Here is a 51,911-nt window from a genome sequence, read left to right as displayed (position 1 = left end):
AAAAAAAAATCGGTTTGCAGAGTTTCGTGAGCACAGTATTTACAATCTCTGGTGAGACTGACTGAAAGTCATCTGTGACTCCGCTTGGGAGATTTCCCCTCTCCGTCCATCTCAGTGACACCAGGACAAAAAGGGGAATGGGGGGTCACCCGGACAGGAGGGCACACAGCTATAAATGCCTAGGGTGAGTGGGGATGAGACACTGCACCATGACCTTTCTTTCTCTAGTCAATAGGAGCAATATTTGGGCCAGTTGGCTTGGTTCTGGCAGCTCCTCAGGAAACGGAGGGCCCTCCCAGATGGTGGGGATGCCCAGAATGAGAAATCCGTGTGATTTAAAAAATAAAACAAGTGCCAGGTTATCATCTCAAGAATCCAAAAAAACTTTATTGGCTTCACAAATGGCAACATGAAGATATGCACAGCAAACCTGTTACAGGGGGGTCAGGAATCCCTCTTCATCAGGGCTACAAAGAAACATATTTTTCTTGCTGTGCCCATTGGAGAGATTGTCCATCATTTCCTGTCCCTCTGTCACAACGTAGCTGGTACAGGAAGCAGGCGGAAATGTCTCCAGTGAGGGAGCAGACTGTAATAAAAACCTTAGAGTGGTACTTTTAACCCTTCCCCGCTAAAAGGTTGGAGTTGAATTATAAGAGCCCATTTACACCAGCCTGGTCTTCTGAGGTGCATTAAAGTGCAAGCCCATTAATGCACATTGGGGCACATTTATCAAAACTGGAGAAGACAGAATCTGGAGTAGTTGCCCATAGTAGCCAGTTTCTCTGTTCAGTTAAGTTTTTAAAATGAAAGATAGAAGCCGTTTGGTTACTATGGGCAACTGCTCCTGCGTTAACATGTTCTGCATTGGGCAGCCCATTCATTTGAATGGGCTGCCCAATGCAGGACAAGAGACCAAAATTATGCATGCAGCCTTTTCAGTATTGCAATGCAAGTTAATGCATTACATTGGCCTGCTACTCATGTCTGTTGGTTAGGTGCACTGGGGTGTCATTCAGAATGAATAGCATTGCATCAAATGCATATAACATCTATTGGTGAGTGTCACCACAATGCGATAGTGTCCCAAGTATTTTCCCCTGTGTGGTACACACAGAAGGTCCACTCCATAGACTCTCAGATAACCAATAACAACTAGGAAAATCTGTGTGGGCCCCAAGAAACACAAGAGGAAAAGTAAAGGGATGGGAAATACAAAATGTTAGTGTGTGGGTGTGTGTGTGTGTGTGCGTGTGTGCGTGTGTGCTAGGCTCCATTCATACCTATAGGTTTAAGTGCGATTAGGGATTTCTGTGTCAGGAATTTGCGTTTTCCTGCAGCAGGAATCCCTAGTCTGGTGTTTACAAACGGCGGTTGTCACCCGTTTAAGTTACACCGCATGTAATGGTATGCGATATGATTACATCTGGTTAGGAATCAATCACTATCCCTGGATGCACGATCAATGCGTCCAGGGAGAACGACCGTTTTCTAACTGTATGTAATCATATCACATACCATTACATGCGGTGCGCAGGTGTGTACATGCAGTGTTAAAGCAAGAAGTAGAGGGGTGGTACTGTTGGATAAAAGCCCTTCTCACCGACACTGAATAGATGAATGAGCACTCATCCTGCGCGGGGTAACAGGGGCTAAAGGGCCATAGACGGTCCAAGCAGAGAGCCTTCCGATACTGGGATGAAGATTACAATTAAAAGTCGCCAGTCTTGGTGTGGACTCATGCACACAGGTGTATTAAAATTAGGGCTGTGGGTAACGTGCTGGATTAGTGTGATCCTAGTTCATTTTATTACTTCATTGCTGTGCTGTATGTGTATAGGCCAATGTAGTTGGATCTGTATGTGCGTTATAAATAAATCAAAATTAATCGATTGTAAAAAAATTTGATTAATCGAACACGAAAATTTTAATCACTACCAGCCCTAATTAAAATACTTCCATCTATGCTGGAACTGTCTGGCAGAAAAAAAAGCACATTCTGGTGCATAATGACTCGCGTTTTACACATACTGATCTCTGTTCTCTGTGTCACACCACTGACCTGGCGGAGTTAAGGGCGGGGCACGGTAGGGGTCAGGTGGGGCGACTGGTGGCGAGTAACTCTTAAGGCCTGGCTAGTAGCTCAGGACTTGAAATTTTGAGCCCTGTTCTAGCCAATATAATGAACTTACATTCATAAAACACACACACATTTATGAACCTAAATTGTTCCAATAAGCTTATATTCAAATGCAGGTTTGGGGCATTTTTTACAATGCCCCTGAACACTTCTCTGAAATAATGCCCCAATGTGCATGGACATATAGACTAAAATGGAGCTGCACTCGGGGGCAATAAAAAATTTTTAAAAATGCCTCTAAAAGCAGCGTTTCGTCTTTCGTGTTCATCAGGTCTCATTCAATAATGAACAGGTTAGCTCTTTTTTGGAAACTGGATTTCTACTTTGTATGTGATTGTTCTACAACACTGCAATCTTGCCTCCCATGTGATCAGCTCCCATTGATTCAGCTGCCTCCAATGAAACAAAACATTCAGGAAAGCTTCAGCCGTTCATAATAAAGTTCAAAAGTAACTATTTGAAATCTTGAATGGATTCCATTACTAGAGTCATGTTTAAAGGTCCTGTTTGCACCACGTGCGGAGACCTGCGTATTTCTGTACCTGATCGACGCAGCTCTGTGCAAGGACACATAGAAAGCAGGTGGCGAAACATGCTGCATTTCTTAATTTTACCACAATGCATGTAAGGCCTAATTCACACTGCCGTCCAATACGCTGCGTATAGATGTGTGCAGCGTATTTTCCCATATGCAAATGGCTCTATGTACACAGCTGCGTATGGAGTCGTATATTTGGGCTGCGTAAAGATGCGCAAAAATAAAAATGGGCCCGAGATGCGCGTATTTCTACGTATTTTACACGCATATACGCACATATAGTACAAATTTCTATTAAGAATGATGCATTCTGGGATTGCATACAGTGCGCGTACATACATATGCATACATATACGCAATATACAATTTTGCTCTTGGGTTGTGTGTGCATGAGGCCTAAAATGCACATAAATGCAACTAGGAAAATCAACCCACAAAAAAATAGGGCAAAAGAAGCGATGAGAGTGCAAATAGAGAGGGGAAAGAAATCAATGGATGTCAACGCACTTAGACCTCAGTCACACCTGGGAGTTTGGAGCCCGTTTGTTGAATTGCTTTAAACACTGAACATGAAGAATCCCATCATTTTGAATGGTTCTCGTTCACAGCTGAGTGTCACATCGCTTGTAGATAGAAAAAGTCCAAGAGTCACTTTAGGGGCGGAATCGGGCAATTTCGGTCCCATAGACTTTTATTGGAGCGCATAAAAAACACTTGAAGTGTGTTCTTCACATGCTCCTATTTAAAAGTCTATAGAAACAAAACAAAAAGAAAGATTCCGCTCTTTAACTACAAGTCACATGTACAAACATGCAAAAAGCACCTAAAAATGCTCAGGTGTGAATGGGTCTGGAACCTTGCATCAAAATGCACGTGTATGAACGCACATGAACTCACCTGCATTGTTTCACGCTTGTTATAGTGTGGGCGAGCCCTAAAGATTCTCTTTGGTTTTCTTTTTAATGTAATAAAACAGTGACATGTATAACATTCAACACTGAACAACAAACATACCAACTATGACAGTTGTTATACAATTGGTCAGTTGTTTCTTTTAAAGTTTAAATTGTGAGTGTGACGATTCCATTCATCCATTTGCATGTTAGTGGAGCGCATTGATTAATAAAATAAAACTCCAACCACACTCACCTAGCAGGGACAGAGCCAACACATTTCAATGATATATCCATGGGGAGGCCAAAGCTGGGGGGAGAGGGGACCTGTGAGCTGGGATCACCCTCCAGGACATGGACATCAGTGTGAGCTCTGCACTCAGGGATGGGACAGTTGTAACTTCTCTCACATCTCAGCTCTAGGGGAAGGTTAGTAAATCAGGATGTGTGGGAGGTTTCATTAGGGTTGATGAGGGGGAGGTTCTCACACACTGGGTTCCTGTGAGCTTCTCAAATCTCTTAAAGGGCAAATGTCATTAAATTGCATAAGCCGCCATTAAAAAAAAGTTCATCTACATTTTACTCTTCAGCATCTATGAGTTTCTAAACCTGCAATCAAATCCAAGCATTGCAAACTGGGGGGTGCTCAGTGTATCGTTCCTTTACAGATATCCCCAGGAGATCTATTTTGCTGTTCAGGTTTTTGGCTCTTTTATTTTCTCAGAATTTAGCACAGAGCTTGAAGCCACATAAGAGGCATCCTTTGCAACTTAATGGGTAGAGATAAGCATGGGCTTGGTGCGAACCCAGTTCACCCAAGTTGGCTCAAAACTGTGACCATCATTCCCCCCTCTCCTGGCCCAATCAGTGGCGGTAGGCACATTGGCACACTGGCAGTTGTGGCGGTAGGCCACAACTGCCAGCCACCACTGATGGGCTGCCACCACTGATTGGCTGGAAGGGGCGAATTAGCGTTCACAGTTTTGAGCGGGTTTGGGTGAACTCACGAACACTGGGTTCACATCCAGGCTCATAACTTTTGAAGTTTTTTTTTTTATAAAGTAGTGAATCTAACATTCACCAAACCTTCTGTGCAGTTGAATCTTCCAGCTGCATGTAATAGGAAAGCAGGCGCATGTGTTTTTTAAAACCCATCTCTATAACCACCCTTGCAGTGGGGCCAGGGGTGTCCATAGCATGCCACCTGAGGTGGCTGGTGGTCACATTCCGGGGAAAGGGGGCGTGTGGTTGCTGGTGGCCACGGGTTGGGGCAGTGTTAATGGGGTCCTGGTGGAACACTGATGTCACTGGTTGCCAGGAGCTGGGCGGGATGCCAGCCAGAGTGTCCAAGGTTGCTAAGAGCTGGGACAGGAGATGTGTATGGTCCTTACCCATCTCCCCGCCTGGCTCTTAGCAACCTGGGACACTCTGGCTGGATCCAAAGAGATGCTGCCTGGGGCAACAGCTTCAGGCTGCCTCAGTATAGGAATGACACTGAGTGGGGCTACCTCCACAATGCAAGGGTCAACTGCTTCTATATGCCTAGGGTACCTGTGTAAAGGACTTACCTAATCCCTGCTCCCGTAGACTATAAGACCATGCACTATTTTTTGCAATTGCACCGGTACGTGGGCATTAATGTATTACACGTTCTGGAGTCGGGGATCACACTGGGGGCAGGGGGGATGTCTGCAGTGCCATTGACTTGAATGCACCGCCACACCTCCTCCCGCCCCGGAAGGCAGAGAGGCTTCCACTATGCCATCCAGTGCATTCCAGCCACTAGCCGTGCCAGAACGCACTGGAGGTGGTGTGAACCGGCTCTGAATGGAATACAGGTGCAGCGATGACACTGCACTTGTAGTCTATTCATTCTTCTTCCAGTCCATGTTACTGAATGTCTGGACACGGACGGGAGGAAGAGTCTGCACTAGCCAGAGCATTGCACTCTACTGATCGCGGTGGCAATGCTATACTGGCTCCAATGCGAATAAATAAATGTGTATTTTTTTCTTTTATGAAGATGTGTGTATTTATAATGCGTTCTCAAAAAGTAGACTTTGCCTTTAGGTCTTTACTTTACAGGCAGGCTGTATTTCTAAGTCTTTATCCTGATGACAGATTATAGTATTTAGAGTTGTAATAATATAACACTTCATGAGATCAGATTACAATTCATGATGAATAAAAGCTTGCAATGGTTTAAAAAAATGTAATGTAGACAAAAAACAATACCTGGAACTCTACACTGAGTGGCCAGATTATTATGACCACCCCATCAGTACTTCGTTGGGCCACGAGATGACTCCACGAGATTACTTAGTTGGGCCGCCTCGTGACTCCACGAGATGTTGAAAGGTGATGCGAGGAATCTGACACGGCACGGTTGCCCTTCTGTTGTCTTGTACCAGTCTTTCCACTCTCCGTTCTGCCCTAACATTGACTAGTCGCTGACGGCCACAATTCCCATGTTCAGACCCAGATTTTCGGCTGACAGTCCAGTCTTTAAACACTTTAACAACAGCTGCTCTTGAACATTTCACAAATTCTGCTGTTTTGCTGATACTCGCTCCATGGCTCCGAGCGCCAACTATCATCCCACGTTGATCGCGTTGTTTCCCCGTATCTTCAGAAAAAACTCACTTCTACTGTCGTGGTAAACAACCTGCTTCCCTATTTATAATGGTCTGGCCCTCTAGCAACTTCAGTGCCAAATTATAGCTAATTTGCCTACAAACGTCAGGTGGTCATAATAAACTGGCCACTCAGTGTATGTATATGAATTATATGTATGGGTGCGAAAAATATCTCAGCATTAACAGAAAGAACACATTTAAAACAATTCCTGGAGCATAATAAAATGAACAACATAACACGAGATGAGAAAAAAAGGTTTTTTTGGTATTTATTATTTTTATGAGTCAATTTTCAGTTCTCTAAAGTTGCTGGTGTTTGATGCTGGTCAGTGATATTTCATGTGATTGACGTGACTCATGAATTTCTGCTGTAACCATGATGATTGAAAACCTCAAAACACTCAAATCTCGAAATAATGGATTTTGCAGATACGTAAAAAAATAACAACCTAGCACTAGTAAACTGATGACTGGTTTGGGGTTGAGTTGCACATGTGACTTTTAGGGATCTGTTTATAAGTCTATAAGTTGATAATAGTAGGGAGGGGGTCTCACTTCTTACCGGGGGTGGGAGGGGGTGCTTGGCATGCAGCTGGTGCCAATTTGAAAGTGCAGAATGTTTCCTGCCGCACTCCATACTGGAAAGCCTCTAAAGAGTGGGTGCTGGAGTGACCATGCATGGTGCTGCACAGATCAGAATAAAAACAAGATGTCACCAGCACAGAGCAGAATATGTTCAAATGCCTTTTTATTGACGCATATTGTCAAAATGGAAGCAATGTTTCGAGGCCACGCAGAGTCCCGTTTATCAGGCTCATTTGAACATATTCTGCAGGGTGCTGGCGGCATCTTATTTTTCTTGTTTATAAACAAATCACAGAGCTATTCACCCCCACACATCCTTGTGAACGATCATCCTGTGTGAATAGAGGCAAAAACTGAACCTTTTTATGTTTCTTTTCAGGTCAAATATATTGGAATAACACATTACGGCCACTAGATGGCACAAAAGTGCATAGGAAATAAATACTTATTTCCTATACTGCTCGGCTCTATCTCATATGCGAAGCTAACTTTTACCAGTACTTGAATTCTGGAAAGTGCCACAATCCAGTTTCCTAGGGTCACATTGCAAGCTAGCTTGCAAAGTCCAGTCCAGTGGGGTCCAGGCACAGCACTCCAACGCCAGACTAAGAAAAGGCTGATCTAGATCGCTGCTATGTGGAGACCAGCCAAAGCAAGCCCAAAAATAATTGAAAGGAAAAAGCTAGCAACCATTATTTAGATTTTCCTCAGCAGAGGTATAAAAAAGAGAGCGGTTATCCTGGGCTGGCGTACAATTTTCCTGCTTGCCAATGTCCTATCCTCCTGCAGGTGGCAGTATAACCAAACAGTATCTGAATTCTTGTGTCCCTCAATGCAGAGAAGGAAAATAATTGCCATGAGAATTTTAGACCCATGGATCGAAATTGAGACTTGATCTGTACTCATGCTGCATCTCTATATTAACTAGTTATTAACAGAATGATGTTTGAGCGATCAGTGGACCCTTCCGCATCCAAAAACTAGTTTGTTTAAACTTCAGTGCAGCTACAGTCCAATATAATGAAAAATCAAACGATCCACTACCTATTACATAAGATTTCTAATTTAAAGCTGAACTCCAGCCTTCCCTTCAGGCTCTTCTCCTGGACTGAAATTGCTTAGTCTGATGTCACTGCACACTGTGAGTGTCTCACAATGTGTGCTAGGAGCTGCAGGAAGTCAGATAGAGCCCGCCTCCTTTCCTGGCTGGAGAGTGTTCAGCACTATCTAGTCTTTTTCTCCTCTGACTGACTGCCCCTGGCCTGCCCCTTTCATTCATTGGATTTCAGTTCTTTCGATTGTAAAGACTCAGCATCACACATATGGGCATTACCACAGTTTCCTGTTTTCAGGAAGCGATGTACAACACCCTGCTGGCCCCTCCTGTCTGCCGCGATCTGCCTGTATTACATAGAGATTCACTTCGTCTTTGTAAAATAGGGAATATAATGAAAGCGGAAAGAATAATAATGCAGAAAAGCAGAAAGTAGGGATGGCAAAATATAGGCAGGTTTGTTACCAGCTAGAGCACTCCTCCTTACTATTATGCTGAACACTCTCATGTGCTAACAGTACATATCATTTCTTGGAATGTGAGTGGTCTCCACAACCAATGTAAGAGACGGCTTTATTTGACCAAATCTCATTTTACAAACTGCTGATTATCTACTGCCAGCATTTCTTACCCTTCCTTGTCCAGTTGCTTGCAGCATGGCTTGTGTCTGACACTGTTGATCCTCTTTGGCACCCTCTTATGTCCAAACCCGTTAACATCATCATTCTGCTACTAGTGGCAAAACCTCTAGCAAATTCCTGTCTCCGAGTGATGATGCAAGCACCAGTTCACTATTTAACCTTAAAGTGACATTAAACCCTCAGATTTTTTAACATAAAACAATACTGTAATGTGCGCCTTACTGTAATCCATGGTTGTTTACCTTCTCTGTGCTGCTCTTCCTTTTAAATCTGTATCTGTTCTCATGCTCTGCAGAACTTCTGTTTTGCAGCAGACTGCCTTGTCTCAGGAAAGGATACACGGTGTCTGTGTATCCGTTTGTAATGTGAGCCAGCACTACAGGAAGAGGCCCTGAGCTGAAAAGGGAAGTTGTCCCCAAGCATGAGAAGACATATAGATTTAAAAGGAAGAGCAGCAAAGAGAAGGGAAACAACCATGGATTACAGTAAGGCAGATTACAGTATTGGTTTATGTTAAAAAATCTGAGGGTTTAATGTCACTTTAAGCTTGTGCATTCAGTCTCCGCCTTTACATATGTTCTAATCCACCAAGTGCTCTGCAGTTGTTCCTGTTCTCCGTGTATGACCCTGACTCTGGAGGCTGATCTCCTGGTTCCTGACTCCGGCTTTTGTTTAACAATCTAATAAAGAATCTAATCTGTTCCCTGCTGTATCTACAAAATGTTTTCTTTCGTATTTGGCTTCAATGTATTTAACAATCTGATAGTATTATTTATTTATATTAAAAGATTCATTACATTCATTAAAGAAACCAACTACTGATTATTTTAAAGGAGTTCTGATGTCAGTTTATTTTGAGAAGTTTTTAAAGAAGAACAAAAGACCCAAACAGCGGCAGCAAGACACATAGATGAGGAAAAACAGATCAATGAAAATAATGAAATATAAAAAGGTAATTTGTGCTCATCAGCCATATTTTGTGTGTATGAGATGTGCTTCTGTCTGTTATCTCAGAAGAACCAGTTTTGCCTGATCTCCTGTGTAATCCTCAGGTAAACCCAGTTGCTGCTGAACTCCTTGCTCCTCCCTTCAACTTCCTATTTTAGCCACGCCTCTGCCCTTTCTGTTTGCCAGATTATTGTGCTCCTGCCAGGGGCGTAACTAGAAATGACAGGGCCCCATAGCAAAATTTTGTATGGGGCCCTGTGATTTCTAGTTATGCCCACCTGATAACCCAAACAGCCCACCTAAGGGTGACCCTGCAGAGCCCACCATAGACTCTCTATGGTAGGCTCTGCAGGGTCTCAGGCGGGCGGTCAAGCCCTTTTACCTGTCAGCCCTGATCCTCTGTCCGCCTCCTTCTCCTCCACGATCGACTCCTCCGTCACTGGGCCCGCCTCCTCGATCGCCGGGTCCCGCCCCCTCCTCCTCGATCACTGCCGATGACGGGCCCAGCCACCTCCTGCGAAGCTGCTGGTTGTCACCAACTCAGCAGCGGTTGTGAGAAGGAACGGAGCGTTCCTCCTCACAGCCGCAAGTGACAGCCAGCAGCCTGGCTGTCCGAGCAAGATGCCATAGCAACCCAGGCGGCCCGCATGCCATCAGGGAGATGTCCTGGCCGGGCCCCGCCGTGTCTCGGGCCCCATAGCGGCCGCCTGGGTCGCTATGGTGATTGTTACGCCACTGGCTCCTGCCATTATCTTGCATCCTGCTCCTTCTGTGATACAATCCTCTCATACTGCTATCCGTGTACCGACCTTTGGCTGCTGATTCACCGACTACTCTTATCGTCTTCTGCTTCCTACCTGATACCTTTGGCTACTGATCTCGGCTTGTTCGCTGACTATGCTTCTACCTGCTCCTATACTACTACCGTCTGCTTGTGTACCAAACTTGGCCTGTTATACCACGGATTTGCCTGCTGTTTCAGCTGCTGGACTCTGAGACTGATCCTGGATCGTCCTGACAAACCTGCATCCAATTTGATCTTTTGCCACTTGTGCTCCAAGATGGAGACTCTCATAGTTTAGAGTTAGGACCGTACTACATAGGAGGTGCCTTGGCGCGGCTATGCGGCTTTCACATATTCTGCAGAAGACGTGTATCCAAACCTCTGTTATTAACCTTAGTGGTGAGACAAGTTTTTTTGCATGCTGGCTGGTGAGTGTGCTGGGAAACGTTTTGCTATTGCTGATCCCGGATCGCAGTTATTGTCTTGCTTTGTACCTGCCTACCAATTTCCTGATTTCAAGGGGGTTTGTTTGTGTGTAGGGTGTTAAACAAATTAAAAACTTTGCTAAAATAACTTTATTCCATTTAGAGATAGTGAAGCACTACCCCCAGCCCGTATTTTTCTTACTTGGTGCATGAAGTCAATATTGTTAACAGGACACTCATATTTGGGTACAGAATATTTGGATGAGTCGCCTTCTGGCACTGTATGTTAATTTCCTCTACCGAAAGCATGAGCTCTGTGTTTCTAGCTTTGCCTACCCGCCATGTCCATTACATTGTTGGAATTTACATGTATTTTAAAAGATGGCTGATGTAATGGTCCAAGGAGAGGGGAAAACCCAGGAACTCCTTTGTGACATTCATCCTTGAAATTCCTTAGAGCAAAGGTAGTCAACTCTTATGAAATAAAGGGGCCTCCCATGTGGCCCCTAGCCTAACCACACAAAACCCACACATTATATTTAATGTAATGCTACAGAAAGCTGTCAAAGACTGTAGACATACAACAGGAGACAGTCAAGGACTATGGGCATGCTAAAAGGCATTATCAGAGACTGCAAACTTGCTGCTGGAGTTGTTGGAGACTGAGGACATGCTTTAGAAGACAGTTCTAGATCGAGAAATGCAATGCAAGAGACTGTGTGAGATCACTGCTATTACTATCTCTTTACAAATCAGTGCTTTTACATATGTGTTCCCTATACACCCTTAAAGTTTTTTGTGCCACATTCGATATTTTTTTCAGCAAGATCCATTATATACTGTAAAAGGAAAAAAAAAAAAAATCAGAGAATAGATGGACTAGGAATTGTCCATCTATTCTCTGATTTTAGACAGCGTAAAATAAATAAACCGAGCCATTTTATTACTGGAAGTCAATCTAAAGAATATTTTCTTTCACAGTCCTGGCTAAGCACCTAGGTAAGGATAACCTGTCTGCAGGGGCCCTGAGGGCGAACAATAAGTACCACATACAGCCCATGACTGTACGTTGGGCACCAGGACCTTAGAGATGCAAGAAGGCAAAGGCAAATGAACCCACCAGCCCCCACTCACATATTAGTTTTGGGTGCTCTAAGCCATATACTGACAGTACATCATGGGATCCATTCTATTGCTTCCGTCTCTACATCTTTGTGTTGCAGTTTGACAGTGAGGAATTAAAGGAACACAGACATCAGGACTTGATGGCACAGATCACGTTCAGTACCATCAGTTGTGGATAGGAATCTCTATTAGAGTGACCCATGACATTCCTCTTGTTATTCCAGCCACCATACAGGTGCCTTGACACCTTCGTACCCTCTTTATTGCTCCATCTCTCCTGTCACAGCTCTCTAGAAAACGCTACATAGCGGCTGTGAAAAAATTGTTTTGGATGGGCCTTAAATGCTGCATAACCTCAATAAAATCCTTCCTAGACAGAGCCAAGAAGGCAGCAACAGCCAAGAGACCTAAGGAAGACAGTAAGGAAGGCACAGACTTTTGCAGAGGGCTAAATTCCAGGCGGTCAGATCAGGCAAATAAGGGGGTAGCATCAGAACGGTAGCATCAGAACGGTTAGCGGGATGTGAGCTGAGGGCACCCAGTGCTGTGGCACTGGCTCCCCTGTGTCTGGAATCAGACATGCTACACCGCAACCGAATAGACAAATCAAAAGCGCCAAGTAGAATTATCAACCGAAAAAAGCATGTAAAGGATTACTACTGGTGCTGCCCCACTTCAGCCAAGGGAACTGTAGCATTGTGAGAAAACAAAAGAGAAGGGCGCCCACCCTAGTGCAGATTGCTTTTAATAATGAAAGGAAGCAAGACAGAGTACAAACATACTCACAATGGTAGATCCTCAGAACGTTCTGAGGAAGGGGGCGTGACCCCGGAAACGCGTTAACGCAGGCATTCTGTGCTGGCACACAGGCTGACTGTGCAGCTTCTCACCGATGTCCTCTACATTTTTGTTGAATGCTCTGGTTTGATCTACCATTGTGAATATGTTTTTACTCGGTCTTGCTACCTTTCATTATTAAAAGCAATCTGCACCAGGGTGGGCGCCCTTCTCTTTTGTTTTCTCATAATGCTACACCGTAAGGCAGAAGGCCTTGTGGCTGAGAGTACGAACATCCAAATGGCAGGAAAGAGTGCACGGAGCGTGTGTACGATACTCCACCCAGCGGATGATGATGTCAGCATTGAATTTCTGTGTTAACCCCTTCCACGCGGATATAGATGGAAGGTGTGAAACTTAAAAGGCACCCTACATTCCTAGTAATGAGGTAGCTCCCTGTCCTCGATCTGCACAACCTACTCACATAGCAAGTTTAGCGACAGGGTCAAGTATTGGAGCGATTCCACAGCTCTGGACTTGGCGAGGTCCACGGCGATCTTTTACCAGATCACACAAGTCTGGAAATTGTCACAGTGCAAAGGCCAATTTCCAAAAACAAGCCAGGCTACTCCGCAATGTCCAGTCCAGCAGGGTCCAGGTAAAGCACTCCAAAGTCAAGCTGAGGAGGGGCCGATCCGGATCGTTACATACAGAGACCAGCTCAGCAGCAATGTAGCAGGAATTTTGATTGAAGAAACAAATGAAGGGGAAAAGATAGCAAAAAAGACAAATCAGTCTCATAGGACACTAGCAAAAAAAACTGAGCCATACTGGGAGTAGAAGGGGGTTATCCTGGGCTGGCCCACAATTATTTATGTTTGCCAGTGTTCAATCCTACCGTAGGTGGCAGCTTATCCCAACAGTTCAAGACTTCCTGTGCCCCTCAATAGTAGAGAAGGGAATAGATTTTTTTCTGCCATAAGAGCTGGAGAATAACAAGTTCCTTTTCTTTGGTTTACATAATTACTTACAATCGACACACATGGAGTTAGGCTACATAGACAATGTAGTCAGACAAGGACTGCCGAAAGCACACAGATATAGCTAAATATATAGTCATGAGTATAATACATTCTAAAATAAGTAAGTCAACTAAAGAGCCCAGCTCAACCTATAGATCTATTGAAAGGACTGTATATTCAGACAGGGCCACAAGTCTTTGAATGGGAATGTAGTCTCTTCTAACGTCACATAAGATAGTATAACAGGCTTTCTACTGCTTGCAGGAATGTGTCTGACATATTCTACATCTCCCGGTAATGTAGTTACATCTCCAACTTGAGCTTCTTTTTACCTGTGGAAACAGAAAGAAGCTCACATCAGCACATAAAAACATGTTTGTATGGACAGATAAAAAGGAAACATTTTTCTTTAGACAAGTAATTATAAAAGTATTAGGTATGAATATGTCTAACTCAGTGGCGTAACAATCGTCCCGGGGCACAGTGGGGCCCGGCCAGATGCCGAGCAGACCGCCGGGGTCGCTATGGCATCCTCTGCTGGTGGCTTTCAATGGCGGCTCTGAAGAAGAATGCGCTGCTCATTAGATCACTGACTAATCTGTGCAGCAGCGTGTTCGTCTCCAGAGCCGCTGCTGAGTCAATGTGAGCCAGCCGTGGCGGTGGAATAGGCAGGATCCGTCAGTGGAGGAGGAGGCGGGGCCCGTGGTTGACCGCAGGGGAGGAGGCGGAGCCCAGTGTCTGAGAAGGAGGCGGGCCCGACGACCAAGGAGGAGGCGGGGCCCACCAGCGAGCGTGGAGGAAGAGGAGGCGGACAGGTAAGGAGTGCGACCAGCCCTATGGTGGGCTCTGCAGGGTGGGCTGTGTGGGATCTCAAGTGGGCTCTGCAAGGGGTATAACTTGAAATCATAGGGCCTCATACAAAATTTTGCTATGGGGCGCTGGGATTTCTAGTTACGCCCCTGGTCCAACTATTTCCAGTCATCAGATGGAGCGCTAGGTTCCTTTTCACATGTTTGAAGGTGGCCATACATTGTAGGATACTCATTTGGAAATCATACACAAAGCGCCTTTTGAACGAAGATCGAACAGTTGATCGAAAACAGATTTTCGTTTTTGATACTGTGATCCAAATATTTTGATCTGTCAATTTTTTTCCCCTCTGACCGAACAAAAATGGATCAATCAGAGGGGGTTTAGTTCGTCAAAAATCTCAGCAAGAACACAGCACATGCGTAAAAGGAAATTATTTCCGTCTTTCGTCAAAAATTGGCGACAAACATCCATCAAAATGAGACAAACACGTCAAGACCTATACCTTGAATATACCCCAGCGCAGAGGTGTCCCCATAATGACACAGCCTGACAGCACACACACTGAAACCAACCCCCCTTCGTGGCTGACAGCCCGCCGATTCCCACCTGGATGACAAGTAGCCCCAAACCCCCTCTCTCTGCAGTTCAGACGATTCTGGACCGCATTACTCCACAGTTCCCCCCTTCTCCTGGCCTCCTCAGGCGGAAAATAAGATACGGATGGCCCTGCTCCAGCACATATACAGGTGAATGTCTAATTTATGGATTTTGATTGAAGTAAATAGGAAAAACAGTGTAAAACCTATACAGCCTGTATGTTGGTATACCATTTTTTGTATGTGCACCTAACAGTGGTTTGCTGTTTGTTTCTTGTTTTTAATACTTGTTCATAAATAGAATGGGAATTTATAAGATACAGTGTGTTGGTATTATACATGTATGATCCTAAATGCTGAGTGAGAAAGTCCCATTCTGATTGCATGTGTTGCAACAATACATACATAACATGAATAGTCCAATAACAGTAAAAATTAAAAAGAAGTTTTTGCTGCAATATTCACCATCCATTCAGAACTGTCTCACAGGATTCTTTTTCCTCACTTCCTGTCTGATGAAACTGTACTCACAGGAACATTAAATGAGGGAAAATCTCTCTATAACCAAGCCTCAGATGGAAGGGGTTCTAACACTTCCCCACCCTATCCAAAAAAAGCTTTGGTTGAACATTCACTGCAACTCTAACCTAACTCCTAAACTTACCAAACATGAAGGAAATACACTCAAGCCAATATAGGTCACTGATGGAGGAAGAAATGTTACATGTAATGCCCCAAACTCTGTGATGAAAACGCATGATCTGAATGTAATGAATACTCACCGTTCGCAGCAGCACATCAGAGAAATAGTCATGTCCTCATCTTCCCTGTACCGGCCCGATGTCGGTAAGTCGTTACATTCTGATATAAAGTTGTGAAGTTCTGACTCTGGGAAACCGTCTTTCTGAAAATTCTGCAAAGATGGAGTGCCAAATCACAATCTTTTTTTTTTGCATACAATAAATATTGGTAATCTGCCGGCATGAGAGCCCAACAAAAATATTCCTGTAATCACTAAAAGTAGGTTACAGAACATGGAAAAACCCCAGAGGAGATTCAATACATCAAGTCCTGCACTTGTTTACAACACTGACCTAAGCAAAGTTCTCTTTGTTTTAGGAGAGATGTCACTGACCCGGATAGATCCAATTTAAAGCTATGCAAACATAGGACAGTCATCTAAAGAACATTAGATAGAATACTCCCTTCTCAAAAAAAACAAATGAGACAACTCTCTTACCTGACCGTGAGTAATGTTGTGCTTACATCCAAGAGAGCTCAGGATCTTGCAGCAAATACACTTCTGATACATTTGTTTTCAGTACTTGAAGCTTGGTGCAGATACAATTCAGCATGAGGCTGTTGGTGCTAAGCCTAACATTAAGGCCTCATTCACACACAACGCAAGAGCAAAATTGTATATTGCGTATATACGCGTGTATAATGAGCGTACTATTTGCAAACCCACAATGCATCATTCGTAATAGAAATGTTAATGAGCTGTACACGTGTATATGCACGTAAATACGCAGAAATACGCTGCCCGGACGCATCTCGGTTCCATTCTGTTTTTGCGCATTTTTACACTACACAAATATACGCAGCTATGTGTATGGAGCCATTTATTTGCATATGCTGCATATGGTATTATATGCGCGTATATGCGCGGCAGTGTGAATGAGGCCTTAACCTAACTCCTAAAATAACCCCTTTAAGCCCAACCATACTCTCTGTATTTGTTACTATATTGCAGACTGCATTTACAGTATTAAATACGCATCTCTAAGCTTTTTTTATACTTGCTTTATGCTGCAGCAAGGGCTAAAACACACTGTGGTGGCAGAACGTTGCACAGTCAGACCAGTGGCGTCACAAGGGGGGTGCGGCCCGCACCCGGGTGCCACCATTGGAGGGGTGACACCAAAATGACTCTCAGTCATTTTGGTGTCACCCCCCTCTGAAAAGTCAGGCGGTCGGTCATGTACCGAACGCCCCAACAAGTCATGGACCGAACGCCCGACAGTATCAGGAGAGAGGAGGGGACCCGGCGGCATACCTTATCCTGCCGGGTGACTGTCCCCTCCTCTCTCTGCCGGCGTCCATCACCAAGATGGCCGCCGGCAGGTATCAGAATACTGCCGCGCGTGCGCGATGACGTCTCGGCGGGGTGACACTCCGTTACCGCTCTGGGTGTCACCCAGCCTCGGGACGCCACTGAGTCAGACCACTGCTCTTGCACACATTCCGGCTCCCAAGCAGTCTGACATTCCTACCTACACACTGCTCAAATCAGCAGCAGTCTTGTTTCCTGAAATCAGCTCTGACCTCCAGTGGTTTCACAAGAGGGGTGCGGCCCGCACCCGGTGACACCATTGGAGGGGTGATACCAAAATGACTGACATTTTGTTGTCACCGCCTCTGAAAAGTCGGGCACTCGGTCATGGACAGTTGCAGGAGAGAGAGGAGAGGACCCAGCAGCACACCTTATCCCGCAGGATGAATGTTCTCTCCTCTCTCTGCCAGCGTCAATCTCCAAGATGGCCGCCGGCAGGTACAAAAAAGAAGACCGCGCATGCGCGATGACGTCATCGTGCGCGCTCGATGATGTCACGGTGGGGTATCTGCTCTGGGTGACACCCGGCCTCGGGATGCCCCCGCTGACCTCAACCCTACTGCACACCTTTGGGATGAATTGGAACAGCATTTGCCAGGCAGGTCTTCTCATACATCAGTAGCTGACCTCACAAATGCTCTTTTGGGTGAATGGGCACATGTTCCCACAGTCAACAACCGTGTTTATAAGGTAGCATGGAGGAAGACTTGAGATTTATGACAACTGCAGTAAAGTAAAATGGAGGTGGCTGTAAATGTACCCACCTTAATTGTATCATAAGTGTCAGTAATCAGAGCGATGAACAGGCTGAGAACCATATAGATGAACAGACTGATGAAGGAGTAGAGGTAGACACGGCTGAACAGCCACACCAAGTAGCTCTTCCGTTGCATGATGGAAAATGTAGTGAACATATCATCCCCATTTATAAGTGAGAACAGACACTCGGACACCGTGTTGAGAGACCGGAACTGGGAAAGGAACAAGCAGAATGGTCACTACAGCTACACCTGCTCTCAAGGACTATTTTATTTATTTTTATTACAGGTATTTATATAAAACTGACAATTTCCTTAGCACTTTACATACTGCATATTCACATCAATCCCTGTCCTCAAGGAGCTTACGATCTAAGGTCAATATTGCACACACATGCTAGTGCCAATTTAGAAAGGAGTCAATTAAACTTCCAGCATGTCTTTGGAGGGGGCGAGGAACCTGGGGTACCCAGAGGAAATCCACACAAGCACAGGGAGAACATGCAAACTCCTTGCAGATAGTGTCCTGAATTGTGGACACCCAGTGCTGCAAGGCAGAAGTGCTAACCACTAACCTACTGTTCTGCCCTAATAACATGGGGCTATGCTGGTACATTACCTTGGTGTGAAAGGGTCCTAGAACGATCCAGCCACAGAAACAGTAGCCTAGGTAGAATATGGTGCTATGTAGAAAAACAAAGTTATACCCAGAGTCCAGAACCCAATGTTAAATGGTTAACCCTATATGTGGGTGAAACAAAGTTTGAATTCTGGGCTATCAAACGTCCCTCTACTGTGTATGGCTATACAAAAAGAGAAACTATTTGATTATAGAAAATCAGATCAAGACAGTACAAATAAGGGTCGGATGGGCGAATTTTATAAAAGTGTAAAGTTTATTTTAATTTCATAGAAGTCGTGGGTCACTACACACTTCACCTACTAATTGTCACCAGATAACCCTGCTGAGATTGCATAACAGATAAAAATGAATCAAAAACAGATCAAAAAACTTGACATAACACTCATTCACTTCACATGCACACCAAAGCCAACTGCTTAATCTTATGAACGGGTATAACTCAAAGTGAGAGCAAAAAACAGCGTTGTGCACAAAAAAAGTTTAGAGATGAATCAGTTTAATTAAATATGATATAATCATAGACAGCTATTTTCTTCTATGGGTCATTTCTTTCAGATAGCACCATGGATAACAAACTCAAAAGAGTTGAAAATTGAAACAAAGTCAAAGGGAGCATAACTGTTACATTTGTGGCCGCAGCTGTGAGTACCCCCTACCAATATCTGACGAAGCCCCGTAAAAGAAGGAGGGCTCCCTTTGACTTTATGTTTCAATTTTAAACTCTTTTGAGTTTGTTATCCATGGTGCTATCTGGAAGAAACGACCAATAGAAGAAAATAGCTGTCTATGATTACATCATATTTAATTCAACTGATTCATCTCTAAACCTTTGTGCACAACGCTGTTTTTTGCTCTCACTTCGAGTTATACCGGTTCATAAGATTAAGCAGTTGGCATTGGTGTGCATGTGAAGTGAATGAGTGTTATGTCAAGTTTTTTGATCTGTTTTTGATTCATTTTTATCTGTTATGCAATCTCAGCAGGGTTATCTGGTGACAATTAGTAGGTGAAGTGTGTAGTGACCCACGACTTCTATGAAATTAAAATAAACTTTACACTTTTATAAAATTCGCCCATCCGACCCTTATTTGTACTGTCTTGATCTGATTTTCTATAATCAGACCGTTTCTCTTTTTAGAATATGGTGCTATGCTGGTACATTACCTTGGTGTGATAGGATCCTAGAACGATCCAGCCACAGAAACAGTAGCCTAGGTAGAATATGGTGCTATGCTGGTACATTACCTTGGTGTGATAGGGTCCTAGAACGATCCAGCCACAGAAACAGTAGCCTAGGTAGAATATGGTGCTATGCTGGTACATTACCTTGGTGTGATAGGGTCCTAGAACGATCCAGCCACAGAAACAGTAGCCTAGGTAGAATATGGTGCTTTGCTGGTACATTACCTTGGTGTGATAGGGTCCTAGTACGATCCAGCCACAGAAACAGTAGCCTAGGTAGATCATGGCTGCACAACAGCAAAAGCGCATCACGTTTGGAAGGGCAGCTCTCAGTGTAAGAATCAGGATCTGTGGAAATCAATTGCACGTAAAAAATAACTTTTCATAATCTGGCATTCTTGCAATATAATCTACATCACATCCACAACTTTGCATAAAATGTGAAGTGCATAACAATATACAGTAGCTACACTTCATGCTGCTGTGACACTGAGGCAATACCAAACTGATAAGACCAGTGCTGACAAAGTCCCTGATATGCTGGTCATGTGGTGACTGATGTCAGCATTTTACCTTCTTCCTGGCCCTAAATGAACATCGATCTCTGTGTTTCGCAAGTAAAGGTTCTAAGGGCCACATGAAGAATAAAAACTGTCTCTATGCTAATTATAGATAATTCTGCAGCTCCAGAATACATTGTATATATGCAATGCAGGTTATGTGTTAACCAGATAGTGGTACAAGCAATTCCAGCACCTAATTAGTTTAATATCACACTCTGGGCAGAATGATAATTTACACACCGCACAGGGGGTGGAAATTAACATTAAAAAGCTGGCTGTTATGCGCAGAGGGCGGCTGCAAAGTAGAAAAATCTTACCTTGCAGCACGCTGCCCCCACCCCGCACATAGTGCCCAGCTTCTGAGCACTGAAATGAGGGAGCATTGTGACCTGAGCGATACAGCGTTCTGGTCGCATCACTTGCCCCTTTTCACTATCCTTCAATCAAATGTTTTGTATTTCTTTAAAGAATACAAAACATTATGTGATTGGAGGAGGAAGATGATGCCAAATTCCACCCCTAACCCCCCCCAATCACAGAATGTCTTGTATTCTTTAAAAAAATACAAGACATTTTCTGATTGGAGGCTAGTGAAAAGGGGCGTGTGATGTGACCAGGGTGCGGTATAGCTCGGGTTGCATCATTAGCTGGCTTCAGTGCTTGGAAGTTGTGTGCTCTGTGCCACAAGGTAAGATTTTGCCCCTTTGCCACAGTGTGAAAGTATAGCATGAGCTGTAATATCCAGCCGATACAAATGTTTGAACTGCACGGTAAAAAGAAGCGATCGGAACAGTTAACACACCCGGCCATTGGTGATGTTTCTTTTTACATTTAAAATTGTGTAAACTTGTATTTGCCTGAGTTCTGCCCCAAATACACCAAAAACCCAAATCCGCACCCACTAACGAAAGAGAAAAGTGTAAATCTTTTTTTTTGTTGTTCCTAGAACATTTAGCCAAAGCAGCTCAATGAGCAAAATTTAGATTTTCATTGAGGGAAAAATCAATGTAGCCAAAATGACTCCCCTCATCCCTATTCATGAGATATCTGCACCTGAAAAATACAATAGAAATATCAATACAGTATACTTACAAAACCAAATGGAAATTAAAACAGAGGCATAGAGAGTACTTACATTGTATTTCTCAAAGAATCCTAAATAACGGATGACTCCCAGCCATACTAGCATGGTAGATGTCCCCAGGAGAATGCTGCACACATCATAACTGGATAGGCTCTGTTTAAGAAAAAAAAACAACATCATTGTACAAAAGTTAAAAAATTTTACTTTTAGAAGCATCACAATTTAAAATACTGAAAAGGAAAAACAAATTTGCTACGACCATGATATAAAATAACTTAGAACATGTTTACCTCTGAATTGCAGCCATCTAGCAAATGTCATGTAATACAACTGGTCTAGTCATTTTGTTTCTGAAATGTCCTCACTATTTACTGGCTTTCATTTCTATTCAAGAAGCGGCTCGTTTTAATGCAGAGTTCTAATACAGGCCATGATTTGAGGTTTCAGATATCACCGCTGGGACCAGTTAGTAGAGAAAAGCATCAGGTACAGGTACACAGATACATGGAAAGGGTCTATGAACAGTATATAGACCTGTAAATTATCTACAGGGACTTCTGCGCTCGATTAATTTAAGAAAAACTGGGCATTACTCCTTAAAGCTGCTCACTTAAATTGGCTGCATGAGCCTGTACACACACACACACACACACACACACACACACACATATAGGGTTTTTTTCTCTCACAGTAGTATTGTTCAATATAATATTTGTTTTTTGCACATATTATTTGTTTACTTGTTGGGTGATAGCGCCGCTTCACATATTTGAATAGTATATAGACCTGACTGTAGATAAAACCGGGTGCAGTGATCTGAATAGTGTATAGCTCAAATGGTATGAAATACAGGTATATGGATCTCTGAATAGCTTATATAGCAGGAGAACCCGGGAACAGCTGTATGAAGCTATTAATATTTTATGATGTCATTGTGACAGCGATGATGAGAATATGAATAGTTTATAGAAAAGTAGAACTAGGAACAGTTCATTGATAAAGTCATACCGAGAATCTAGTGTGTTCAGGGAACATAATCAGTTTCTGTATCAGGAGGTACAAGAAGCCAGGATCTTTGGACCTAGGACCATTTAACAAATCAGGTAGAAGGGGGAATCAAGTGTAGCAAAAATGATTCAAGTGTCATAAGAGGTTTTGTGAACTCAGTTTTACCAGGGATGACAGCTTACTAATAGGCAGGGCACACGCTGAAACAGCAAAATAATCAGAAGTGACATTCCCGGGAAGGTGGTCTGAGATGACAACAGACAAAAGCAGACAGTCAGAGCAGCTACAAAACGATGTTTCAATGTAATCACAGTAACAGAAATAAACCCGAGAAGTGTAAACAGAAGTCAAGGAGGACCTGTCAACCAGGAACAGGCTCAATGTCCAGAAATCACTTTAAGTACCCCAGATTAGGGCAGGTGTTAACTGCAGTGTGACTTAAAGTACAATTAAACCTTCGGTTATTTTTGCATACATCTACTGCTACCAAGCAGTAGATATATGCAAAAACATGAAAACATTTAAAAAAAAAAAAGTTACTAAATAGGTAAAAACTTACCTGGGTCTCTGCCGCTCTCTCCCGTTTGAAGATTCTCAAGCAGCCGTGAAGGATCATGGGGCGGGTGTATGCGCAGTAAAGATCTTCGGCCGGGAGAAGAGGAGAGACACAGTGTAAGTCAATGCAGATAGCGTGCACGCAGACAGACACCATGGGACAGGAAGAGACAGCAATCTGCGCTGGATCAGAGACCGTCACCAGCACTGAAAGGATTGCTGAAAACTACTGGGAAAAGGAAGATGATCGCATCAAGAGGCATCATATAAGGTAAGTCCTTAAAGTAGAATTTGGGGGGGGGGGGATGTGACTTTAATGTCACTTTAAGCTGCAGTGCTAAGTAACAGCCCAGTTTGTGAAGGCTCAAGGCTGATTGTTACATATTAATAGGGAAGATGAAGCCAGGAGACTAAAAATAACTATTAGGGAGTAGAGATGCTACAGCAGGGGGAACAGGGCTTTAGATATGGTAATGTGTAATGACAAATATATGGATGAAAGAATTAAGACCTGGCAATGGATCTTATGAACACCCTGTAAAACAGGTGCTATGATGAGTCATATGTGGTAATGATGGCTAAAAATAATGATCAGACCAGTAAGTACCAGGAGACACGTAACAGGAGTTGTGAAGAATAATTGCACAGGTGGTACAGGGAATCGGCTACCATAATGGAAGCTCTCAGCTGCTATTAGTACAAGTCATGTAAGGATCAGTAGCGATAATGCAATTCATTAGCAGTGGACAACAAACAAGTTGTTAGCTTGCTCCATCACACTGCAATATGGCACCAGCATGGTGCTCAAGTGACATAGGATTCAAATACTAACTTTTGGTTGAATGGCCCTTTACTGCATTAATAGATTGCTACTGCTTGTTTATATAATCTGTTTTTACCCTGAGGTCTGTCCTTGATAAATATCCAAATCTAAACCAAGCTGCGCCTGTCATGTCAGTGTGCTATTGACTACTAAGGAGTTACAAATTTCAGATACATCAGTTCAATCTCCATCTGCTCACGCAAACATATTGCAATATAGTGGAAAAGAACAGTAAATCCCCAGTTGCAGTTATTCCCATATTTCCCTTCTTCCATTCTTTTCTTCCTAACATCTTTTTAATGCTTTATTTTCTGTGCTTCTTGTCCACTCACCTTTGCCTGAATCTCCATCTTCAGAACGGAACCTACGATGGATAATATGTCACTCACAATAATCAGGATGTACCAGCCATTGACAAGCTCCATTTGGTCTGACCAGGAGACAGCCTTTGAGAACCGTTGTTGGACATACATGACATATTCCTGTAAAGTGAATATATATACTCTTTAGTGACCCGGCAAGTATGCAATAAAGCTGGGACTGTATAAGGTGTCATCTTCACAATAGTGCATGTTGTAAGAGAGCCTGCCATTATTCTCCATGGATGTTCTCTATCCTAAAGCCTTTTAGGAGCAGCACAAGAGGAAAGGTTGTGCTTTACTGACCAGGCCTTGAAGGGCCATAAGGAGCTATTACTAACTTTCCCTGCCCTTGCCCATCTTAACTGCTCTACAGCAATTCTTGTGACTCCTCTAAGCAGTTTGCAGACATCCACACCTCAATTCTGCTGGTGTATGTACTGAAACGTTTCCACTAGGGATGCACCGAAACAGATACTAATATCCGTATTGGTGCCCATAACGAATATTTGCCAATGCCCAAATGCTCCGATACCTTCCCCGATACCGAATCTTCCTCTGACCGTCAATGCCATAGGGGAACATGAAGCCAGCTTCCCATGCGATCAGGAAGCTGGGCGGTGAGTAATGACCCACCTTCCTGATTGGCCGGGAAGCCAGCTCGATGCTGATTGGCCAGGAAGCCGGCTTCCCAGCCAATCAAGAAGCTGGGAGGCGGGTTATTACTGACCGCCCAGCTTCCTCATTGGCTGGGAAGCCGGCTCCATGCCAGCAGAAGCACCGGTATCAGTACTGGGTATCGGCGAGTACCAAAACTAAAATATCGGTACTCGTACTCTATACCAAAAACCGGTATCGGTGCAGCCCTAGTTTCCACACATTATTTAAGTGAGTAATAACCCCCTGGGAGGCGGGTTATTACTCACCGCCCAGCTTCCTCATTGGCTGGGAAGCCAGTTTCCCAGCCAAGCACAATCAAACAGGCCAAACAACATGGAGCCAACATGGAGCCAGTTCTATGCCTGTGGAAGCACCGGTATCAGTACTCGGTATCGGTGAGTACCGAAAGCAAAATATCAGTACTCGTACTAGATACCAAAAAAACGTATCGGTACATCCCTAGTTTCCACACATTAAGTATTTTCAAAATGTATCCTTATCTATAAGCTGCATGTAGAGACTTACTCTTTGAAGGTGAATTCCATTAACCACCGAACGTATGCAGAGGGTTAGGGAGGAAATACAGGTGATGATGATAACTGCATCAAATATCATCATGTAATGTGTATTCTTCTGTACTGTAAAGAATAACAAGATCAGTGCTTATTGGGTATAAATAAGGAATTCATGAAGATATATTACAAAATATTAACATACTAGGTGATATGGATGGATGGTGGACAAGTATGGAGGCTTATTTGCTTCTGTTTCCTAAGAATCAATGAATACATCTTCCTTTAAGTACTCCTGTATGTAAGAAAACTGGATTAGACTCAGTGTGAGGGTATATAACATGGGCCGAAGGTGGAATTTTGCAAACCCTATGAAAGTACCAATTGAGCACCTCAGGTATCCTCTGCAAATCCAAAATATTTTGAGCAGAATGCAAAAAAAAAAACAAAACACCTTTTTCCATGTCTATGGCTCTTCCAAGGAAATGTATCTAACAAAATGTCCACTAATGATATAGGGAATGTACTGGAAATTGCAGCATATAGGTTTCCAATGCTGAGCACCAGTGCATGGTAGTTTTCGAAGCAGGCATAGCATACGCATAAGCAAAAAAAAAAAGCTTCTTGCAGTTTAAAGGAGAACTATGCGGTGAGTGATTTTCACTCAGACTCATAGTTCTAGCCGACCTGTGACAATGAGACTGTCACAGGTCGGCTCAGTAGATCGGGAAGTGAGCAAACACATACCGGCGCTCGCTCACTTCTCGATCATGTTCCGGCAGAGAGCTGTGACAGGGGAGGGACTGGATTCCCCCCTCCCCGATCCTCCAGCGCTGACTGGCGGAACGGACGGGGGAGGGGGCGGGTACAGCTGGCTCTGCCTCTAGATAGGCAGAGCCAGCTGTCACTCACGCAGCTGGGTGGATCCGGACATAATTGTCAGGATCCGTTCCGACTGCGGCGTCTCAGTATACCAGAGAAAAATCCACTAGGAGTGTTTGATAATAAATCTTTAAAGCAATACTTACTGGACCCAGACACGTGCCACTCTCTGCATTCCTGGATGTCAATATCATTATCTAAAGTGATTTTAATCCGTCCACTGTGAGCTTTATTATCAAATGTTATCTGGAAATAAGTGATGCAATACACAGGTTATCATACACCATCAGGAGGTATCTAACGTATACAGTGTATTTATTCTTTCTACATCACAGGTTCTCACACTTATTATGCAATAAATATACATTATACAGACCGAGTGGCCCCCAAGTCTTAGAAGCCAGTGGTCAGCATTTTCCTGGTAAAGATACACACTCAAACCTCCTGATCAACATGTGACCTCCAGCAGTGTGTGGACATTCATTTTTAGACTTCCCCCATTGCTCTGTGTCATGTGAACGGTCATGTAGGAAAATCCTAGAACAGCACTAGGAGTTGGGTTCCATGCCAATAAGGAGAGAAGAGAATAAGTCAGAGAAGGTGTTCTATGTACAACCATGCCCCAACATCTGCAGCACCATGCTACAGCATCTGTACCACTAGAACTGCCCCATGTTAGCATAATACCACGCTGCCAGAACCAGAAGATATTAATTCTAGTGATTTCTGCTAGTTAATTATTTATTTTTCATGTTTACATTTCTGCCCTGTCTTACCCCTTTTATCTTTATATTTTGTTATGGATATTCCTGTGGGGAAATTAACAAAATGGGACTCAAGTAGTTTTAAGGGGGCAACAGAGAGAACAAATGTGGGAGCATTATTTTCTAAAGAGCCTGTGATAGTAGTGATGTCCTGACTGTATAGTCTATTGTAGCATGTCCACCATCTGTGGTCACATCCCACAGAAAACGATCACTTTTTAAGGTGAGGTCGGTTTTAATTAGTCTTTTATATCTGCTAATGTTTCAGCTATATATGTGATTGTCATCAATTTATTGTAAATAATAAATGTGTTCTACTCTTCAGTCACATATCCACATAGGGCAGCCATATTTGCTTGTTACATTTACCATTTACTGTTTGTATCGTGCTTAGTAGTAGTGGTGCAACAGAAATGAACATTTTAAAAACTTTTTTTTTATATTGTTATTTATTAATTTTTATTAAATTTTGTTTTACTTTACCTTAGGGGCTTTGGGGAAATATTGGGGGTCTAAACAGATTGTAAACATACTATGTCCTCAATCACTGATCGCTGAGTGTTTGTACCTCGCGCTCCTTCCTGACACGCTGTCACGGGAGGCTGAGCGAGTGGTGCGGGAGGAGAGCTCAGCCTCCTGCGACAGTGCTGGCTGTGTCCGGCCACAACGCTCTGCCGGACTGTGACAGGGGGCTGAGCGGTTCGGGGAGGAGAGACGCCGGCCGTTCACAGTGCTCTCCTCCCGCAACGCTCGGCCGTCTGTGACAGTTTCTCTCCTCCCCGCTGGGACACAGAGCAGCGCCCAGCGGGGAGGAAAGAAAGCAGGCATGCACCGCTATATCGGCAGAAAAATGGCCCATTCGTCATTTAGACAAAAGTGCAATTTTCAGCCGACAGGTTTCGGTGTCCGATATATCGATGCATCCCTACTTAGTAGTACAGGACAGTGGTGAAGCTTTACTATCTCTCTCTCTCACTGCAAGTCTACCAGTCTACTCAGATTGACTGAAAGCAATTATTATGCAGTTTATACTGGAATAGGTTTTAAAGAAGGACCCTTGTTCTCCGGGTGGAAGTAGAGGTTTTGCACACCCCTTGGTCAGTCAGAGCTCTCCAATCAGCAGGGAGAATGAGCTATAGGTCTGACCCAGAAGGGACCGGTAAAGAAAGACCACTGTTTTCACTGTTTTTCAGCATGCTGGCAGGGAACAGGCATTTCCACTCAGGCTGTGGCTGCTTTCTAAAGAAAGGAAACTGTAAGACTTTGCCCTCCTTTTGTTTGGATGCACATGGAATGTATGTCGTTGGTTGTTGCTTTGTATTTATTTATTACAGGCACTTATACAGCAATGTCAATTTCTGCAGTGCTTTACATGCTTAAAAATTCATATCAGTCTCTTCCCTCAGGGCCCGTTCATGCGCCGTTTTTTCTAGCGCAACCCGAACACAAGACAGCACAATGTGCCTCATCATGGATAGGGTCGGTTCACACCACTACATTCCGGTGCTGTGCACTTAAAGTATGGCATGGAGTACTTTTTTTTTTTTTTTTAAGCGCACTGCAGTGAGATGCGGTACAACCACTTTGCACTGCGTTGAGCCCATGGAACCGAATGAAATGTCACTTGTGTCTGGATCGAGCGCATCGGCACAGTCTAGGGACACGCACACCAGCATCCCTGCAATGAAGCAAGGCTGGTGTGAACGCACCCTCAAGGAGACAATCTAATGCCCCTATTTCACATACACATATACAAGGGCCAATTTAGACAGGAGCCAATTAACCTTCCATCATGCCTTTTGGAGAGTGGAAAAAAAACCAGAGTACTTCCACGCAAGCACAGGTTGAACATGCAAACTCATTGCAAATAGCGTCCTGGCTAGGATTACCCTAAAGGTGGCCATACACATTACAACCCTGGCAAGACTTTGGTCTTGCCAGGGTTGTAAAGTAATTAAAAAAACGTACGATCTGCCCATCTTGGACAGGCAGATCGTACTTGCGATCATCGCAAGCCCGCCCCCCTGAGGGGCGGGCTTCCGATGACTGCAATGCTGAACGGGCAGTGTGCGCGTGCGCACACCGGCCCGTTCGGCAGCTGTCGAACAAGCAGGCCACTAACTTGCCAAGGGTTTTACCAGCCTGCTTGTTTGACGGAAGATGTGCGACCGTACAGTAGAAACGGTTGCACGCCTGCCATACACTTTGCGATTATCATACGATCGTGGGCACCTTTACAGTGCTAACCACTAAGACACTGTGCTTAGATGGTTCAATGGGGCTTTAACCCAGCAGTTGTTCAGCAAAACTGAGTGTGTTTGCATGGCACACATCAATATTGTTTGGAAAATATTGAACATGGAGAAAAATCATTTAAATAAATTATTTCCATGGGTACACTTCAGAAAAGTATCTCAAAATATAGGCTTGGGGAGAATACATTATTATTTCTTTTTAAAGTAACTTTTTCTTTATTTTACTAGCCCTATACATATACAGTAACTCGAAGACATGTAGAACAAGATACCGTGCTATTGCATGAACACCAGCAAAAATATCACATACAGGGGCACATTTGAGCAATACCAATGAATATATAGGTAGAGATAATCAGATGGTGCATCACACGCACTCACTGTCACTGTAAAGTCGTAGCAGTCTGGCAGCTCATGGTGACGGATGGTCTGCAGGTTGATAGCTTTTAGTTTAAACATGATCTCCACGGTCACAAGTCTAGAGAAGTAAATAATTCACATGTTAAAAGCTCGCTGGAACAAAGAAACCAGGCTAGCTCTGTAGAGATTGCTCACCGATAAAAGTCCAGTGTCAGGTTCCAGAACTGCTCGTCAAGAGTGGGATCATTTATCGGGGTCATTGGTTCCACAAAAAAGCATTCTGCAGGCAAGAAGGAAATGCCTATTAGCATTCTAATATATGTTATTTAAAGCTGAATTCCAGGCAAACAACTGAACAGACCAGGCAGCACATCCGGCCTAGAGACCTGACTTTCCTCTGCTGCAGTTAGGTCATAAATCTTGGTCACCTCCGTGTACCTTGCAAATGGACTTTGAAGGAGCAGCAAAAGACCAATAAGATCAGCTTTCTGCTCTCTCTGCTTGTCATCATGTTTCTTATTAGTATGTGTGAATGCAGGACACTCGATTGGTCCCAAGAACTTCTGCTGCAGTGCTGCTGTAGAGGGTACTACAAAGAACTGATATCACTGTGACACTAAACTCAGGAGTTAAATCTTAAAAATGCATTCAAGTACCTTAAGGCCCTGTTCACACCTTTACGTTTTGTCGCGCGTTCAACGCTCTATGAACGCTCTACAAAACGTACAAACTTGAAAATCCCATTGTTTTCTATGGGTATGGTTCACACCTTTCCGTATTTCAGCCCGTCTGAATGCGCTACAAAACGGCCTACGCCCAAAGAAGTACATATACTTCTTTGGGGCGTTTTGGTCTCACGTTTCCATTGGGATACAGCCAAGTAGCCCTCGGAAACGCGCGTTTGTCGCATGTTTTTTTAACCGTGAATCGCTGTAAAAACGCACGACGCGAAACGCGCATATTCAATACGCCTAGGTGTGAACCCAGCCTTACTATTAACAAAAATATATCTTATTTGTGTATCACTCGGCTGTAAATCCTCAAATCATCTCTGAATTGGTGCCTACACTTTCCTTCCTTCTGGAGGGTGGCTTGTGTTCTTCATAGCCCCTGTGTGTTGTAAAGTAGTCACCGCTCCAAGCTCCGTCCTGTGATGGACTAAAATCTCAATAGAAATCAGTAAACTAAAACATGAGATTGTAGGAGTTGAGTGAATGAGTTTGAAGTGGTGACTACTTTACAACACACACAGTGACCATGGGGAACAAAAGTAGCCCCCCTCCAGAAGGAAGGACAGGACAGTGCCAATTCAGAGATGATTTGAGGATTTACAGCCGAGTGATACACAAATAAGATAAATTTTTTGTTAAAAGTTAAAAAGGTACTTGAATGTATTTTAAAATTTAACTCCTGAGTTTAGTGTCACTTTAAAGTGACATTAAAGGATAAATTTGTTTTCCCTCCCCCCAATGTTAATGTCAGCACTTACCTTAAATGATATCTCTTAATCCGATCTTCTTCTTCTTTCCTGATGTTTTCATCTGTCTCTCCAGCGGGGTGGCGGCTCTCCGATCCAACGCTGAATCCTGTCTGCTTGCTGGCACTTCCTGTCCCACGGTGTCTGCATGCGGGTGCACGCGTCCATAGACTTACCTTGCGTCTCTGCTAGTCTCCTGGCCGAGAATCCGAACGGCGCATGCGCCCGCCCCAAGATGCTTTCCGGCCTCCCGAACAGTTTCGTTTTCTTGGGCGGGAGCGCGCAGCGAAAACAAGGTAAGTTTAAACCGCTGTTAAAGCGGGTTTTTTTTTTTTTTTATAAACTGCTTGCATATATCTACTGCTTGCCAGCAGTAGATATACAGTAGGCAAAAAAAACGGAAGGGTTTAGAACCCCTTTAAGTCAAATCCAGTTATTTACACTAGTTGCATTTAAAATGCATTTGATGTTTTATTTTATATAAATAAACAATTGCAATAATTGGTATTTTTGTATATCGACCTAGAGTTCAATTTTAATTGACAAAAGCAGGATTCTTGTAATACACACAAAACATGAAAATGTGTAATATAAACAAAAATGATATGATGTATTTCTGGAAAATAAACATGATTTGTAACAGGACCGAGTTTGTAATTACCTTTCTCAATGTTAGGGTCAATATCAAAGGTTTCATTTCCAGGAAAGATGCTGCCCCGCTTATAAAAATACTGGCAGACAGTCATTCCGTGCCTTCCTCCTTCCTCTCTATCATAGGCATGATTGCCAACAGAGATATTTCTGAGCTCCAGGTACTGGGGACAAAAAGTTTAGCAACGATTACAATGACAAGAGACAATGAGAACATATTACAACATTTCGGCCTGAGGTATTGCTCAAGAGCTTCTGATTACCAAAGGGTGAAGGCACATCTGACATGTGCCCATATAAGTAAAAAGCAGACACCTTCTGATAACACATCTTACCATTATAGATCCCATTGTAGATCACATTATAGATCCATTATAGATCCCATCTCTCCAATCTGCTGCTGAAACTACCAAAAAAATCTAACTTCTCGATATGGGGCCGATATGCACTTTACCTTCCCCATCCCACAACGCAGTATTAAGTGATCTGTAACCAGCCTAAGCACTTTCATATGGGGCCATACCTAGACCTAATATAGATTTTCTGAGCCTCGGGTGGTTACTATGGCAGAACAGGGAGGCAGGAACTCTGAAGGTTTTAGGATGGTGCCTGCTATAACACTGGAGGATTACTTAGATCTTTATATGCGTGTGATAGGTAGGCTTGATCAGAAATCATGGCATTGAAGCCAATTTAAAGTGCTGCATACTAGCTCAGCCCACAGAATGCTTGCCCCTCCATTAATGAGCGACAGACACACCTCGTGGAAATTTATAGGCGCACTCTATAATTATTATTTTTGGACATCCCTCTGTTCTTTCACATTCCCTGATGCACTTCTTAACTCACTTGCCTACATTCAAAGTACTTACACTATATGGCCAAAAGTGTGTGCAGAACTAACCATCACACTTAAATGAGACATCCCAATCCCAAAAGAATGGCCATTAATAATGAGTTGACCCCTTTTGTAGTCATCACAGCCCACAATTTTCTGGGGAGGCTTTCCACAAAACTTTGGACTGCGCTTGTCCGAATTTGTGCCCATTCAGCCAAAAGAGCACTTGTGAAGTCAGGTACTGATGTTAGACTTAAAGACCTAACCAAAGGTGTTTTATAGGACGGTCAGGGTTCGGTGTAGGCCAAGCCACACAAAATTATGTCTTTATGGAGCAGGCTTTGTACACATGGGCACAGCCATACTGGTTTTCCCCAAACAGTTGCCACAAGGTTGGAAGTACACCATTCTCTGAATTTAGGGATGCACTGATACCGATACTAGTATCGGTATCGGTGCCGAGTATTTGGGCGAGTTCTCGTACTCGTCCAAATACTCCGATGCCTAGCCCCATACTTCTGGTATCAGGAAGCCGGGCAGCGCGGCTTCCTGATTGACCGGGAAGCCGGCTCCATGGTCTCGTGTCACTTTTGACGAGAGAGCATGGAGCTGGCTTCCCGGTCAATCAGGAAGCCGGGCAGCATGTAATGACGCACTGCCCGGCTTACTGATTGGTCGGAAGCTGGCCAATCGGGAAGCCAGGCGCCGTGTAATGGCGCGGCACCCAGCTTTCTGATTGGTCGGGAAGCCGGCTCCATGCTCTATTGGAAAAACCTCCTTGGTAATTCGGATGGCTGTCCCAACTACTTTTGGCCATATTGTGTTCTAAGACCTGACCAAAGCTAGGTTTATAAATACAATATTCCCAAAGCCTTACTCTTGTAATAGTGAAAGTGATATGATTATAAACATCTTCCTGTCGATAGACTGCATAGGTGTCGTCTCTGGGATCCTTGTTATCCTTGTAATCTTTCAGAAACAAGTGCTTGAATGCTATTGTGTTCTCTTCCTTGAAGGTGACGACCATCTGATTGCTGAGTCCGAACAGCACCAGCTAAAGGACACACAATGAATGTCATTAAGGCTGCCAATTTTTATAACAGTTAGGCTTTTGTTCTGCAGATGTACAGTACAAATTTGGTTAATTCCAAGAAAAGTTGAATATAGTGCATACTTTGTTTAATGCTGCCTCAAGGCCGTCTGCCTTTATAAACAAATATTTACCCTTAAAATATATCTAAAGCCATTTTTAAAAGAATTGTGGATACAATGGAGACACTAATATATTTTATTTGTTTTTTTATTTCTGTCCAAAAGTGGGTCCCGACCCCGTGTTCAGGGGGTCCCTGTGCGCCTTCCACTTTTCTAGGTGAGAGGCTCCTCAGCCTCCCTCTAGAGCAGCACTGTCAGTTCTTGCACCAAGCAGCCATTCAAAATATGCTGCCCTGTGCCGAGTGTCACCTTGAGGTGGGGTGGGCTCCATTCATATGTGCATTGCTTACAGCTCCCTCGCATGTCCTGTAGAGGTGCCTGGAGTGATGTAACATACTGGCTCTCAGCACCTCTACAGGGAGTACAAGCAATGCACATATGGATGGAGCTCCATTATAGCACAGCAGCCGACACTGGACCCTAGGCCAAGGATCCACTCCAGTTCTCATAAGGTAGGGAGACTGGGTGGGTTTTAAAAAAAAGAAAAATTATTTTTTTTGGGACTGTGTATGTGAAATTATGTCTGTGGTTGTGTTTTTGAGGGCCCATTCATACTAGTACAGTGCGTTAATCGCACAGTCCCATGCAATTAACGCACTGTACTTCGCAATCGCACCTACCGCGCGTTTTGGTGTGAGAAGTGCATTGCATTGCCATTTTGGCACCCCAAATGCACCTCCCACCCACAGTTCTATTGCCCGCATCGGAAGGCACAGTACGCAATGCCGTGCGTTCCATTGCAGTGTAACTTGGGTCACGACTTAATGACCGAGGACAAATGTGGGTCCTGAGGTTACACAGGTTGAGAACCACTGATCTAGAAGATATGTTGTCCGCACACCATTCTGCTTCGGAACGTCCTTTTTATTCGTATTCCTTTAGCGTGACATGTGAATGCAACGTTTTGGAGCCTCTCAGGACTCCTTCGTCAGGCAGAGTGTCCTTTGCCTGACGAAGGGGTCCCGTGAGGCTCCGAAACGTTGCATTCACATGTCATGCTAAAGGAATACGAATAAAAAGGACATTCCGAAACTCATTGGAAGATCTCCCCTCTATTCCTGTTCTGGTGGCAACTCAAAATTTAGGATTTACCCTCACTTTCATTCCCCCGGGACACTGGTGATCAGGACAATTATATAGAGTGCATCTCCCTAATGGGACACAGACAGTAGAAAAAAAAAATCCAACAGGGGACCTAACCCCTCACCATTATAGAATATCTAAACAAATGTGGCTTTAGCTATACTTTGAGCGCAAGAATATAAAGTAGCCATTTAAAGTCTTATAAAACGTTTTTTTATTTTTGTACAGAAACAGGATAATGTTTTTAACTTCCAGGTTACTAGAACACACATTGCAACCAAAGGGTGATTTTCAATGTTATAAGGATCAGAAGCTGATCCTTGTTTTCAGTTAGCTCCCATGCACACCGGCGTTCACATTAGTCTAATAAATTCCTCCGTGAGACTCATGCAATCTACTGCCCTTTTTTCTAGGATGGCCGCGCGGCAATCGCTGTCTGCATTGTGCAGGACTGCGCAATCCTGGGAGGTGTGATCCCGGATTGCTCAGCTCTGCACCGGGCCTCAAGGTAACTCTGATTATATATGGCACCCTTGGATTCCAAATGTTGAACCGGCAGATATTTGTTATTTTGTTTCACTCTTGAATTGACATGATAAAACAAACATATAAATCATACACTGTGCTTATAAATTCAGTCACTCTTGAATATGGCACTTGCCTTTTGTAACCAGTTCATCATACCAACGTCTGTTTTGGTGATTTGGGCTGTTATGATTTTCTTCTTTTTTGTCTTATATTTGAATAAAAACATTTATAACTAAAACAAACATTTCCTTTATCTTAGGCAAAGCCAACCACATACATAAGACACGCACACAATCGCATACACATGTCTGGCTATAGAACGTACCTGAATTGTCACCAGTGCTATTTTTAATATCTGAATACACAGCTTCCATGGCTTGCGTCCCCGGGCACGAAATTTCTCACAGGGGTTCATGAAAAAGAATTTAAGCTTTCTCCTCAGCTGGTCTTCCAAGAGGAGCTCCTCAGACATGGAGCAGGTCTTGCTCATGTATGGACTCTCATGTTCTTCCATTGAAGCAGACTCTTTTATTATTGTGTCTGGGCTATCCATTACTGCAAGATAAATCAAATGCAGAAAAGCAGAAATGATAGAAGGTTATTTTTGTCCATTTTGAAGTTAGGGTGGTTACAACCAAAGCTCTATTTACAAATAATTAAAACCTTCTGATGTCTAAAAAGCTCTCTTAAAACCGTAGCTCCAGTGGCTGTTCTTGCCCTGATTCACCAGAATCCACAAACTCCGGAGATGCCTCAGAAAACATTGTTATCTTAGAATATTTTGTTTTGTCCTGAAAACAAACCTTTGCAGGATCTTTAGAGTTTGTGAATTCTGGTAAACCAGGGCAGAAGGGGAACGAGGAGACTCCGCTACTAAAGGCTTTACAATAGGACCAGAGTAAAGCAGGCCATGCACAGAGTCACCCATTACTACCCCTTTTTGGCCAGATTGACTGACAGGAACAGGTACAAATTGACATTGCTGGGTGACCCTTTTCTGGCGACGTTGACTTTTAGTTACATCTGAATGATTTGTCATCTTACCGTTGGGGGGGGGGGTTATTTTTTACTATATAATGAAAAAAGTACCGTAAATTTTAAAAAAAAAAATTGTCCATACACTTTGTTATAAAACATCTATTCTAACCCATATTTTTGGTAAAACATAAAAGACGGGGTCACGTCGGGTAAATAGACACCAAACATGTCATGCCTTAAAATTGCGTGTGCCCGCAAAATCGCAAACAACAACCACACTGAAAATTGACCACAGGCGCCGCTTAAAACGCTTTTACCGCTCATCAGTTTAGCGTCATCAGTAATTAATGGCCCTGAAATTACTGCTCAAACTCCGACGTTCGCGGTTATATGTAACATGTGCGTAGGGGGGGGGGGGGCGGAGGACTTAAAAAATGTTTTTATTTTTAAAATGTTTTAATGCTTCATTTTTTTTATGATTCTTTCATTTTTGTACAACTTTTTTTTTTTTTTACACAACTTTATTGCTATTACATGGGGGGATAGGAAGCCCCCTATGTGATAGCCAATTTACATGCCAGGTCCTCTTTATGGAGACATCAGGGGTCTCCAAGACCCCTAATGTCACCTAGGGACCCCCAGAGAAGCTGACGAGATCTGCTTCATCAGCTTCTGTAGCTGGAGAGTGACACTGAATGCAGGAACGGATGTAATATACATCACTTCCTGCATTTGGGGACTGAGAGAAGATCAAAGGGAGATCGTGTACTGATCTCCCTTTCATCTTCTGTCACAGAGCCGTGCCGCCCCCGGCCGCATCGGGCACAGCGGATCTCAGGACCGACAATGCCTTTTTGGGTCTGGTTCGTAGGACTGTACGTACATTACAGGATGTTGGCTCCTGTTAGACATGCAGACGAGGAGTGCCCGCCTCTTCCTCCGGGTCACTGAGGTTTTACTGCTGTCTGTATCCTCATTAGAAAGATTTAATCTCACTTCCAGTTCTTAAGACAACAGGAAGTGAGAGGAAATCTACACCTAGGAAGGGAAATTCACTCCTAGGAATTATCATGGGAAAAAGATGTCTCCACTGAAGCTTTATCACCAATCCTTGTTTCCACAACAACCCAAAAGTTTCCAAATCCAATTGTCATAGGGGCAGAAAGTGAGGTGAAATCTTCTGAACAGGGGCACAGACAGCAAAACAAACGTTACAGGGGGTTAACCCTTCCCTGTGCTATCCAAAACTAAAAATATTTTTGGGGCTGGAGTTACACTTAAAAATATTTACCTGTTCCAACTTACATAGAAATTCAACTTAAGAAGAAACCTACAGAACCGATCTTGTTCGTAACCTGGGGACTGCCTGTGATATATACACTCAGGGCTGGAAGGGCTTAGCAAAGAAGTTGGGCAGAGGAGAAATTATTCTAGATGGGAAAAGCAATTGCAGGCATATTGTGGTGTCTGCTCTTAGTCAGGTTTTAAAAGTTTAAAAAAAAGAACTCTTTTAAAAAAAAATTTGTATTAACTCTTGCAGTGGAGTTACCACACACAGTGCAAGGGTTAAGAGACGAAAATAAAGTTATACTGGCATAATACTTGGAGTCGGCGTGCTCTTAGACTGGTCCCTGGAGCCTCTCTCTCCCTCGGCTGCAGTGGTCTAAGGTCCGTGAGTCATCACGTTCTATACACAGTGTATAGGACATGAGGATGCCAAGGGACATGCCATTGCTGCAGCAGAGAAAGAGACAGGCCAGAGGGAAAGCTGTCACAGCCAGCCAGCTCCAAGGATTGGGTGAGTATGTTTAAAATGGACTGCAGGTTTATATTTAGGACATGTTTCTGAGTGGAAGCAGCATGAGAACTTTCATGTAATACCAGGTCAACCTTCGCAAGACCTCGTGATAAATGTGTGCCAGCACAATAGGTTGAAAGGTCTTTATTACACCAACCTAACCTGTATTCCTGCTCACCCTCCTGCCTCCGATATTTGCACAGCTATGTACATACATTTCAGGACTGTGTGGCGCTTTCTAAAATTTCCCAACATTTACTCTGTATTTTAGGTTTACTCTCTAGCATTTCCCTAATCAAACCTAATAACAGGATTGATCAGGCAGCTCAGTCATCAGACTGAAAAGACTATAATCAGGTTCTAATGAAAGGTGGGGGTAAGAACACTAGAGCCATTGTTTAATAATGACATGACCCAGCTTTTCTAACTAACAGGACAGAAATAATGAAAGGAAAAAATTGGTCTTCTTTCAAATTAAATGTCATGCAAAAGTAAATGAATTCAAGAGTCATAACAGACCCTCAAATTGGAGTAAACAAGGTACTATTGCTCTAGCTTAACCTCCGATTCCCAAATAGGTAGAGAACTAGGACATGTAACATATATTAAGTACATTACCAATGAGTCAAAAACACACGGTGCATAATAAATTGAGGATGTGCTGCTTCAGGCTAGGTTCACACCTAGGCGACACCTCACCGCGCAGCAATCGTGCACGATTCCGCGTGGCCAGGAGTCGCCAAAGTGTGAACCGATCGCGCTGTGGGTGCCATTATTTTCTAATGGCACCTCAGTCGGGCCAGGTGGATCGTGCGGGATTCCGACCGTGCTTCCGAACGCGATTGTGGCTAAAACAGCCGCAAGTCGTATATCGCAAGAAAAAGGTACTTTTTTTCTGCGATTTCCACGCGGATGTCACCCCACTGAAATCAATGGGGCCATCGCCTCCTGCATCGTATAGGACCGCACAATCCCGGGACGCGCGTCCCCGTTGTAGTGCAGGTGTGAACCAAGCCTTACAAAACACGAATAAGGCCTAATTCACAAAACTAACACACCAGGATAAGAATCTTTCTAAAAAGCGACAACAATATTCAATGGGATTTATAAATTACAGTCACATCAGTAAATCACAGATCCTTATCCTTGTGTGAAGGTTTTGTATAGGGATGCACAGATACTTGGCATTTTCATGAGAACTACCAGGGTTGCAGCGGTTGCAGCTGGGACCTGGCTCTGGCACTCCACCACTGTCCTGAAATCATTAGTCTGTATTGTTTTAGAAAAACTGTCACATGACAATAAACAAAAATGTATCAGTACTCGTACTTGTAAGTACTCGGCAAGTATCAGGACTCGTACTCGCAAAACTGGTATCTGTGCATCACTTTATTTATAGTTATAAAAACAAAATCGTACATTAAAACAGAGATGTACAAATCCCGGGAGCTCCTTACAAATGACAGCTGCCTCCTAATTTTTTCATTTTTCTCTAGTGTAGTCTTGGAGCTCAAAAGTATCGGTACATGTACTCGTACTTGTACTGAGTACTGTACTTGGTATCTGTGCAACCCTAGTTTTGTATATGGAATCTTAGTGACAAGAACAAAATGTTAATATACTATCTAACCCTACAGGTCTTGTTGTTACCTCTTGTAATGAATCCCTCTGTTATAAGGCTACAGGATAATGCACGTAGAACAAGGAACTTAAACATAACACAATAAGCTTTTTATAATTCGCGTAATAACGCTGACCATGATCCAATAAAACCTAACAATCCAATGACCCTTAAGCTGGCTAATGCTATGATCTTGCTACCAAACTTTATGAAATGAATACTAAAGTCTCTGTTTAATAATGAAATCTCCAAGTCATTTGAAAATTGTTTCCTTACTGATGCTGCACTTGCTTCAGCAATTATTCTTATGTCAGTAATAGCCCTTTAGTGTTCTTCACCCCCAGACGCTTTTAGGAGTTCTGTCGAAGGCCCTGTACTGACTATGACATCACTAAAGTGACTGGCTTCTAACTGTGAAGCCTAAGATGCCTGAGGCTATGTATAGGAGACTATGTATAGCAGTGACAGCAGTAAGTTCCAATGCCTGGCACCAGGAGAGGAAACTGTTATGGAAATTTGCTTGGTTTAACGCACAAATCCATGCCAAACACAAAGAATTTCCCCGTGCTTAAAAGCACAGTTGTATTACGCTCTTTTGTGCAAGGACCGGAGAGTGTAGACTGTAGAGTCATGTAGAGTAAGACACGATGCTGGTTCAAGCTGGAGTCAGTGTAAAAAGGGCCGAACAGACCCCCCCACTCCTTCATTTATTAAGGTCAAAGGACGACGGCCAGTGGGAGACGGCTTTACAACCTCTGCCAGTCAGCCCAAAAAGTACAGGTACATATCAAAAGGAAAAGGGGAATACACCAACATGGCCGAACAGCCATGTGGTTGCCCATCCCATCCCCCATCATGGTCAGCATGGACCCCCTTCAATACTGCTCCGAGTGACCAGTATCTAGTAAGATCATTCTACTTGTTCTTACAGGTCTGAGACTATCTGAGGAGACATTGCTAATGCGGTTATCCATATATGGTACCGGTATACGGACAAGGCAATGTCTTCTTATAAAAGCAGATATGTATCCAAAAGGGATAGCGCAGCCCGCAATAGAGGTATAATACGCATCTCGTTATACGGACTCCAATGGTTTAACCCCAGTGCCTATTTAAATCCGGGTCACGCACCAATCGAGCATGGCCCAGAAATCCAGACACAGGGAGACATGATGACAATATTACAATATGCTAAAAACACATCCTAGTAAAATTTCCACAACAAAACTCAGCCTGTGTCCCACTGTCACTCACTGGAGGCTTCACAGGCAGCAGCCGAAAATTGAGGTAGCTCCTGTTGTTCAGCCCGACTGGTCTACCCACTAAGTGAGTCTTCCAACAGGCTACTGCCAATAGCTCTGGACCTGAAAAAAGCTCTGCAGCTAACTTTTAGGAGGACAGGATCTGGAAACCACCCTACGCAAAGCCCAGTGCCCTAAGGTAACTTCTGGGCTATCCCCGCAATGTCCAGTTCAGTAGGGTCCAAGCGTAGAACCTACAAGAACCAAGAACCACTACAAGAACCAGGCTGAGGTCGACCGTGCCAGAAATCTGTAATATCAAAGAGACAAAGCTCCAGCAGCAATAAGAGAAAAATCTTGATTGAAGAAAAAAAGTTCAAGCAAAGTCAGAATTGTAGAAAAGACCCTCATCCTCTGAGGAGACATTTTAGTAGCAGGAGGATTTATCCTGGGCTGGCCTAGAGTTTTTTTGCTTGCCAGTGCTCCTGTAGACGGCAGTATGATCCAAAGGTTAAAGACTTCCTGTGTCCCTCAATGGACTAGAAATTAAAATAGTTTTTTTTTTTTTTTACTCACTGTGAAATGCTTTTCTTTGTGTCCTTTGTGGGACACAGGTCCCACCTCACTGTGTTTATGAGCATGCTCTCTGTATGCTGTGCTACAAAACGGAGGCATACTAATAGTGGGGGAGTTCTTCCGGGATGACCTACAGTTTTTATATTGGACAGTATCCAATCCTTCTGGAGGCGGGACTATAACCCTTAAGGTTAAAGGCGTCCTGTGTTCCTCAATAGACTACAAGCAAAGATTTTACTGTTATAGTGATACAGAGATAGTACACAAATCCCATTTTTGGAATGTGCAATAAATTAACCACTTTCTAAATTAACTTATATGAAAACACCCAAACTAGCCATGAAAACGTACGTTCGTTAACCAGCACAACACTGCCAATTATTTAGCACTTTGAGTGTGCGTGATTTCTGCTCATGGCTGATCTTAGAGGAAAAAACAGTTATCCCAAATGAATATTCCTAGCTGACTACTGTAGTTCCCATGAGATAAGGGTGATGCTCGTTTACTTGGTGTATTAATATGCTTGCTTGGCTGAAACAAGTCATACATGTTTATGTTACAACTGTCCTAAGAAAAACAAAAATGACTGACCGCTATGTCATCCCTGAGTAGTGTTACATATCCTCAACTGGTCTGCATGAACACTAGAAATTTCATATTCATGGGCTGCTTTACAAAAACTGGAGCCGCTGCACACACCAAAAGCAGCCAATCAATATCAATCACATCTTAGAAGCCAAGATAGATAGATAATATACACATACATAAATATGTGTATATGAAGAGAGAGGAGAGAAGAGAGAGGAGAGAAGAGAGGGGAGAGAAGAGAGAGGGGAGAGAGAGAAGAGAGGGGAGAGAAGAGAGAGGGGAGAGAGAGAGAAGAGATAGAGAGAGAAGAGTGTGTGTCCACTTGATATTTTAAATTATTGAAAAGCGAATATAACAAAAATATGTTTTAATAAATGTGTGTAATAAAGATGTATCCAAGTGAGAGCTGAGAGTGGGAGCATTGTAGAGAAGTACATAGGATATATATCCAGCCCAGCAATACAACATGAAGAAATGACACTTTTAGAGAGTTATCTATGACTTTAGAAATGTATAAATAGTGTACATACAGTGTGAGTGTGAAGTCGTCTCTGTAGTGTATACACCTGGGAGATTGGTATATAGCGCCAGCATGAACATGTATCTACATGAAGAGTTTCCCTACACTGGAGTCCAGCACATGTTCCTATGCCCAGGTACATAGCAGAATGACGGGTATTGTACTCACCGGACACTCCGCTCCTGTGCTTGCTATTCGATTATACCAGACGGAGATTGCAGTGCGGTTTGTAGTCCCAGGGCTTCATTAACTATTACTTGTGCATCCTCGGCTCTGATGGTGACTGTGCAGGTCCCTCCAATGTCCTATAGCCCTTTAAAAACAAATACGTTGGTTTGATAGTTTGCAGTTAGTACAGGTCGTCCCCCTCACTTACTAGCAGTCTCTTTATCTGAGTGTCAGCTCTCTATCACTCTGTGCCAGTCTACATCCCCTTCTCTCTCTGACAAAGTTCATTTCAGCGACAGTCTCAGTTTATATCTGTCAATGAAAATCACTTGTATCTCTCTTATCTTATCCCCCTGTACGTCTCTCTCTTATCCCCCTCTATGTATCTCTCTTATCCCCCTGTACGTCTCTCTCTTATCTCCCTGTACGTCTCTCTCTTATCTCCCTGTACGCCTCTCTCTCTATTATCCCCCTCTATGTATCTCTCTTATCCCCCGGTACGTCTCTCTCTTATCCCCCTGTACGTCTCTTTCTTATAGCCCTTCACGTCTCTCGGTTATCCCCGTGTATGTTTCTACATTTTACCCTCCATGTCTCCCATTCGCGGTCCTGTCTGTCTCTCTCAGGTTTGCGCATCTCTGTCAGATTCTCCGTCACGTGACCTGACCGCTAGCTCTGCTGCAACCATGGAGACGCATGAGGGCGGAGCTGGAAATCCGTCCGCTTTTTCCATGGCTTGTGGTGCTGCCAATCACTGTATATCACCGCCCATTCTCCCGTGTATGCGGAGTGAGATGCCCATTGGCCGCCGCGCTGTCAGGTGCTCGGTGCATTGCCTTGGCAACGAGCTGCTTCTAGGGACGCTGTACGGGGAAAGCTGTACCCGGTGTGCACAGCGGCGGATCCGTAATCAGGACGAGGTGAGTGTCTCCGCTGATATTTGGGATTGGTTGTGGCTGCTCTGGAGTTTCTCATCACGTGCGGCAAGTGGGGTCCCCTTTGTGAAAGAATGGGTCGTTCTCAGGAGCTCAGTGAATACAAGCGTGGTACCGTAATAGGTTGTCACCTGTCCATCTGTGAAATTTACTTGCTACTAAATATTCCACAGTCACCTGTTAGTGGTATTATAACAAAGTGGAAGCAACTGGGAACAACAGCAACTCAGCCACGAAGTGGTAGGCCACGTCAAATAACAGAGCGGGGCTAGCGCATGCTGAAGCGCAGAAGTCAACTGTCCAAACTTCGTGTGGCCTTCAGATTGGCACAACAACAGTGCGTAGAGAGCTTCATGGAATGGGTTTCCATGGCCGAGCAGCTGCATCCAATCCTCACATCACCAAGTGAGATGCAAAGCGTCGGATGCAGTGGTGTAAAGCACGCCGCCACTGGACTCTAGAGAAGTGGAGACGTGTTCTCTGGAGTGACGAATCACGCTTCTCTGTCTGGCAATCCGATGGAGGTGTCTGGGTTTGGCGGTTGCCAGGAGAACGGTACTTGCCTGACTGCATTGTGCCAAGTGTAAAGTTTGGTGGAGGGGGGATTATGGTGTGGGGTTGTGTTTCAGGGGTTGGGCATGGCCCCTTAGTTCCAGTGAAGGGAACTCTTAAGGCATCAGGATACCAAGACATTTTGGACAATTTCCTGCTCCCAACTTTATGAGAACAGTTTGGGAATGGCCCCTTCCTGTTCCAGTGCACAAAGCAAGGTCCATAAAGACAGGGATGAGCGAGTTTGGGGTGGAGGAACTTGACTGGCCTGCACAGCGTCCTGACCTCATCCCGATAGAACACCTTTGGGATGAATTAGAGTGGAGACTGCGAGCCCGGCCTTCTCCTCCAACATCAGTACCTGACCTCACAAATGCACTTCTGGAAGAATGGTCCAACATTCCCATAGACACACTCCTAAACCTTGTGGACGCCTTCTCAGAAGAGCTGAAGCTGTTATAGCTGCAAAGGGCGGGCCAACTCAATATTGAACCCTACGGACTAAAGGTGCCCATACACTGCACGATTATCGTACGATAATCGTATGCGATCGGTTTTTCGTACGATAATCGAGCAGTGTGAACGGAGACGTGCCGTTTCTACTGTACGGTCGCACGTCTTCTGTCGAACCAGCATGTTCGAAAACCAGCCGGGAATCGTACGATTCTCGGCTGGTTAGAACGGTGCTCGGAAGATAAATGCTGAACGTTATATATATATAAATTATAGCCTTGCGAATGCTGCTCCAGGTTCCCGCTAGTAATAGTCACAAGACCAAAAGCCTAGACCTTTGGTCACATGACCCCAGATGAGCTTGGCGATCAGCAAGTCTGAACCCCGATTTCTCCCCTTCAACAGTGATCACGTCATCAAATGGCTACACACGTATGCGAGCAGCACTGGTGGGAGCCTGGATTGGAAGTTTCTCCAGCAAAGAGGAGTAATTTAGCAGTCTGTTGATAAAGAATTTTGGATAATGATACAGTCATTTGATATTGTGCAATTGATAATTGGAGAAATAGACGTCTTCCATCTACAGGTGCCTGCTTTTGGATAACTTTTAACTGCTGCTTTAAGGCAACCCTGTTAGCAGTGGCCTTTTTAAGGAATTAGTCTGGTGATTGCTCCAGATGCTGGTTAACAGTACCAAGCCTTGATTATGAGGGACCATTCAAACCCCCCCGAAATGCTTTGGCTTTTTCTTTTGACGTCATGGGCATCTGGAACGATCACCAGACTAATCAGCCCTTGTGAACCATCCATTTTATGAGTCCAGACACCAGTACACACTTTGTTTAACAGTATAATGATCATAAAACCCAATGCTTTTCAGGGATTCAAAGGGCCCCTCCTCCTCCATCAGGGCTTGTTCCTGTTAAACAAAGTGGGCTGGTAACATTATAGGGACTTGAGGGGTAATTAGTCTGATGATTGCTCCAGATGCTGGTTAACAGTACCAAGCCCTGATGAAGAGGGACCCTTTAAATTTCACAATTTGTCAGGCCGAACCTTTTTTTTTACTTTACTGTTAGGAGCTTTGGGGAAATATCAGGGGCCTGTTTCTGTTTTGAAATAGAGATGTAGGACTCCGAGTCTTATATATTTTTTTTCTGCAGCCCCAGCACTCCAGAGGCTTCCTGTTCATTCACATTCTGGAGACAGTAAATATATACTATCAACCCAGTCATAAATATACCTGAAGCCTCTGTACTGTGCTGCTTCCTGCTCTTTCCTAAAGTTAGCAGATAGTAAATATTTACTATGTCCCCATTCATGAATGAACAGGACGTGATGTAGAGCACTTCCTGTTTATTCATAACTGGGGACAAAGTAATCACTATGTCCTTCGTTATTTATAAACACTGACTGATCCGTACCGATCGCTGAGTGTTTGTGCTCCACTCTCCATCCTGACTGCTCTGCCCCCTCCCACCTGTCACCAGAGCTGAGCCCAACTCCCGACACTGTACTGTTCGCCCTCCTGACAGGTCACTCCTCCCTAAATTGGCCCCGCTCGGCCTCCTGACAGGTTTTCTCCTCTCCGCTTGGTGCTGGCAGTTAGATCGGCTCTGTGTCCCCTCCGATCCCCGCTGCCGACACAGACCAGGGGGGAGAGCAGCAGGGATTGGATGGGGCACAGGCCAAAGCTTGTAGCCGGCGCTCAGCGGGGAGGAGAGAATCTGGGAATGAACTGCATTTTCGGACGTTTTTGTAGTATCGGCATTTTGCCCATAGTACCATTTTTGTCTGAAATTTCAGTGCCTCACTACCCGAAACCTGTTTGAATCCGATGACTGTTGTACGGTTGAACAAAGTGTGTACTGGACTGACCTGACCTGGACTGGGATCCTGAGAGGTAGTCTCATGATGGCTGCAGATGCCAGTTAACAGTACCAAGCCCTGATAAAGGGAGACCTTTTGAACTCCTGAAATGTGTTGGAGTTTGATGACATAAGAGTCTAAAGAAAATTAAAACTGGACTTTCCTTCTTTCACACCCAGCAAGAAAAACCTGCCAGTGGTTCTAACCCGTCACCACTCTATTGAGATGAAAAAAGAAAGTGTTGCCTTTAGTTCTATATGAATGTCTCCACAATGCTCGTAGATACGGAGAAGAATGATGGCTTGTGTTAAAGAACTCTTACTGCTTGTTCAGTATCTGTCACTTCTATGGTGTGCATGATCTGGGCGCAGGTTCACTTTAAGCTCACATTTGATGTTGGCATCATTCACCATCACAGCCCGGCCATCAATTCTGTCCTAGTGTTCTATGCGGCATGAATGTTTCCCTTCAGTGCTGTCACATGTCATATCATCACATGGTTTCATGATCTGGTTTTCAAAGCTTTCTGTAGTGTTTGGTTTGGAAAACAAACTCACAATTGTACAAACATCTCCGAAAGATAACAAACTAATGTTTTTATTCTGATGTAGATATTGTGCTCTGCATTCCGTCCCTACAGTCAGGTCAGTGTTTTTCCCCATAGTTCTCCTAAGGTTCACGGGAGGACACAAACTAGCATCCTCCCGTGACCCAAAGCTCAGTATACCGCGAGCTACAGCTAGCAGTATACTGAGACCGCCGCAGCCGCAACTGATCCACCCAGCTCCGTGATTGACTAGCCTGCTTGTGTCATTTTCATTGTCACACGTCGGCTCGAACTATGAGGCTGAGTGGTTTTCACTCACCTCATAGTTCTCCTTTAAACTTATTATTATTAATTGAAGAACCTCATCTGATGGTATTGTATAGAATTGTATACATACACCTGGAGCAGAATGAAATATTATTACATTGTACGTAAAACAAAAAACGTTGTTCATTTTGTTATTGCTGTGTGTGTGTGTGTGTGTGTGTGTGTCCCTGCTGCGAAGATTCCTGGGGACAAAAATTGGTGGGAAATCCAAAGTTTGAGAGTTGTCACAGAAATAAAAGGTGAGGGAAAATCTACCACTGGGGACGCCTGCTCTGGTGAAAGCTAAGGGGGATTTCTGCTTACTTTGGAGAGATTTTCATTTCCTTCCTGTTGTGTTTTAGAGATGGAGAGAGAAGGGAAAGTTCTACTCTATCTAAAACAAACTCTAGCCTGTCCTCACTCCTCACAGCCTAATCCCACACTGTTGTTCCATCCCCGCCCCCATTCTGCACTGCTGTTCCTCTCTCTTGACTCCCATCCCACATTGCTGTCCCTCATTCCATACCCCCATCCCACACTGCTGTTCCTCACTCCTCACTGTTCCCATTATGCTGTCCTCACTCCTCACCTCCCCATCCCATGCTGCTGTCCTCACTCCTCATCCCCATCCCACACTGCTGTTCCTCAATCCTCATCGCCCCCATTCTGCTGTTATCACTCGTGCACTATGGTCACATCTCTGCTTCCCTCTACTCATGGTCACTCACATAATGAAACCCCGGCTGTGTGTTTTGTGTTTTGGGACATGGGGAGGGAGGGTAAGGATGATAGTTTGAGCTGGGGATGGGGGGTGTTGGGGTGGTAGTTCGGCACAGTGGGTATGGTGTGATAGTTTAATGTTTGTAGAATATTTTGTGCCAAGTATAATAACTTATATAAATTCTCTTCTATATATGACAAGGATGAGGTGACCTCTTTGTTCTTGGTTATATCACATGTTGAGGCTTCGTACACACTTGCCTATTATTCTGTTCTTCATCCCGCTGTCTGCAGATCACACATATATGCCCCCACGAAAACAAACACACAAGCCTTACTGATGAAGCCGCAGTGCCCCAGCCATTGTGTGTATTGGCTCAGGATAAGATCTCATCTAAACCCACAGGATTTTGCTGGAAGGGGATTTTCAAAAAGAAAGTTCTCTGTACACTGATTCACACTGACAGGGCCTGCTAATATCTTTCTGGAGGAGAGCTGGGTGTCTGAAATAACCACTCTCGGTAATTAAAGCCCCCCCCCAAAAAAAAATTACCGCTCAGTATGAATAGAAAAAACAGGTTCAGCTGCAATACTCACCCTAGCCCCCCGCAGACTAACCTGCTCACCCATCCGGCCCTGCTTCTCCTCCAGAGTGACGCCCGCATCATTCACCCTTTTTCACCTTCTCTGAACCTGGTGCATCCAGACTAATAGGAGCATAGTGCAGCATTTAGAATCTGCCCACTGCTGGAAGGAGAAGGTTAAAAGGACCTGTGACATAACCTAACAAAAGACACCTGGAAGAAAGGTATGCATTCAGTTTTTGTTTTTTTTTTACAGCTAAAGGGATGGCTCTGGTTGAGGGGGGGCCGGTAAGATGTGGTGGCAGGGAAGATGGGGAGGCTGTGAATATCCAAGCCATTTGCTCAGACACCTCTTGTTATGGGTGCCAGTTGCACCCCTGCATTGTTACCATGTCACATGCGCCCTCTGGTGGAGATTACAGGCAGTGGTGTTGACGCACATTGCACGGGCATGGCCTTCCATTGCCATGTGTGCATGATGTGCTGCTGATGCTGAAGTGTATGTAGACAGGAAGTTGCTAAAAAATAAAAATAAAAAAAAAGCCCAGAAGGGATCAGCAGCACTGAGATCCGAAAAGGATGGATGAAAAAGATTCAAAAGATATTTTATGGAAAGAAACTGCGGGAGGTTTGTTGAGGTGTCATACAAATGAATGGCAGTGCAACGCACCAGTGCATCTAGCGTGTTGTGTTGTGTACTAGCAGGTGTGGATGAGCCCTTACTATATGCTACCATCTTCATAATGTAAAGTGCAGAATACACAGTCCTGTCTATTATAGCAATATCAGTCCTCGTGGTGTATTCATTTCTGATGGCTCGGGGGTTCTACACATCAAAGCAGTTGTAGTTTATGCAGTGATTTAATTCATGGAAATCTCTCTCCATTCAGTACTATTGCACAATGTTTTCTGGCTGAGCACATGATCAGTCCAAAGTCTCACTGCAGAGTTTGATGCTTATAATTAACTTATTTGCTGGCAGCAGTGTCTATAGTGTGTTCACTGAGCGACTGAACAGGTCCCATCCCAGCCCTGGCAATGCCCAAGACTGGCCCCATAGAAGCCATCAATGTTCATGATTTGTAATAATGAGCATCTTCTGAGCTCCTGGATGGCCCAGATGATTCAGCCTGCTTGCTTAGTGTAGCCATAGGGCCTATTTAGATCAGTGCGTTCCGGTAAATTGCAGTGTATGGTAACGTGCGAAGTGCACTGTTATTTAGGTTGGCAATGTGCCCCCATTGCAGCACACCACAACGCACACACCATGCAGAGTGTTAATAAAAGCGGGAAGGTACAATTGTCTGCACATTAAATGCACTGCCATCCCATTCAAAATTAATGCGTGAATTTAACGCACAAAAACGCGTTCCGTTGATGCAGATTTATTAAGGCACGCTTATTTTTTTGGGGGGGGGGAGTCTTCAGGGCTTGGTCATACCTGGCACTCTACAAAGAAATGTGTATCACCTTTCAGTGTATCACCATGCATAATATGGGTTATGGTGCACTGGAGGGGCAATTTTTCCCATTCAAAATCAATAGGTTGTGGAAGAGGCCATGTGTCACATGACCTCGGACTTGGGTACGTTGCTTTAGGGTTTAAAGAAGAACTCCAGGCAGAAATATTCTAAACCCTTGCAGTGGGGCTACCCCTGCACCACAATGGTTAAGTGCTTGTTTTTGTCTAGGTGAGGGAAATAAAAAGGTTATGCTCACCTGAACCCCAGAGCCGGCTGGCTGTTAGACCGATTCCTTCAGGCTCTCTCCTCCTCTGCTTCAGCAGTCTAAGCTCCTGTGAGTCAACCCATCCAATACACTGTATTTCACGTGAGAATGCCGAGGGACATTCTATCTCTGGAGCAGAGGAAGCAGCAGGAACAGTTCTAACAGCAAGCTGACTCCGAGGTTCGGGTGAGTATAACTTTTTTATTTTTGTCCCTAGATGAAAGCAAGCACCTAACCCTTGCACTTCAGGGGTAGCCCCACTGCAAGGGTTAAGAATAATTCTGCCCAGAGTTCTTCTTTTAAAGTCTGCTTAGCTAGGCGGGGGGAGGGTGATAGGGTGGAAAACAAAATTATAATTTTTTTGCCTGTAGATTAGCTTTAAAATCCTTATTTCCACTTCGGAATACGTCTCCCCTTCCATGGTGAGTGAATAGAACATGTCTGTAATTGTAGGTCACATCACTGGCCTCCAGAATAATCCTGCCAAATCAGCTGCTGCAGAGCTCTATGCATTCTCACACGCCGGACAAAGCGTGATGAAGGGTGTATTGGTATGAGCCCCTGAAACACGTTGGATATGTCTATACTGTCTCCTTAACCAGTTAAGGAATACAGTATATGTTAAAATATGTATCTGGACTCAGAGGCGTAACTAGAACCTTCAGCAAGCGTGGGACCTCAGGCAGCCGCGTGTTTAAAATTTTAGTGCCGTGTTCTGCTGAGAACGCTGACCCAGTATCTGCGCTTGCGTACAGACGGGATTAACGAGGAAACCGGCATTTATTTACAATGTATTTATTTTTATTGCTAATTGTGACCGTTAATAATATGCCGTCTATGGCAGTAAATGACGGATGGAATATTATTAACAGTCACAATTAACAATTTAAACAAAATACTTTGTAAATAAATCCAGGTTTCCTCAATAATATTGGTCTGTGCGCAAGTGCAGATGCTGAGGTCGGCGTTCTCGACAGTACACCGGTATCTGCGTTTAGTATTGGGGCATTTTCACGAGTACTTGTGAAAATGCCCAGTATTGGCAGTGGTGCATCCCTACTTAAAAATATAATGCATTGCTGGGACTTGTAGTCCTACATAGTTGGTGCTATCATCATCATACCGCAATGCAGAATACCACCAGCTATGCGGGACTACAAGTCCCAGCAATACATTATAATAAAAGACAGCTATGCAGAATACCACCAGCAATCCCCCCTTCCCACTCAAGACTTACCTTCCCTCTCCCGCAGGGCCCTCTTCTGTGTCTCGGCGGCCAGGGGGCGGGGCTAAGTGGAGAGTGCCCTCACACAGCAGAATATGCTGCCTGGCGGTGCCTGCAGCACATTCTACGGGACTAGTGACAGCCTCTCCAGCCCTGCCGCACAGCCACCTGTACATGCTGCGGGTGGCAGAGCGGCAGGGAAGGAGTGGCACGAT

The 51,911-nt window shown here is 44.0% G+C and overlaps 2 protein-coding genes across 3 annotated transcripts in view; one reads left to right on the top strand and one right to left on the bottom strand.

The window, feature by feature from the left end:
• Nucleotides 1-13,886: 13,886 nt before the first annotated feature.
• On the bottom strand, nt 13,887-42,803 carry MCOLN3 (mucolipin 3). Of its 2 annotated transcripts, XM_018561862.1 has the most exons (14): nt 42,778-42,803; nt 35,613-35,842; nt 33,342-33,518; nt 31,637-31,790; nt 29,694-29,778; nt 29,520-29,616; nt 26,266-26,365; nt 25,251-25,363; nt 24,039-24,188; nt 21,372-21,473; nt 19,899-20,021; nt 17,855-18,061; nt 15,760-15,890; nt 13,887-13,900 (listed from the first exon to the last, which is right to left on the bottom strand). In XM_018561862.1, the coding sequence occupies exons 2-14, from the start codon at nt 35,838-35,840 to the stop codon at nt 13,897-13,899; spliced, it is 1,671 nt and encodes a 556-aa protein (XP_018417364.1). In that variant the 5' UTR covers nt 35,841-35,842; nt 42,778-42,803; the 3' UTR covers nt 13,887-13,896. The 2 variants fall into 2 exon arrangements, with proteins under 2 accessions (XP_018417364.1, XP_018417363.1); XM_018561861.1 differs by lacking the exon at nt 13,887-13,900 and having other exon boundaries at nt 15,756-15,890.
• Nucleotides 42,804-50,303: 7,500 nt separating this feature from the next.
• Nucleotides 50,304-51,911, top strand: part of WDR63 (WD repeat domain 63) — a 66,571-nt gene continuing 64,963 nt past the window's right edge. The window contains exon 1 of the mRNA XM_018561846.1: nt 50,304-50,328. Coding sequence (XP_018417348.1) covers nt 50,304-50,328 — 25 coding nt within the window. The remainder of the gene's footprint in view (nt 50,329-51,911) is intronic.

Source organism: Nanorana parkeri, unplaced genomic scaffold (assembly GCF_000935625.1).
Source record: "Nanorana parkeri isolate BGI_ZX_2015 unplaced genomic scaffold, ASM93562v1 scaffold548, whole genome shotgun sequence".
NCBI lineage: Eukaryota > Metazoa > Chordata > Amphibia > Anura > Dicroglossidae > Nanorana > Nanorana parkeri.
Note: the sequence above shows the minus strand (reverse complement) of the source record. Positions and strands in the feature narration are given on the sequence as shown.

Excerpts from the sequence above, each read along its gene's own strand:
- MCOLN3 (XM_018561862.1), bottom strand. The coding sequence starts at position 35,840 with ATGGATAGCCCAGACACAATAATAAAAGAGTCTGCTTCAATGGAAGAA. Across the intron at positions 29,779-31,636 it reads TGACCCTAACATTGAGAAAG|AATGCTTTTTTGTGGAACCA; the intron begins GTAATTACAAAC and ends TCTTGCCTGCAG. Across the intron at positions 15,891-17,854 it reads ACACTTATGATACAATTAAG|AATTTTCAGAAAGACGGTTT; the intron begins GTGGGTACATTT and ends CCATCTTTGCAG.